Here is a 72,089-nt window from a genome sequence, read left to right as displayed (position 1 = left end):
TGATAATAGGTAATTGACCATGTAATTAAAATGACTCATTTCACTATCAGTCAAAAAAACCCAGCAGAATTATTAAATAGAAGTTACTGTTCAATCAGCAGACACAAGACTGTTGTGGGGGGTTGACTAGGACAGTCTTTCAAGTGGCAGAACCATCTTTGGACTGTGGAAGCATTCTGGTCTTTTCTGGCCAGTCAGCAACTTTACCTATGGAGTTGTCAGAGCAGAAGGGCAGCCACTCAAGTCACAAAAAGGAGAGAAGGACTCTTGCTCAAGATTTACAACACTAGAGAGATTGCTCAAAGAAGGTTCAGCAATTGCCATCCTACACTCTCTGTTACTTCATGTGTGCTTTGATTTTGATCTATTCAAATTGTAATTTCATTAGAGGCAGAAGCTGTTGCTTAATTTTATACAAGGTTTCACTATAGGGTCCTCATCAGATCACTATAAATATATTTATATTTAATAAATAATAATTTGGTGACACTGTAAATACAGAAAATTATTCACAGGTACCTGTGTTGAGATATGTCTAAACACTTCTTTCTTATAGAGTTATTGCCTCTTATTTTTAAGTCTACTATTTAGAGAATGTCTAAACAGCTCAAGATGACCTTCCTGCTTTGACACTAAATCACAGGGAAGAGCTTCTAGTGTCAAAATAATAAAAAGTAATGCCAAATCTGTGAATGCGTCATTGTAGAATAAACCCAGCAGCTCCTGCTTAGAGAAACATGAGATTTACATTTACTTCAACAAGTAGTAAACAGTCCTGACAAGTGAAATGTTTCTCATGTTACATCCCTGAGAGGATTTAGAGGAAGATAAATGCTGCTATTTCTGAGAGGTTCAAATGCAGGTCATGATGCCACTAGGAGGGCAAGCCCATCCAGCAGAAGCAAGCGCACTGCCCTCCCTGAGGTGCTCCCCAGTCTGGGCCAGGTCTCAACAGGCTCCCCTCGCACAAACTGCTTCTGTTCACCCTCCTCTCCCACACAGAGCCCCAGGGACAGATCCACCTTGAGCTCCTTGTGGCACCCAAGACTGTATAAAAGCTGCAGGAAGGCACCACTGCTTGAAACCAATGTGCAACCTTTGTTTGCTTGAAGTTTGCCATCAGAACATCTTTTTGCTCCACAGGAGAAATAGCTTGTGACTCCTCAGAGGCTGTTTCGCACAGCGCTGCAAGCAGAATTTCATATGTGACAAATACAAATATAAAAAACTCTTTCTGCCCTCATGTGTTTCTCTTGTTTTTGTTGTTTCCAGAAAAAAAAAAATAATTGTTAGTAATGTCTTCTGCTGTTAATCTTTTCTAGTCAAAATCAGATTTCAGGAGGATGTGTTGTCCTCAGCAAAAAAAAAAACCAAAAACAAAACCAAAAAAACCCACACACATCTGAACAACTTAACCTGCAAAGGCTACCACCAAAAAACTTTGAAGGCTACCACTGGACTGGTTTGGTACTTTGGCCAGTGGGAAGGTTAACGTTTAAAAACTATTCATAGCTTGGTTTGGTACTTTTTTTTGGTCACTGAAACAGGGACTTTAGCCCTGCTACCAGTGTTTAGCATGAGATCACAGTTCACATCTTGTATTTTGGCAATTTTAATTGAAAGCTGGAGAAGTAATGCTCTCAGTTTTTTTCAAAACTGATTTACCATTTGATGGCATGAACCTAATTACACTGAAGAATTGTTTTTGACAACATTTTGCTTTATTCTGAATTTAATTTCATAACTGTAGCTAGAACTTTCTAAATATGCTTGACTAAACACATCTGAATTTCTCTTGAATACAGAGGCCAAAGTCTAACATAACCATCGATGCCTAAGAAGGGAATGATGCAAGAAGCCAAAAGCAAAACAAAAAAGATCCAGTTGCAACTGTTCAGTCTTCTAGCACTTTCTCTCCTCTTTTGAACTTCTGACTTTTTTAATTGAACTAATATTTCTGTTTAAATGAACTAATGTTTCTGGTCATACTTTTTGCCAAAATCTTTGACAGTCAAACGTCAAACCAGCTTTGTGTAGACTGTCTCAGTCTCTCTTTGCATGAAAGCTGCTTCACTCCTTTAATTATCTTTGTGGCCCCTCACTGGACTCACTCCAGTAAGTCCACATCTGTCTTTTACTGGTTAGACCAAAGCTCCACACCTCAGGTGTGGCCTCATCAGTTCAGAGAATTTTCACACCCTTGAAACCTGTTGGCTGCCCTCCTCCTAACATCACCCAGGACACAGTTGGCCACCTTTGCTGCAAAGACACATTACTGGCTCATAGTCACGTTTTCGCCCCCCAGGACACCCCGGTCCTTCTCTGCTAAGCTGCTTTCCAGACCCAGCGTGGGCTGGTGTCTGGGGTTATTCCTCCTCTGATGCAAGACTCTGCCTTTCCTTCTGTTGAACTTCGTGAGGTTCCTCTCTGACCATTTCTCCAGTTTGCCAAGGTCCATCTGAATGGCAGCACACTCAAATAGTGTATCAGCTACTCCTCCCTCTTTTGGACCATTAGCAATTTGCTGATAGCGCACTTTGTCTCAGTGTGCATATCAGTAATGAAGATGCTAAACAGTATTAACCCCTGGAACTCTCCACTAGTGCCTGGCCTCCAGCTAGACATCATGCTGCTGATCACAACCTCCTGGCTGGCTGTTTGGCCAGTTTTCAATTGACCTCACTGTCCGCTTTCCTAGTTTGTGCTTTATCGGCTTTTCAATGAGGATATTACGTGAGAAACTGTCAGGAGTCCTGCATCTTATTTCATTTTGATGTACCCTTGCCAAGGAGCCTTTCATGGAGGTTTTGTATACTTTTTCTTATTGCATAATTTTTCAAAGAGAATATTTTTGAAAAGTTTGCTTACTTTTTTCCTTATTTTAAGGTAAACTTACGACATTTTAAATTTTGACATTCAGAGAAATACGGTGTGCTTAGATCAACATGGTCTTTAATTTCAACATTTCAGCTAGTTTGTCAGTTATAAGAATTTTGAATTAATGTTTAAAAAATGTTTTGGCAGGCCCAAATAATTTTTTTGGAGCTCTTTATTCATAGGAATTGCTGAGAGTTTGACTATTCCAATTTGCACTGTGTTTTCCTAAAAATGAAAAAAAATACAAGGCTGGGAAAAGCATATATTGTTCAGCTCTAGTACCTGTATACAACAGCCATTGTCTTCCCAGAAAACCAGATATAATCTATCATGTGTATGATAACATAGAGGATTACCATTCCGTGTTCATTCTTCTCATCTTACTTGGAAGATCTGCTGGGTACTTTATTTATGCAGTCCAATTAACTGCCCTAATGCTTTAAATGCTTTAAAGTAGCAATGCTCATAATATTTATTAAAGCATTGTTGAAAATCATAATCTGCAATATTCCTGAAGCCATTTATATGACACTATTACATATGAGGAATTTTAATGCAAAAGAATGTAAATCAGAAAGAAATGCCTGCATTGTACTGTTGATGAATATAACAGATGAAAACCTGGACCCACTGAAGTTTAAGACAGAAGTTCTCATTGACTTAGGCAGAGGCAGGATTTTATCCAATACACCCAATTCTGTCTTTCACAGGCATTCCTAGAGGGAATTATGTCCTTACTTCAAATTAATATTGTGGTAGTGTCAAGAATCCTCAGTGAGGACTGCATTTGGATAGGTATTACACTTTCATGTAGCTTATTAGTCTTAAGTGTGTCACTCCTCAGACTACAGTAGGATCACAGCATCCTTATATAGTTAAATATATATATATTTATACAGTTACATATATAGTTTGAGAGCAGCGCTGCAGAGAAGGACTTGGAGGTGCTGCTTGATGAGATGCTCGACATGAGCCAGCAATGTGCACTCACAGGCCAGAGGGTCAACCGTATCCTGGGCTGCATTAAAAGAATCGTGGCCAGCAGGGAGAGGGGGGTGATTCTGCCCCTCTATTCCTCTCTTGTGAGACCTCATCTGGAATATTGTGTCCAGTTCTGGAATCCTCAAATTAAGAAGGATATGGAACTGTTGGAACAGGTCCAGAGGAGGGCTACAAGGAGGATTGGAGGGCTGGAACACCTTCCCTATGAGGTGAGGCTAAGAGAGTTGGGCTTGTTCAGCCTGGAGAAGAGAAGGCTCAGAGGAGATCTTATAGCGACCTTCCAAGACCTGAAAGGGCCTGCAAGAAAGCCGGAGAGGGTCTATTCGTAGAGGCTTGTGGTGTTAGGACGAGGAGGAATGGGTATAAACTGGAGAGGGGCAGATTTAGATTAGACATTAGGAAGAATTTCTTCACCATGAGAGTGGTGAACTGGCACAGGTTGCCCAGGGAAGTTGTGGCTGCCCCATCCCTGGAGGTGTCCAAGGCCAGGTTGGATGGGGCCTTGGGCAGCCTGATCCAGTGGGATGTATCCCTGCCTATGCCATGGGGAGTTGGAACTGGATGATCTTTAAGGTCCCTTCCAACCTATACCATGATACTATGATACTAAATGAGTTTATTGAAAAGTCATGGCAGTTAGGGGAAGTGTCTGGTGACTGAAAGAAGGACTATATTGTGCCCATTTTTGAAAAAGGGTAGAAAGGATAACCCTGGGAACCACCAGCCTGAAAGCCTCACCTCTGTGACTGGGAAGACCATGGAAGAAATCCTCCTAAAAGCTATGCTAAAGCACATGGAGGACAGGGATGTTATTCGAGACAGTCAGCATAGTTTTACCATGTGAAAGTCCTGCCTGCCCAACTTAATGGCTTTCTATGATGGGTTAACCACATCAGTGGACATGGGAAAAGCAATGGATGTGATCTATCTGGACTTCTGTAAAGCCTTTGACATGGTCCCCCACAACATCCTTCTCTCTAAATTGGAGATTTGATGGGATGACTGTTCCACCTGTTGATGGATAAGGAATTTGTTTTACGGTTGCATTCGGAGGGCTGTCAATGGCTTGATGTCCAGATGGAGATCTGTGACAAATGGTGTCCCTCAGGATTCTGTAATGGGTCCTGTGCTGTTTAGTATTTTCATTGATGACACAGACAGTGAGATCAAGTACACCTTCAGCAAGTCTGCAGATGACACCAAGCTGAGTGGTGCAATTGTCATGCCAGAAGGATGGGATATCATCCAGAGGGATCTGGATAAGCTGGAGAACTGGGCCTGTGAGAACCTCATGAGGTTCAGCAAGGCTGAGTGCAAGGCCCTACACCTGGATTGGGGCAATCAGCAATTTCAATACAGGATGGGCGAATGACGTGATTGATAGCAGCCCTGTGGAGAAGGACCTGTGGATGCTGATTGAAGAGAAGCTCCACATGAACTGGTAATGTGCGCTCACAGCCCAGAAGGCCAACCATATTGTGGGCTGTCTCAAAAGAAGCGTGGCCAGCAGGTAAAGGGAGATGATTCTGCCCCTGTACTTCATTCTTGTGAGACCCCATGTGGAATACTGCGTTCAGTTCTGGAATCCCTAACGTAAGAAGGATATGGAACTGTTGGAATGGGACCAGAGGAAGGCCATGAAGATGGCCTGGAGGCCTTCTCCTATGAAGGCAGCCTGAGAGAGAGCTGGGGTTGTTTAGCCTGGAGAAGAGAAGGCTCCAAGGAGATCTTATAGTGACCTTCCAGTACCTGCAGGGGGCCTACCAGATAGCTGGGGAGGGACTGTTTATAAGGGCATGTAGTGAAAGGATGAAGAGGCATGGCTTTAAAATGGAAAGGGAAATATTTAAATTGGACATTAGAAAGAAATTCTTCATGATGAACAATGTGAGGCACTGGCACAGGTTGCTCAAGGAAATAGCGGATGTCCCAACCCTAGGAGTATACAAGGCCAGGTTGGATGGGGTCTTGAGCAGCCTAGTCCAGTGGGAGGTATCCCTGCCCATGGCAGGGGTATTGGAACAAAACGATTTTTAAAGTTCCTTCCAACTCAACCCATTCTATGATTATACAATATATTAGCACAGAATCAGTGCCTTTCTCCTGTTTTGATGCTGCAATTGAGTTTAAGGCTTGAGCGGTAAAGTAAAATCCTTTTTAAAATGACATGCAGGGTTTGTTTCTTTCAGTGAAGCTACATTAGGTTCAAAAACTCCTTTCAGGAGATGTTCTAGCCTTTTCTGAGACTGCCAGTTTTCACACAGGATTTTGCTCCAAATAAGCACACATACACACTCCCATACAAGTCAGAGATGTGCCAGGGAACACAGGAAAGCAAATTTTCTTGCCTTAAATTTCTTAACAGCTATGGCCCTTGGTACTTCAAAATTTGAGGATTTAATGTAAACAACAGTTTCTGCATAGCTGTAAAAATTACTTTGAGCAAATTTGTACATAGAAACTCCTTTCTCTCACCAAGTAACCTAAAAAACACCCACCTGGGTGATGTTTTTCATTGCCTGAACGTATCAGATAAAAGCTTTCTGAATTGGAGAATGGCTTTTGCTTCTGTATACATGGAGCACAGAGTTCTGAAGTGCATGAGAGAAGCCACAACCTATGCCCATGACCAATGCCACCAAAGCTGCTGCATTGTGTGTCTATAAACCTACTACCAAAAAACATGCAATCAAACTTCTCAAAGTAATATCATCAGGATCTCTTGATCTGAGGACATGCAGTCAGACTAAAACCTAACCTTGCTCTTATTACATGTTTATATTGCTATATGCAGCAAAGATTTCAGAGATTCCACAATGGAATAAAAAAGAAACACCCCCTACCCCAAACTTTTATTGTGATTAGGATCATTTTTCTCAGTAAAACAGCTCCTCTGTAAGTTTCCAAGTGAAACTCAGGTCTCAAAATCTGTGCCAAAGTAGGTGTCCTGGCCCTTCAGGTTCTTGATTTTGTTCACTGAATGGTCCCATTATAAAGTACACCAGTCTTTACTTGTCGTTCCTTAAATTAGGGCATGTCAACACCTGACATGTCAGGATGGTGAAATGCAAATTTAAAGTGAATAGATATTGTTGAATAATCCTATGCTCAGACATGCCTTTGCACTAAGAATGAAGTTCATGTCTCCCCAAGAATTCACTTCCTTCTTAACAAATATGACGGCATGATCCCTGTTCATTGTTCTGGAATTTGGATTATTAGTTGCTGAATGTTAGCTAAGATCTTCCTCCTTATAAATCCCTGTGTTAAACTTGAGAAAATGCCAACATTAAATAATTTTTAACTTTCCCAACTGGAACTTAAATGTGTCCTGTTCTATATGTCAGTAGAGATACTTTCATTCAGCTCTTTATTCTTTGCAGATAATACTTCTATTCATCCATATCATACCCATTGTAAAAACGATGCATACCAGTAACATACAAAACAACATTTCTGTTCTGAAATCTCCTTATTCATATCCACATTAAAGACATTTTTAAAAGCAGAACAAATATGGCTTTAGAGTGCAGAAGTCTTAACCATAATACATGAAGCAGATATTCACATCTTTTGTGTTCAAATCACAGAGCAGACCCTTCACACCTGTGTTAATAATATTAAAGTCAGAGGGCAAATAGTCAGCATGACTTATGATTTTGCCACTTGTGATTTTGTTGTACCACTTCGGTCAGTGTTTGATATGAAATTGAAAAACGATATTTGATCAAGGGATCTGTCTGAGGTAACTCACTGATGGTCTTCATTAATCAGTTGGAGACCACACAAACTTTATAGATATTAAAACTTACTGGAAATTTTAACACATTATTGAAAATATCCTGAAGTTATGCAAATTTAGGGATAGCTCTGTCTTAAAAGGAGTTGTCTGGCACATTTTTAAAAATTTTCTTAGGTGTCAAATCAGTCCAAGTGGGTTTGCAGAAGCAGAAGATGAGTCCTCCAGGCACCAACACTTCTTACTCTAGCATGCTACCAGTACAAAGCCACCAGGAGAGCAGAGTTCCTGCAAATCCATCCATTAAACTCAGACCTCATAAGTAGTCTGCCAAAGTTAAACCATCTTCAGGCAGTCTGCAAGTAAATTTTGTTGTCAGTTTTTAGGTTGCAACTCACCTTACCTGGCTTTGGTGTAAACAAACAGGATAAAAAAGATAGGACGTAAGATCCTTCTGATTGCTACAGGAAGGTTTGATAGACTATAATGAACTTTTACTCACTTTCCATCATGAGTGCTTGTCAAAATTGACAGAAATTACTTAGAAAGTGAAGTCTTTCCATATCACTCTAAATTACCTCACCATGCCAAAGGTTTTTATCAAATTAATTAAAAATGCATCACAGTCAAGATTTGCTCTTGACAGTGAAGCAGTGAAAATCACTTCAAGTCTTTCACAGCTTGCTTTGAATTCACAGTTGTGATCCATCTGAACTACAAAATGTCACAGCAGTCACTTGAGGAAAATCTGCAGAAAGGTTTTGCCCAACATGACCAGCAGACGTATGCCCTTTGAGTTGACATATAGTGAAATTCATAACTGCTCAATAAAAATGAAGAGTTAGAAATGTGACCAGACTGATCACAAGTAAAATCAAGAAGGTTACTTTATTTTTAAGTAGCAACCTTTTCTCATTTACAGATATTTATATTTTAAATTCAGTATCTTTTTGACATAACTGAGGACTGTTGTCCAATAGATACATATGGGTTACATTTGAGAGATTTGATTGTTAGCCTTTTATTTATCTTCTCTTTTCCCAGCTGTACCAATTTTCAAATATAGTGTGGATTGGTCATCATTTGTATCTTCTTTGAGATAGCCCAAAATGTTTGATTAGGTATGAAGGGAAATGAAGCTTCTTAGCAAATTGGCTCCTTATATAACTTAGGGAGTACCATCAAACAATGTGAACGTACGTAACATGACATATCAATTCCAAGCTTTAGAAATGATCTTACTTTAGGGAAAGGTCATATGAAGACCATGGTAACAGTTTCTTAATCAAAGGTGTGCAAAACTTACTTTAGATAAAGGACATTTATACAAATCTGTCTCTAAATTAAGTAATCAGCTTAATTACATGCTTGCCTTTAAGCATACACATAATTCTATTGAGCTGAAGGGGATCTGAGAAATCTGTAAAAGATGCGAGAAGCATTAACTTGTCTAAAGAGAAGTAGGGAGACTGGTGTTACAGCCTGTCAAGCTATGTGCCTGCAGAAGGGGAGACTGAATTCCAGTGCATTGTCTGAAATTTCACTGCAGGCTTATCTCCGCCTGCTACACAAATGAGTGTGTCCTAGGCTACAGAGCTGATCTTTCTCTGTGGTCTTTGTCAGCGATTATTTACTCTTCCCATTTAAAACATATCAGTGTCAACAGAAGAGATTGAAAAAAAATCATTCACAGACTAGACCAAGAAACATTTGGGGTCCTTTGTGAATTTAAATCCTTTTGAAGAGGACAATCTCTGTTACCCTCCCTGTACAGGGATATTCACTGAAGGCTGAAGGGCAGAGAAGAGTGCAGACCTGCAGCCATTGCTATTCTTGCGAGGTTCAGGCAACTGCAGATTTTAAGGTTGACTGCTGATGGCTTATCGGCTTATCGTGTCTCCTAGACCAGACAATGGAACTGAACACCCTCAGCAGACTCAGAATGAATCTCAGTTCCTCTTCTCAGCCTTTACTAGCAGGTAATTTAGCTGGTTTGTAGCTCAGTGACACTCGATGTATATTCAGTTCTTCCCATTCCTCAGAAAGGAGTCTGACTGATGACTGAATGCCATTGGAAAGCAAGGTGAGTAAAATGAAATTCTGCATTGCTAACCATAGTGGATTTAAACCATTGCCACTGGGCCATTAAGAGACATGTGCTAGATGTCCCTGATCTGAGCTTTCATACCCACAGCAAAGGGAACATTAGACCTGTCTACGGTGCTCAACCAGCTCCTGTAAAAACAAGCCCTAGCAAGATCAGTGTTATCAGCATCACACGGGTCTTCAATCTGTGAGCTGAGTCTACTTGAATTATGGTGCAATATACACCTCTGGAAGAGTCAGTATGCACCATACATATCACATCCATAAAGCATACTTGGCTGAATCCAGTCATGGTGTATCATGCACAGAAAGTGTGCAGAATTTGACAGAGCCTTGTCCCACTTGCCCCAAGAGTTAATTTAGCCTGTTATCTTTCTTGGCGTGTTAACATTTATTTGTACCTAATAAGGCATGAAATCATTACTCATGCTATATGTCCTAACATTTAATCCCATGGTGTCATATTTTAATTGGACAGAAAGAGTATCTGAATGGTTTTATTTCCCCAAGGATATGGTTATCCAGTAATAATCACAATCCTTGAAACTCTCTTATTACTTTAATTAAAATAAAATTTTTCATGGCTGAAATACTACATATTTTCTAAATTGTATCAAAATTAATTTGATGGTTTAAAAGAACAAATTGCAAATTTAGTTCATACAAGACTGCCCATAAGTAATAGCATATGGAGCACCTTTCACATTCCAAGTCCCCTAGCTATAAAATGATAACACTTCAAACACTCAAGAAATGTGGCTGAGGGCATCACATCTTTATAGACCCCCGTGAGAGGTCCATGAGGCTCAGATGAATAGGTATGGTTTGAGGCTTCAGTCTGTGTTATGTATATTATACAGCATGTGATCAGCTGGAAATAAAGCACAATTTGCTGTCAGCTATTGGGCCCCAGCTGATTAAATCACTCCATGAAAATTATGATAAAAAGAAATTGTAGAAGAGAAGCTATCACTCAGGTTTCTCCCTGGTCCTTTGGGCTACATCTATGCCAGTCAATGAAAGAGGGCAGGACTTGTTTTCTGAATAGGAAGGTAAAAGGCAAAGCACAGCTATACGCAGAGAGTTATCTTCTCTCTTCCCCTTCTGCCCAAACAGAGAAGATATAGCACCTCCTGACCCCAGCACAGGCATCTCCTAGGAGCACCACGGGTGTACACCAAGGAAGCACCCTTGATGCAACCATGAGCAAGAGCATGCCAGTGCCTGGGCCATTCCTGCTTTCTTGAATGGATGTCACACACACCATGTGTGAGAGACTACAGCGAGTTTTATTTTCACTAGAAATGAAGTTAGTTCTGGTTTGAAACCTATTGCAAAAGAAGCAGGAAAACAAAACATTTCAGAGTGCAGCCTAGCTGTCGTAATTGAGATTATGGAAAGTATTTAAGTAGATGGAGAATAATGACCTTTGCTAGAATGTGTAAGGACATCAAAACTAATTCATAATGTTCTTCTTGAGGTAAAGAAGAAACACCAGGAGACCTTTTAAGACCCCAGTGTTCTTGTTTTCCTGTTTTAGTGAAGAGGCTATGAGAGCAAATAGAGCCCCAAAAGAGCTTGCCCAGTAGAAAGCATCCCCTTCCCGGCAGCCACATTGCCCCTCAGTGCTAATTGTAGTATACCAACCCCTGACAGCCTTTTAATAGGCAAAGCAGGAGGGAAGGAGGTAGTTTGTTATAGGTCTTTATAAAGAACTAAAAGGCAAATTTAAAATGTTCATTACACATGAGTAGCTACACTCTACTTAAATATTGGCTCCAGGTTTACTTCATTATCCTCTTACCATTAATTAAGCTACCTAGGGACAATCAGCAAATGATATGATGGAGGAAATTAGTTTAGACTACAAAGAACTGAATTAAATTATTATGCAAAACAGAAGAAAGGAACAGCATATAAAAGATATTTAGCTATGTCTAGATAAATACATTTCAAGGGCCATAATATTTCCTCTACATGAAATATGTAAGTGCAAGGTTTGGAGAAGTCCATATGGACTTTCTTTTCCACTAATATCTGGTCAATGGACTGGTCATTTTCCTGGACTTTCAACTGTTCACAAACCAAAGGATAAAGGCAATGCTTTGCGTAAGTGTAAGTGTAACAAAGTGTAAGTTCTCTGTCTACCTCTGTCTTCCAACCTATAGATTGAAGAATACAAATACATACATGCATGGAATAAGTTGATTTCTCCTACCTTGAACTGGAAACAAGCAAAGCATCAGAGTCAGGTCATCCTGGAAATGAGGCCAGAAGCTTGACTAGACATGTCTGTGCTTCCTTTTTTCCAGCTCCTGCTCTCACTATAGCCTGTGTAGGGAGGCTGTAACTTTCTTTATTTGTCTTAGGTAAACTTTCCTGACCCTGAGCCCTAGGCAGAGTAAGGCAGGATATGTTAACAACTAGGTTCAGAGGTGGAATTGTTGGAACATTTGTGTTGATTTCATAGTATATACTACAAAAGAGTAGTAAGGTTTGACCATCTGAGAGAAGAAAAAGCAGACACGGGGGAGGAGATTTTATTGCATGCAGCAGCAGTAACTCCTAGTTAAATGATCTCAGTTCATTTATCTATACTAGATTAGAGAACAAGTGGCACACAAGGGATGTAAAATCTAACACTTGACTGCTCCTTCTCATCCACCCTGCAAACACTGATGTAAAAATCTGTAGAGGTTAATAGATTCCTACATATATGTGAGAAAAATCAGCCTTCAGAAGGCAGGTAAATTTCCAGAGGCAAAAGCCTTATACCACAAGGGAGATACAGTAAAGGGAAGACCCATGCCCCCTTAAAATGTGATGGGTGACAAACCACAAAAGGAACTGAACACCTTCATGATGTGCTATAAAGAAAACCGTGCCCTGGACCTTAAATGCTGTCAAATGTTTTTGTCAATTCATCAGCTACAGAAGGTGGCTGCATACCTCTGGTGTTTGTAAACGTGATGGACATCTTTGATACCACAGGAGAAAAAGACAGACTCTCTTCTCTATGTGAATCCGAGGCAGTTAATACGTTAATACAATGGGTTTTTTCCGTAGAACATAGCTCCCCCTCAAAAAGCTGAATTTGTTCAGTTTCACACTGCAATGGGAAAATTGAAGACAATTGGCTTTACTCATCTGTTTTAGTAGAAGGAGAAATAAATAATCCAGCCAAACTGCTAACAGTTTGTTTAAGATTTTATATTTGTATTAGTATTGTATTACCTTAAATTTTTAGGACATAACTGAAGTAAGTGGCTGTGAAAACAAACATATCCATGGCAGGACATGAAGATCCACCTTGTTCAGTAGCTCTTTGATTTAATATATTAGGTCTTTAAAATAGAAAAGAGCTTAAAAGGAAGTCAGGTAATTTCCTGTATTTATATCTCTTTTTATATTCTCTGACATCCTGATGGTATTGCCATTAATCCAACTCTGTTGTAGGGTGTATATTTGGTGTATTTATAAAATCCACATCTCCTGAAGTCATGTGAATATAACTCCTTTTTAGTTTTACTAAGTTCTCTGTTCTCAGTGGTATAGTGAAAACTTTGTGAATTCTAAAAGGTCAAAACCCAAAAGACAAATGCAAAATCCTAGAATGTGTATGAGTCTTTGAAATATATTTTTAGTACTTCCTTATGACACCCACAGGGTCTGGCTCTATATTTTTGACCAGCAAGGCTGAATACCTAAGTTTCCCTCACCGCTTTAGCAAAGAGAAAATACATTTATGCCTGGAATATATTCCCTTCGGAAAAGACTTGTGTCCTATGAACAACATCAATACACTTAATTGCAAACAAGCTTTTCACAGGCTATTTCAAGAATATAAACAGGTTCTCATATATTGTAGACTTGAATGATGCTGATTTTGTTATCAAGACTGAAGAATACTAGCAATCCAGTATTCTGCTAGGCACTTCATCTAGTTTTCTTTACCTGTTTTATTAGAGCTGTGCAAGTATACAGATTTTTTTGTTGCTGTTTAAATTAAAGGCATGCTGCAATTAATGGATTTTGGTGATTCAAAGAATAAGAAATACAAGCTGAGTTGGTTTTAAAATGAGAGGAAAGTAAGACATTTTCCAATACCAGGAAAAGAAACTTGTGATGTACATATGATGATCTGTGAGATCTACAGTTTGGAACTTAAAAAGTGATATTTAATGTGGTGTATGGATTGTTAAATAAATACTAGTAATGGTGTGATTATTTTTCTCAGTCAAACTTGCTAAAAACTTAAAGACACCTTAAAAAATGATCTCTCACAGAACTACTGGAAGGTTGTAAGTAGAATCTTTGCATCATACAAGTTCTAATACTATTTCAGATAATGATGTGAAAGTAAATATTTTTTTCTAAGAAAGCGTAGTTAATAATCTGTTCCAAAGTGGATCAGTTTAAATTCTCCTGAGAAACGTAATGTGCTATGAAAACTCACTAGTTAGGAGCTGTTCTGCAATTGACAATATAAACAAGAGTTTTCCTGGCACTAAAACTGAAGGAAAACAAAAGTTGAAATATGCTACCTTGCTAATTTTGATGCAAACTTTCCTGGGATAAAATATTAATATTACTTTGTCCAAGTAATACATCATAAATTATAATCTGTCAAAGTCTGCTAGGTGTCTTACTGAAAGACAGCTATTCATAGAATGTAAAGTCAGTCTTCCTGCAGGAAGAGCGTAATTCCTTCTCGAAGGGGCTTTTATTTTTTTCTTCCAGTGCACTTTATTTGAAATTCTTTTATATTAATTTCTTTGTCTTTATTTTTAATGTGAACAGAATATGGAAGGCAAAATGATAATCCAGATCTATTGTAGCACTGTATTTAGTTTAGAAATAACGATAAAAAAGTAATGAATAGGCAGCAAAAGCTTATCTTCCTCCTCGGCCTTCTCCATGTAGCAAAGTTATTGGCTTTTTTGATAAAATGTATTAATAAATTTAGTCAATTTAAATTTTACTGTGATTCAATAGCAAGAGTCATCCTACCAGTGGAGCTCATGGGAACTTGGAAACTTCATTAATGTAACAAACTCACATTTCTTTACTAGGTTCCATATTCATAAATATGAAGCACATGGTTGTGGCTACATTTCTTAGCCCTTTCACTGTTGCCAGGCTGTGATTGTGCCTTGGCAGTACTTTTAATGGATTGTCCATGCAGAACAGAGTGCGCGTGGAGTTCCTGCAACCTGCAGTTATTCAAGAAGACTGCCAGATGTTACTGAGACATGGAAGTAAACACAATCTTGAGCCTTGGAGCTTGATTTTCAGCCACTAGCATCAGTGCAAATACACAGTAGCACTACAGAAATGCTTTCAGTGCTACTCAGAAGGTATGATCAGGAGTAAATCTAGTTCAGGCTGCTGGATGTCGGAGATCAGAAAGCATAACAGGCAGAGTAATATCAGAGACGTGACTGAAAATAGTAGAGCTATGTGCCTTCTATCTTTTCTCCATTTAGACTTATATTCCCACTGCACAGTGAAGGTGGCATCAGCAGATGTCCCTCCAGGAGATACATGTAATGTAAGCTGAGGAAAGCCGGAGGGAAAGCTCGCAGCTGCCCCATGTGCTATACATGAGGCGGGGTGCCTGTCCATGGAGAGTCAGCTGCTTAGTTTGCTTCTGCAGGAGAAGAGTTTAGACACACTTGCCATGGTAGGAGATGTACATTCTCATCCTTACTATTTTACTGTGAGGACTGGTGTCCCTTACTCTCCTACCAGTGCCTCCAGAACAAACAGCGTGACGTTAGCAGGACAGTCCGGGAGGGGCTGCGCTATCACTAGCTGTGCTCCAAGGAACTTTGGACCCTCCTGTTCGCTACATTTTAAAGGAATTACTCAAGGGCTCATTTTGGTAACTTCGTCAGGCATATGCTATATTAAAAGGAGGGCTGCCCCTGCTTCAGCTATTTAGACATCTGTCTGTGCAGTGGTTTGCTTGCCTAATTCCCACTTAGGATGCTTAAATCTGATTTTAGGTTTATTTGAGATCTTCAGAAATCTTGTTTATGTCCTACTTAAGCTTGAAGGTGCCCAATGGCTTTTTGTATTTGCATTTTTGCTCCAGGGTTCTTAACAGCAAAAAACTTGGCAGCAAAAGCACTTTATGCCTTGCATATACTTATGAATAGGGACAGATATTCCTGATATGTTCTGCAAAGATTCACTCAGTAAGTATCCTCAAGACTCATTTGTCTCAATCATAAGAAAAGGTCACATTTGTGCCTATGGATTTTATCTTTCCCAGAGCACTCACCTGGACTGTGTAATACCCAGTTTCAAATCTCTTACTAATTTCTCCATTTCTGTGATTATTAAGCCAGAATATATTCCTGAAGCGGAAACTGCTCTTTAGGTTGAGCTGTTGCACTTCTACCTGCATAAAGAAATTCAGACTTTAGTCCTAGGGGCACAGGAATGACAGCAGCTGGAGATGATTGTTGAGGGCTCCAGGCTCCTGCTCCTGAGCTCATCACACAATTTTGGTTCATGTGGTTGGTGCTGTGCTCCTGCAAACAGAGAACAATCTTGCAGTTTGTTTCTGGCAGTTTTCTAACACACACCTAGTAACAGGGGCTGAAGTGGAGGTCTTTGGGAAATTTTACATCTGGAAGGAAGGACAGGCATTCTGGACTCAGTTCTGAGCCCTTTGAAAACCTTTGCACCCCCATGGGGCAAAGAGAGGTTAATGCCACAGAGAGAGAATCCTAATGTACTCTTGGTAACTCACCTCAGTGTTCATAACAGCTGAAAGTGCCTTCGTGTTTGTAGCTGGTGAACAAAAGTGTATCTACGAAAGTCCTAGGACCAAGATATCTCTAAATTTATTTTTCAGATAGATACTAGAGGAAAGCATTTCCCTACAGATGAAAACCTCATTCTGACAAAATTGACTCATTTATAAATAACCACTCTCTTCTGATAAAGTTGATGGACATATTTCTTCGCTGAAGTGAGTCTCATCTGCATGAGAAAAAAAAGGAATTCCATGTCTGTCTTAAAAGCACAAATAATGCTTCCAACAAGTAGGTCCTGTAACCACAGAATAGTTGGAAAGGGGCTTAAAGATCATCCAGTTCGAAGCACTCTGTCATGGTCAGGGAGACCTTCCACTAGACTAGGTTGCTCAAAGGCCCATCAAATCTGGCATTGAACACTTCTAGCGGTGGGACATCCACAGCCTCTCTCTGGACAACATATTCCAGAGCCTCACCACCCACACAGTGCAGAATTTCTTCCTTATATCTAGTGTAACTCTAGTCTCTTTCACTTTAAAGCCATTACCCTTTGTCCTGTCACTACATGCCCTTGTAAGAAGTCCTTCAGCTTTCTTGTAGGCCCCCTTTAGATACTGGAAGGCTGCTCTGAGGTCTCCATGGAGCCTTTTCTTATCCAGGCTGAACAACTCCAGTTCTCTCAGCCTGTCTTCACAGGAGAAGGGCTCCAGCCCTCCGATCCTATTTGTAGCCCTCCTCTGGACATGTCCTTCTTATGCAGAGGGCTCCAGAATTGAATGCAGTACTAGAAGTAGAGTCTCATGAGAGCACAGCAGGGGGCAGAATCACCTCCCTTGACCTGCTGGTTACACTTCTTTTGATGCATCCCAGGATATGGTTGGCTTTCTAGTCTGCAAGTGCACATTGCTGGTCCATTTGTGGGTTCTCATCCACCAAGACCCACAAGTCCTTTTCCACAAGGCCGCTCTCAATCCCTTCTCTGCCCGGCCTGTATTTGTGCTTGGGATTTCCTCAAACCGGGTACAGGAACTTGTGCTTGGCCTTTTTCAACTTCACAAGGTTCGCATGGGCCCAACTCTCAAGCCTACCGAGGTCCCTCTGGAAGTAATCTCTTCCCTCCAGTGTTTTGACTGCACCACACAGTTTGGTGTCATTGGCAAACTTACTGACAGTGCACTTAATCCCACTGTCCATGTCATGGACAAAGATGTTAAAGACTGGTCCTGACACCGACCCCTGAGCAAAACTACTTGTTGCTGGTCTCCACTTAGACATCGAGCCTTTGATCACAACTCTCTGAGTGCAACAATCCAGCCAATTCCTTATCTACCAAACGGTCCCTCTGTCAAATGCAAGTCTCTTCATCTTAGAGACAGGGATGTTGTGTGGGACAGTGTCAAATGCTTTGCACAAGTAAAGGTAGGTGACATTGGTTCCTTTCCCCTTATCCACCAACACTGTAAGTCTGTCACAGAAGGCCACCAAATTTGTCAGGGATGATTTGCTCTTTGTGAAACCATGTTGGCTGTCACCAATCACCTCGCTTTCCATGTGCCTTAGACCAGTTCCCAGGAGGATCTGCTCCACGATCTTATCAGGCACAGAGTTGAGACTGATCAGCCAGTAGTTCCCTAGGTCTTCCTTTTTTAAAAATGAGAGCTATGTTTCCCCTTTTCCAGTCAGTGGGGACTTCACCAGACTGCCACGACTTCTCAAATATGATGGATAGTGGCTTAGCAACTTTATCCCCCACTTCCCCAAGGAGCCACAGACGCAGTTCATCAGGTCCTATGGACTTGTGCACCTTCAGGTTCCTTAGATCGTCTCACAACTGATCTCCTACAGTGAGCAGTTCTTCATTCTCCTGGTCCCTGCCTTTGACTTCTGTGACTTGGGGGCAGTGTGGCTAGAGTGCTTGACAGTGAAGACTGAAGTAAAAAAAGTCATTGAATATCTCAGTCTTCTCTATATCCTGGGTAACAGGTCTCTCTTTTCCCTCGAGAGGGGGATCACATTTTGACTAGTCTTCCTTTCATTATCAATGTACTTATAGAAGCTTTCCTTGTTGCCTTGATGTCCCTGGCCAGGTTTAATTCTATCAAGGCTTTGGCTTTCCTGTTCTGATCCCTGGTTGCTCATATAATCTTTCTGTATTCTGCGCAGTCTAACTGTCCTTACTGCCACCTTTTGTAGGCTTTCTTTTTGTGTTTGATTTGGTCCAGGATATCCTTCTTCACCCACGCAAGCCTCTTCTTAGTTTTTATGACCTGTAGTTGTCTTACATTCAGAAAGACTCAGATAAAAACTAGAAGAGCAGAGAAGAAAGAGAGAGAAAAAATAACATTTAGAACCTCAATGTCACAACGTTTTTCTCCTGAGGAATCAAGACCATTCCAGATATTGCCTCTTTATTTCTTATTTTGATATTTCTATAGATCTGTTGTTGACATTAATCTCACTCACGATAACATACAGGGGCTTTCTCCACTAAATTTTACATCTCATATACATAGAGATATTTTTCTGCCTGTTGTCAATTTTTTATATGGCTGTTAGAGGAAAGTCATTCAAGGTGGAGAAACTTCTTTGGCTGAGTTTTGTAGGGGACTCCAGCAGAGAGGATAATTAAGTAGGAGCTTCATTGCACTGCTTCGCCTTGCCTCAGAGATCTCTTCCTTCAGTGCTCACTTCCTCAGGATGTTTTTACACCATTATTTATGTACAGACATGGGAAGTAAAAGTTGCAGGGACCCAAGGTTTTGCTTCCCATTTTGAATATAGAAAGCCTCTGCACTACAAAGTTGTTTTCTCTCAAATGACATGTTGTCACACGTCATTTGATTTCTTAAGTTCAACTTCCCCTTCATGAAGAATAGATCCCTGCAATGCCTGCAGATGTTCTGCACTCTAAGCAGAGGAAAATGACTGTATTTTAAATCTTCTTATAGAGACTATTACTAAGCAAAGTAGATCTTGTAAAATATGGTGCATAACATGTTGTATCTCTGCTGTGTAGCTTGACAATGGTATCATTATGTGTTTTCAAAGCTGGCTGGAAATTTTCATCTGCTTTGGAGTCTACTGTCAATGCTTGGGTTTTCATCCAAAATTGGAACACCACCAAATTGAAACAAGTGTTAGAACCCTACACACAATGGAGGACTTATTAGCAGAGCTCCATTTGTGACAAGCCATATCTACATCTAGCATACAATGAAGTTATTTTTAAGTAAAAAATGACAGCGGTCTCTGATTTTACAGGGAGGTTGGTATTCTTGCTGTCCACAGCAGTTGGGGATTCACCATCTCTTTTTCAGTTCATAATGCTGTTTGTTGCAGATTTAATTATTCTTCATAGAAGCAATGGAGACAAACAAATGTCTGTACCTTCTTTCTACCCAGGTTTCCTTAAGTCCTTGATTTTTCATCTTCTTCCTTTTTATTTGTTGAGAAGAAATATTGGCAAAGCATTTAATCCTGTTTGTTTAAATGGAACTAAAAAAATACTTTTTTTTCTGCCCATGTACTCTTGTGTATGACTGGCAGTTATAGATAGTGGGATATGGTTCCTTGACAAACAAATCTCTTGCAGCACTTGTGATAGTCTGTGTTTGCTGCCAGTCCTCACACTGCTGCAAGGAAATGCGAGGCTAACAGCAGTGGCTTGGCTGAACCCTGTTGAGGGGAGGTGCTGCAGCTCGCAATATGGGTGTCGCAGCAACAGTGCTGCTGTGCTGAAGTTGGAACCTGCATGCACATGGCAGGGAGGAGTAACTGAACGGGATCAGAGATCCTGTCCAGGGTTGCCAGGCTGCAACGGGGGAGAATGGATGCTGTGTCCCATGCAATCTACTGTGCCATGGACCTGACACTTCATTCTTCACCCAATTCAATACCCTAATGTGCCTCAGACTGCTTTCCTATGCCACAGTTCTGTCACTGAAAAGCTTAGACAAGCACCTGCGTACAGAGGAAATCAGATGTTCAATTAAGTTGCCATAAGAGGAATTTGTGCGAAAATGTGTCTCTAGCTCTCTATTTTTCCAGCAAAAGACCTCTGACTTTACAGTACACCTAGTCATGGACTCTGTTCTTTCCTATGATTATGCCAGTCTGGGTCCTCCCTGTCAGAGGATCGCTGTAGCGAATAGGCGAATAGAATAGGTCTGTCTTACATCTGAATTCTATGTGCTCATCTCCCATACTTAATTTACTCACCTCTAACTGCCTTTTTATAAGACCAAACAGGTGGCCAAATCTATTTTATATTTCTCACTACACCATTTGTGTCAGCAATTAAAAAAGAGACTTTATAGGTTAATAGATAGAAAAAAAACCACAATCATGTCATTTACAGTTACTTCCATTAAATAACATCCTTTCTTACTGGTAATGACATTCTGTGGTCTCCATCTGGAAGTTCACCATATTTCAAAGATGAAACAAAAATACTGAGCAAAGTAAAGGGTTTTCTCTTGGAAATGTCTCTTGATGACTGTGTGGAGTAACTCTGGTGAAGGACAGTTTTTCCTGTGAAAGTACATTTTCACTCTCCTGAAGAGGAGCAATGTGCTGTCAGAACAACCCTGCCACCATCATAGTGAAAGAAAAACACTGAAACTTTTTTAGCTCCAGCCACTGTTAGGTTTTACTCTACTACATGTGACATATACTGCATAGAACTTGTATTTCCTGGGTTATCTTGACTGGAGCAGGAAAGGACATGCATATATCATCCCAGTCTTTTGCGTTCTTTCCCTGTACTCCTGCTGGATAGTCACCAGATCCAAGGTACTTATTTCCATGGGGGCTTAGAAGGAGAATAGTGTTGCAAGAGCAGCCAAACCCCAGTTTTACATTCAAACATAGTAACCAGTATGGGAAACTTCTTTATCAGAACTAGAGAGGAGAAAGATCTATCATAATTTCTAAAGGATGACATGGCTTAACACAGTGAAATAATAAAAAAAAAAAAAATGAAAACAGGACAAGGGGAGGGAAGAGGAGGGAAGAGTAGAGGAGAGGAGCGGAGAGGAGAGGAGGGGAGGGAAAGCTTTAGGGGAATTAAGTATATAAAATATCTGAGCATGGCTTACCTCAGTAAATAAACTGGAAATGCTATTATTTATAAATATGCAATCTTAAAATGCACTGCTTGTTCCTGAGCCACATCCAGAACACCAAAAATTAGTTTAACCTTCTCCTCTGCTCCCCACAGCCCCTGCAGAATTATCACATAACATTAAGAATTAAGGGGGAAAAAAATCTACTTGAAAAATAAAAATAAAAGGAGAGAAGAAAGGGGACAATGATTACCAGTTTTTAAAGAAAAGTTTGTTTTCTATTTCTCTCATGGATACTATAAAAATTTACCACCACTAAACATTCTCACAACAGTATTGAAATCTTGCAGCATCCTGTGTCCTTCTGAAGATCCATGGCTTGTTAGTCAGCTAACAGTGCTTTTTTTCAATGACTCTGTATAGCCTCCAGCCCTGCCTGAAGCCACAGCAGACAATTTCTTTCACATTGCTTCTTGCCAGCTTCCATTGTTCTGTCTGTGTTGTAGATGAAGCTCCCAATTCTGATATATCCCATTCTAAATATTACGGGTTATGGGAGGCTGCTACTTGATGCTCAGTTAGACAACCAATGAGCTGCAAAATGGTTGTATATAGATAAAAACTGGTTCTACAGAAAAGATCTCTTTTATCTTTCTTATTAAATTTTATATAGAAAACTAATGAGATCCAAGATTTCTTCTTCCCTTAGAATGGAAAAGCTTTTCACATTCAGGATCCCCCACTTCCAGCCGAGACTATATTGCTCTTTAAAAACATTCCTATGATTTTGTACTATACACTGGGTATGCTTCAAGCAAGTTTTCACATCCATCTGGAATGTTCATTCAACATTGGACATGTAATATCTTTTCTATGTATTCTTCTGCTGTGTAAGGCAAGATTACCTACTACCAAGGTAGTTTTAGGATCAGGAATAGTGATTGATCTTGAGGAGACTATGATTCACTGTCAGATGCTGTGACACAGAGGTCTTCTGCTCCTCAAAGAAGCCACCAAACAAGGAGATCCTCTGGGACATTTTGCTGCTGCATTATAGATAACTGAAAGGACTCTTAAGAAGATTCTATTTGGCCTCATGGGTTAGCACAAACTGTTTTCATGCTGGTCTCACAGTCAGGTTCAAAGATCGTGGCCAAAGCTTTGTAGTGTTAAAGATTTATCCTTTATTTTCTCACAAAAGTAAAGGAGGTGCACATACAGATTGTCATCCCTGTTCATGAACTACATAAGCCCTTCCACCACAGTAACCTCTCTGGCATTACTTGCTACATGGTAAGGAGTGACTTAGTTAAAGATCTATTGTGTTTCCATTGGTGCTGCACAGGCTTTCACAGAGATAAAAAGTCCGGGGCACAATTCTAATCTTTTGAAGAGCTTGAGAAGATCTTGGTGAACAAGTGACAGCGATTGGATAAAGCCTTACGTTATAATATGCTTCTCTTACATATAAGCCCCAAACAGTTATCGCTGTTTCCAAGGGCAAGCTTGAAACAAGTCATTAATGCAGTGGATGATAGAAGTGAATTGCTTTGAAAAATAGAAGACAGAGATGATTATGGCAGGTCACAGAAAGATCAAGAAGCAAAATTCTCAGTAAGAATCTCCTTACTGGAAAGAAACAAAAGTCAGGGGGAGAAAAATCTTTGCCTCTTAATATTTAAGTTCTTTCAGTTCTCTCTTCAGCTTGTGATGGAAAAGTGTGGCATAAGTTTGAAGGAACTTATAAGTGGCATATAAATGTGGCATATAAGTTTGAAGGAACTGTATGATAAAACAGTAGAAGGTATGGAGATTTCTATTCATTAACTTCCTTTTATTTCATGCTACTTGCTGAGGTGATTGACTATCTTGAAGTAATTGTGATAATCTGGCTGTGTTGAGTAAAGTAATATTCATTATGCAGTAACACTCAAACGTTCAGAGAAAAATACAAAGCTTGGGTCATTTCCTCCAGAGGAAATTTTTAAGATACAATATCTTGCTTTGTGCAGATTTCTTAGTGCAGGAGATAGGGTCCTTAAAACTGCTCTTTTTCCCCTCTAAAACAGGTAAGCAAATAATAGATTTAATTCTTGATTTGTGGGAGTCCTTTAGCCGAGTGACTGAAATGCTGTGGTTTGTAGCACATGACATTTGTTGAAGAAGAAAAGGATATGATTCCAATGTACAGGCTTGGGCTGAAGATATTCCTTAAGTAATAATATCCTTGCAATCTGGAAGCGTTGTAGTTTGAGGTAAATTCGAGTCAGTTTTGTGACTAACTTAGTTGATGTAACTAACTTCTTTTTTCTGAAAACTGCATGTTTTTGAGACATTGTTCTTCTCTAAAATGGATAACACAGGGCACTGGGATGCAAAAGTCAAATGCTTATACTTAACCGACGCGATCTTCAAGCTGGTGGAAGGAGCCCACACCTGCAAGGAGGGGCAAATAGGGCAGGTGACCCTAAATCTAGCAACAGAGCATTCCATCCAATATAAGTCACACTTGGAATAAACTTGAGAGATCATGAGGGTCTTGCTCTTTTCTGTGATGGCCAATGTCCAGTGAGGACCGCTTCTGTCTGGTTGGTCCTGATCCTAGATCCATGTGTTCCTAAATCCAGCTCCTGAGTGCAGCTCCCTCCTAGCCATGGACCCATTCCCTTGTGTCTGCTCTACAGTATTTGTGGTGACACAGGCATTGACTCATTGAGGGATGGGGTCATGTTCTCATGTTTTTATATATTTTTTTCTTACATTATTGCTGTTGTTGTTATCGTTGTTATTTCATTAAATGTTATTTCATTTCCTCCATCCCTTTTTACTCCTATTCCCCTCTTCCAGTTCTGGAATCCTCAAAGAAGGATATGTAACTGTTGGAACAGCTCCTCAGGGCTCCCCGCAATCCATTCGCTTCCCAGCCTGCAATTGTGCTGGGAATTGTCCAGACCAAGGTAGCAGGGCCTTGCACTTGGCCTTGCTGAACCTGATGAGGTTAGGACAAGCCCACCTCTCCAGTCTGTCAGGGCCCCTCCTAATGGCATTCCTTCCCTCCAGAGTGTTGACCACACCACACAGCTTGGTGTTGTCAGCCAAATTGCTGCGGGTGCGCTCAACCCCACTGTCTGTGTTTGTGACAAAGATGTTAAACACCACCGGTCTCCATTTGGACACCAAGCCATTGACCACACCTCTTTGAGTGGGACTATCCAGGAAATTCCTTACCCAGTGGGTGGTCCATCTGTCAAATGTAAAATGCTTTGCACAAGTCCGGGTAGATGATGCTGATTACTCTTCCCTTCTCCACCAGCACTGTAGCCCTATGGCAGAATGTTTGTCAGGCATGATTTGCCCTTAGGGAAGCCACACGGCTGTCACCAGTCACCTCCTGATTTTGCATTATTTTTATCCCTGTGTGAGTGTATTCAGTGACCTGTTTATTTGGTTTAAATGCACGTGCAACTGACTTTGGTACTGGAACCGGCAGTTCAAATACTGCTCAGCACTACCAGTCCCAAAGGATGTAATTCCAGCCTGTAGTGGGAACCCAGCAGCCGCCATTCCAACCTTTACCACTGGGATGGGATGGGATGGGGCTTCTTCCCTACAAAATTCACATCTGTGGAACACTTCATTCTTGGCCTTTAATACCCACTGCTGACTGCTTTATGTAAGCAAAGTAGTGCTATCACGTTTAGAAACTGACAGTTAACAAAGTAGGACTGATTGCAGACTTGGGCCCATCAGCTTGTGATGGCTGCTAAGGAGCCTAAGGAAGCTGCAATTCCTTCAGTTATGAGAGCATAGGATGTGGAGACCTCCCAATGTTTTACTAGGCTAAAAAGTTTCTATATTCTTCAAATCCATCTCTTGCCTTAAATGAAAACTAATGCTACAATAGCAGCAGAAGCTTTGGGATATGGATCTGTCTCATGGTCCCTGCTTGCTGAGGGGAACGGCAGCTTTAAGAACATGTGGTTCTGAAAGGGGAACCGGCTTCCTCTCACTAGAGCTGCATGAGCTGTGCAGCCATAAATATCATAGAATCATAAAATCTTAGAATCATAGAATCACTCGGTTGGAAGGGACCCACTGGATCTTCGAGACCAACCGTATTTGTTCCTCTCTCCCCTTTTTCTCCAGACATATTTTTCTTTGTAATTCCAATACGCTGGAGCTGAGCAGGGCAGAGTGCACTGAGAGAGCGAGGGACCAATACTGCCCTCTGCATCTTCAGTGACTGTGACTGAGGAAGACAAGTCTGAGAGCTCCCTAAAAATGTAAAAGCTAAAAGTCCAAACAAATTCAAAACTCTACTTTGAAGAGGTAAATTAACAGCTATATTTGTATTGTAAAAACAATTCTTAAAGTAATAACCCCTTCTTCTTCTGCACCACTCAGTGATGCCTCCTCTGGCCCTGGTTCCTCCATGTCCTCCAGCCAGAACTCCTCTGGCTCTTACAAGTCCATCTCCATCTCCTCCATCTCTTCTATCTCCTCTATCTCCATTTCCTCCTTCTCTTCTATTTCCTCCACCTCCATTTCCTCCATCTCTTCTATCTCCTCTATCTCCATCTCTTCTGTCTCCTCTGTCTCCATCTCCATCTCCATCTCCATCTCCATCTCCATCTCCATCTCCATCTCCATCATCTCCATCTCTTCCACCTCCACCTCCACCTCTTCCAGCCCTGACAGCTCCAGCTCCATCATCTCCAGCTCCAGCTCCTCCACCTCCATCCTCTCCACCTCCATCTCCTCCCTCCGTGACAGCTCCACCTCTCGCATCTCAGGCTCACGGCGCTCCGGCTCTGCCCTGTAGCCGCTTCCCCCGTCGCCAGGCAACGGCGCTCAGCCCCGCCCCCTCGGTCGTGGCCCCGCCCCCTCTCCGCTCCCGCCCACTCAGCACCTCAGTGCTCGGGGTGGGGGATCTCTACCCGCCCTCTGTCTCTGTCAAAACCTTAACATTCATGGTCATTAACGTAACTTCATTTAATAACGAATTCCATTTGGGGAAATAAGGCATCTCTGAACACCTCGGTTTTAAACGTTTGAAACAGTCACATGAGCCCCAGGCCCCGCTGATCCCTCCCTGCGCATGGTAGGGCCATTGGGTTTGCACTGGGGTGTGTGACGGGCACTTGTTTCACCTGTCAGTAATTGGTTCTGTTCAATAAAGTCCTGTAAAGTTTGCTTTGATACAATATGAATATATTTAATAGAATCATAGAATAGTTTGGGTTGGAAGAGACCTTAAAGGTCATCCAGTTCCAACTCCCCATGGCATAGGCAGGGATACATCTCACTGGATCAGGCTGCCCAAGGCCCCATCCAACCTGGCCTTGAACACCTCCAAGGATGGGGCAGCAACAACTTCCCTGGGCAACATGCGCCAGTGCGTTGCCACTCTCATGGTGAAGAAATTCTTCCTAATATCTAATCTAAATCTGCCCCTCTCCAGTTTATACCCATTCCTCCTTGTCCTATCAGCACAAGCCTTTATGAATAGCCCCTCTCCAGCTTTCCTGTAGCCCCTTTCAGGTACTGGAAGGTCGCTATAAGATCTCCTCTGAGCCTTCTCTTATCTAGACTGAACAAGCCCGACTCTCTCAGCCTGTCCTCATAGGGAAGGTGTTCCAGCCCTCTGATCATCTTTGTAGCCCTCCTCTGGACCCATTCCGACAGTTCCATATCCTTATGTTGAGTATTCCAGAACTGGACACAGTATTCCAGATGAGGTCTCACAAGAGAGGAATAGAGGGGCAGAACCACTTCCCTCGACCTGCTGGCCACGCTTCTTTTGATGCAGCCCAGGATACGGTTGGCCTTCTGGACTGCAAGAGCACATTGCCAGCTCATGTTGAGCTTCTCGCCAACAAGCACCCCTAAGGCCTTCTCTGCAGGGCAGCTCTCAATGACATCATTCCCCATCGTGTAGTGAAATTCAAAGTGGAATATTTTTTATTTAAGCTGAAGTACAGTTAAGTTTCATCTAAGTGGTGTTGGTTTTTTGAAAGTTATACAGAATGTCCCTTTAATAGCGTGTTTTCTTTAAAATCGTGTTTTCCAGATATTGTTTGTTCCTTGAAGATGATAATATCTTGTGTTCAGTATCCTCTGTGCTCAACAGATGTCTCTTCTTCTGTTGTCACCTCTGTTTGGAATCCATACGACCCATCATAATATGAAAAGCGAGGTCTGGCAGAGAGCTGGAGCCAGCTCCAAATTAACAAGAGTTTTGACTTTTGCAAAGTTTTATAACAACATTAGAATTAGGCCTTGGAAAGTAACGGAATATGCATAAGATTTCTGGGAAAATTTATGCATATGCATGTAAGTGGGAAATACATTCTGTAACAGCCTTTGTCTCGCTGCACATGATTGATGGAGATCATTCCCGCATGTTGCCCAGGCCTGATAAAGGATGCTTGCTTTCTAAAACTCCAAAACGAGTCTTAGGGAGTTTTTATTTGCCAACATTTTCAGTATCTTTTTGGCAACCCAGATTGGACTTGCTTTTAATATTTTGGATCTGTGGGGGTCACAGATTATCCAGTCGGCAACCGAGAACTTCTTGGGGGGGAACCCCCACCCCCTGGGACCGCATCTTGGAAACAAGGATTCCACTGGTAAGAATTAAAGAATTAAAGTATTTGTTTTGGATTTTAGTTTGGTTGCCTGATCGTACGTTGGTGGTGAAAGCTCTGCAGGGTAGGGCTTGAAACGTAACTAATTTGGGTTTGTGCTTAAAGTCCCCAAGTTGGTATCTTGGTATATTTGGTGATCCAGATTTTGGTATTTGGTATTTCTGTTTGAGCCCCAATTTGGTACATAATCACAATTTTGGTTTGGGTTATTTCTCGTTTGTCATTGTCTGTGTAGTTGTCTCTGTGATTGTCTGCGTGAGGAACTCTCTGTTCATAACTGTCTGTGTGAATGGTGACTGGGATTGTGTGAAAGATTAGAGTCCTAACTGGTTTAAATTTTGAAAACTGGCTTTAGAACGTCTTGTTGACCTGTTTTGTTTAAACTGACTTTGACATGGTTTGCTGATTTGTTCTGTTTAAGATCTTGAGGCTGCGATCTGTTTCGGTTTACTTGCAATCTGCCAGCAATCATCTATTTTAATATGGGTGCAGGATTATTGCAAGGAGGCATTTGTGTTGTTTAGAAATCCCCTCTTGTGGTGCATTGGAAACAACTAGGTGTGCCTCCAGAGGGAACAGCAACAAAAGAAATTTTCATTAAGTACTGTAATCAGTCGTGGCCGTAGTATAAATCAGATGAAGGATGGGTCACTGAATTATAATGCTTTGTTGCAATTAATGCTTTTTCTAAGACGAGAACAAAAACGGGACAAGACTATATATTTGGATATGTTTTAAACGTAGAATTACCCAGAGCAGTAAAAAGAATGTGGTATAAATTCAGCGCCTAGTAATCTCCTTCTTTTAGCCTTTGAAACAGATAAGGGAAAAGCTTTGGAAAATGTTTTGCTTGTCATATTAGGCAAATATGTTTGCAAGTTCATGAACAATAAAAAGACAGTTAACCTGATGACAAAATTGGCTTATTGATTGCTCCTGGACGCTGTCTTGTAGGGTGTCACAGTGAGGGATGGGATGAGGGGAGGGATTTTGGAAGCTCAGCTGCACAGTTTTAGCTGCCAAAATTTAGCTCGCTGGGGCTAAACCATGACAGGAAGATGCACAAAGACTTAGTTGATACTAGCAGTAATATCAAGTGAATTCAAATTATATATGCTTATAGCAGATCAAAGACACTGCTTAATAGTGTCATGCTGTTATGCTTGGGAAAACAGAGGATTCTGTTTCATAGAGCTCAAAGATTTTTCTTCTCAGTCCTCTGAATTTCAATTACTTTCTCAGTAACAATCCTTGACTTCCAAAGTTAAATCTATAAGCAAAAACTTGAACTCCAGGTAAACTGAACCCCAAAGCCTTTTCTGTCAGATTCCTGTGATTCTTTTATGCAACTAATAATGCATTTTAGGCAGAAGCCCTAACCTGTACGTGGAACCAAGACACATTATTTAATTTATAATGCATTCCTGAGTGGAGGCTTGCCATCAAAGTTGATTTTGTTATAAAACTGATTGATAGAAATTTAAAAATGTAAATATAATTCATTATCTGCTTATTAAGGGGTTGAAAAAAACCCATTGGCTATAAGGCATTGCTGCAGTAAAGTAGAAGTCAGCAAAGCAGGATGCAAATGGCAAGTAAATTAAGTGCTATTTCTTGATTATGTAGTTTGCGACATACTGATACATGACATGAAAACACTACATTAAAAAGGAAGATGTTTTTCCTTTTGTTAAAGTATTATGTGACAATCATATTGTAACAGCAAATTTCCTATAAGAAAACATTTCTATAATAACAATAAAATAATAATAATAGTTAATAATTAAATAACAATAATAATAATTAAAGCAATGAGCTTACTTAGAAATAAACCCCATATTTTACTCCCCAGTTCATCTTCTAGGCACCCTGTTTAGCTGCTGCTCATGTTTTAATGATCTCAAATCAATGAGAATTGTTTTCAGTACTGCCATTGATTTTACATATTTCAGACTAAAGTAATTATATATTAGAAAGTATAGTTAGAGCATGCTGAAGAATAGCTACATTTCTTACGACGTGGTGGTAATGTGAGAGAAATTTCATGGCTGTTAAAATTGACTGGGTTATTTGGGAAGAAATTAATTTGATTGACAGGATGTTTTTGCTAAGTCTGAAGCTGGAGATCTTCCAGTCAGCCAAGTATTAAGGGAGAAGCCAAGAAAAAGACTGGGAGAGTTCATCTTGTGTATTAGCTTTGTTCCTGTGCATAGACAGAATAGTTTTAAGTCCCTCAGCTGCATAATCGCCAGTGACGTTGCAACAGATAAGGGCAGCTCTTGTTTTGAAGTGATTCGAGGCATTTTGATTTGAAAAACTTTCATCAAATTCAAGACCCATTTTCTTTGTATCTAAACTTTCTCCAAATGCCAAAAGAAGCCTGAATACATTCTTGCTGGCACGGCCTTTGCCAGGGGCAGTTCACATAAAGTTGTATATTAACCTTGGATTTTATTTTTGGCATTTGTGCTGTTACCTCAAACAAGAGCACTCCATACTAAGAATGAATTAGTTCTCCCTCACACAGCTCTATGCCTTGTACAACTGCAAAAATTGAAATGTAGATTGGACATCTCAACTCCTGCTTTTGTGAAAAGGTTTCTAGAATATTTCTTTTGGGACCAACACAAAACAAGAACTCAAATCTGAAATGTCAGATGTTGCTGCTCAGAACTGTTGTTCAATTACTCATTGTGGATGTCATGACTTCTGGGTGGTGTTTGGGGAATCACAAATGCACAGTGCACTTAATTTCTTGTATATTTAATTCAGTTACCCAAACTGCTGGTGCCAGAACTCTCTATGTATAAACTGGAAACTAATTTAATGGCATGAGCTGAATGTGGAAATCACACATGGGCAGAAATGTCCTTATAGGCCTGTCCTGGCAAGTAGAGCGCATCTTGGACCATCACTGTGGCTCACATTTCTTGAGAAGGCACACTGTCGTCCCTGCTTCCTTGTGGGCATCATGAATGCAGGCACACTTAAACTGCTCATCCATCCAGACAGCACCTGGACAAAAAGTTATTTATAAAATGTGTGTGTATTTGTAAAAATGCCCATAAACCTTTATTCCCCTCCGCGTCTCTGCTGAAGGACCTCTGTGGTGGTTAAGTACAGAAAAAACAGCAGAGTTTTTCTGAAAAATTACATTCATTTGCTTTTGGCAAGAAATTTCCTTGTTCTGCTGCTAAGCATTAGTACAAACAGTCATGCTGATTTCAATAAAACTACTCACTGGATTATGAACTTCTCAGTTCAGCCACATTTTACAAGAAAGTCCTTACAGACCAAGAGGTTCCCAAGATTAATTGTGGTGAAGTTTTCTTCCTTCCTTCCTAATGGAGTCCTACTTCACGCCCCAGTACACAGAATTTTTACTTGAGTTTTTGTTGCTATGAGTTAAAGTCAAGTACTCCTGTCTTTGAGGCGCTCTCTGCTTAATTGATGAGCTTGATTTGTTCAGGACAGATTGGGAGCAGATGGCATATCTAGTTGTGAAAGGGCTATGCAGTGTCTGCTGAAAGGTTAGTCCTGTTTTGCTTACAGTCTTATTATGTTGTTTAGTGGTTGGTTTTTTTCATAGTTCTGAGACCAGCTCCAAAATTGGCTGCACCATGCCAACTACTGTGCAGACATCAAAAGCTATAAGAGGTTTAGCATCTTCCAAGATTTAGCCTTGCTGGTGACTAGCCTTTTGAAGCCAGCACTTCGCCTGTGTTGTCTGTAAAGCAGCACTCTTTCTTTACACTGAATAAACAGTAGCTGAAAGATAATCATTCCTCCCACTTTCCAGTCTTCTCTCTCCCTCCCCCTCCCACTCCCCATTTTAGCCTTCACAAGCAAGTATAAGCTCATCTGCAGGGTGCATTCCTTCTTCTGTGGAATAGTTCCTATTCCAAAACATCAGTGTTTCCTGTTCAGACTGATTGCTTTTGTTTTACTTTCCAAGGTCTGCTTTTTAGAGAGATGCACATGTTTTGTACTTTTATGCTATTCTTAGGCTAGGGAATGTAGCGAATAGGAAATTAATTCAACCCTGGCATTCATTCAGGTCCTTCACAGCCCCCAAACATACACAAACCACTCACCTCCTCACCATTTACTTTCTTCATGTTTTACCCTGCTGTTTGCATTACTTCCTCAAAAAGTGTTTTCATATAAATAAGCTGTGAGTTTTTACAGCTTTCTCTGGTACAGCTTAGAGCTTAAATCTCATGTGCCTCTACTGATTCCTCTTGTTCTGACAAGATACAAGTGGTAATCTTTCAAGCAAATGCAAGGCACTGGGCTTACTTTCTGAATACCAAAGATAACATGTCTTTTTCATAATGAAATCACAATCAAGGTCTGAAATTCCCTTTTCTCAGCAGCTCTGGGGCTCACGCTTCTGGAGGTGATTATATTTCCAACCAGTGAAGGATTTTTTAACTATTATTAACTATTTAATAATTTCTATTATTAACTATTTAATTAACTATTATTAACTATTTAATAATTTCTATATTAACTATTTAACTATTTCTACAGATCTTGATAGATTTAGCTTTGCAATGAGGCATGTTACTGTTCTAATATTAAGCTTTTTGCGTAGACTGTGTGCTCTGCAGACAACTCACTAATTTTAAAAGCACTACTATTTCCTGTTACAGAAAGAATCTAAAACTGTATCAAGCAAGCCTGTCCTTTTAAAGGTTTCAAGTTCAGTGTGGGCCTAAGAAACACTGAAACAGGCATAAGATGAGTAAATTTCAATTCTATGTGAATTTTTTTCAGGAGAGGTGTCTATGTGTGCCCCAGGCATCAAATTGTATAATGAAAGCTAAACTCCCAGAGGTGTTGATTATTATTTACACATCTGCAGTGCACCAGTAGTGGAAAAGGTACACAAAAAAAAAAAAGAAACAAAACTGAAAGAAAACACAAGTTTTCACAGAGTCTGTGAAGTACACTATTTCTGTAAAACTTTTTTAAGTGGGTTACACGTAGCCTAGCCTGACTTCTGGCATGTATACATTTACCTGGAATCTTAGACTTTTATTAGTCTGTGTAATATTTTATCATTGGACCTATTCTGAATTTTTATGGATGCCAAAAAGAGAATTCATCTCCTGTCTTTCTTTGTATGCACATTACTCTGAATGCAGATGCTTTTATAATAATTATTATCATATGAGGCCTTAGTTTTCAAGTAGAGTTCACTGCAAGTGCTTCACAGAAACCTTTGTGAAACGGTAAATATCAAGAGCCATTATCAAGAGCCTTGAACACTTCCAGGGAGGGGGCAGCTACTGCTTCCCTTGGCAACCTGTTCCAGTGTCTCACCACCCTGATGGTGAAGAAATTCTTCCTAATATCTGATCTAAATCTGCCCCTCTCCAGTTTATACTCATTCCCAATTGTCCTATCACAACAAGCCTTTATGAATAGACACTCTCCAGCTTTCTTGTAGCCCCCTTCAGGTACTGGAAGGTCACTATAAGATCTGCTCTGAGCCTTCCCTTATCCAGGCTGAGAAACCCAACCTCTCTTAGCCTGTCCTCCTATGGAAAGAGCTCTAACCCTCCAATCATCTTTGTAGCACTCCTCTGGATCCATTCCGACAGCTCCATATCCTTCTTACGTTAAGTATTCCAGAACTGGACACAGTACTCCAGATGAGGTCTCACGAGAGAGGAACAGAGGGGCAGAATCATTTCCCTCACCCTGCTGGCCACGCTTCTTTTGATGCAGCCCAGGACACTGTTTGGTCTTCTCGGTGACATGGAGATGCCCAAGCTGCAGGAGATGGAGCTGACAGGGCCGGAGGAGATGGAGCTGCCATAGTCACATGAGATGGAGCTGTCAAGTCCAGAGAAGCCCCAGAAGAGGAGATGTCTGAGCTGCATCTGGAGAAGCCGGGGCTGGTGGAGCCATCAGAGCTGGAGACTGCAGCAGGACCACCACAGCTGGGGCATTCACACCCATTGCACCCGGGCCCTCGGCAGCAGCCGTTTAATGCCAGAAAGGAAGGGGCAGGTGAGGCCCCTGGAGAGCAGGGTGAGTGGGAGCTTCGATGGGCTTAGAGCCCACTCAGAAAGATAACCATAAAGACAGCAAAAGCATTGACGGCGACAGGGATGAAATCCCGAAGATCAACTAGAAAGGGTCAAGCACACGCATTGATTTTGTCATTTGACAACAATCACACCTGCCTCCCCGGCACATAACGAGGGCGATTTCCTTGGATTTGGCTGGTGACTGGAGAGACTGTCAGAGCCATCCACCTTACCATCCACCCATCAAATCCATATCTTTCCAATTTAGAGAGAAGGATGTTGTGGGAGACCATGTCAAAGGCTTTACAGAAATGTAGATAGATCACATCCGTAGGTTTATAGGTGTCCACTGCTGCGGTTACGCCACCACAGAAAGCCACTAAATTGGGCAGCAGCCGTTGGAGAGCACGACAGCAGTGCGTGGGCAGCCAATGGGAGCGCAGGGCTCAGCCAATGGGGTCGAAGGAACCGAGGGAGCGGCCGCCATTGGGCAAACAGGACCCGCCAGCCTTTCCCGCGGCCACTGGGAGAGGCGGCTGCGCCCCACCCCGGCGCTGAGTGGGCAGGAGCGGTGAGGGGGCAGTGCCACGGCCGAGGGGGCAGGGCTGAAGCGGCGAGAGGGCAGAGCTGGACCCCGTGAGCCTGAGCTGTGAGAGGTGGAGCTGACACGGAGGGAGGAGATGGAGGTGGAGAGGATGGAGGTGGAGATGATGGAGCTGGAGCTGTCAGGGCTGGAAGAGATGGAGGTGGAGGTGGAAGAGATGGAGATGATGGAGACAGAGGAGATAGAAGAGATGGAGGAGATGGAGATGGATCTGTAAGGGCCAGAGGAGTTCTGGCTGGAGGAGATGGAGGAACCAGGGCCAGAGGAGGCATCGCTGGGTGACATGAAGGTGCCCAGGACGCAGGAGATGAAGCTGTCAAGTCCAGAGAAGCCCCAGAAGAGGAGATGTGTGAGCTGCGTCTGGAGAAGCTGGGGCTGGTGGAGCCATCAGAGCTGGAGACTGCAGCAGGACCACCACAGCTGGGGCATTCACACCCATCGCACCCAGGCCCTCGGCAGCAGCCGTTAGTGCCGGAAAGGAAGGGGCAGGCGAGGCCCCAGGAGAGCAGGGTGAGCGGCGGCTTCGATGGGCTTAGAGCCCACTCAGAAAGATAACCAGAAACGCAGCAAAAGCATTGACGGCAACAGGGATGAAATCTCGAAGACCAACAAGAAAGCATCAAGCACACGCGTTGATTTTGTCATACGACAACAATCACACCTGCCTCCCAGGCATGTCACGAGGGCCATTTCCTTGGGTTTGTCTGGTGATCAGAGAGCAGCTTCTTGGCAGCTCCTGACAGGATGTGCCCACGGCCAATGCCCCACAGAAGCCCTGTAACCTCCACCTGTTTTGTAAAGAGACTTGACTGCCACATCTGCCTTGGTGGTGCAGAAGAAGAAGGGGTTATTACTTTAAGAATTGCTTTCACAGTGTAAATATAGTTGTTAATTTACCACTTCAAAGTAGAGTTTTGAATTTGTTTGATCTTTCAGCTTTTACATTTTTAGGGGCCTCTCAGACTTGTCCTCCTCAGTCGCGGTCACTGAAGATGCAGAGGGCAGTGTTGGTCCCTCGCTCTCTCAGTGCCCTCTGCCCTGCTCAGCTCCAGCGTATTGGAATTACAAAAAATAAAAATGGCTGGAGAAAAAGGGGACAGAGGAACAAATATTTATGGCTGCACAGCTCATGCAGCTCTAGTGACAGGAAGCCGCTTCCCCTTTCAGACTGCATGTTCTTAAAGCTCCGATTCCCCTCGGCAAGCAGGGACAATGAGATAGATCCATATCCCAAAGCTTCTGCTGCTAATGTAGCATTAGTTTTCATTTAAGGCAGGGAATGGATGTGAAGAAAACATTTTAGCCCAGTTAAACATTGGGAGGTCTCCACATCCTATGCTCTCATAACTGAAGGAATTGCAGCTTCCGTAGGCTCCTTAGCAGCCATCACAAGCTGATGGGCCCAAGTCTGCAATCAGTCCTACCTTGTTAACTGTCAGTTTCTAAACGTGATAGCACTACTTTGCTTACATAAAGCAGTCAGCAGTGGGTATTAAAGGCCAAGAATGAAGTGTTCCATAGATGTGAATTTTGTAGGGAAGAAGCACCATCCCATCTGTTCCCATCCCATGGAGATGCCCAGGCTGCAGGAGATGGAGCTGTCAAGTCCAGAGAAGCGCCGGAAGAGGAGATGTCTGAGCTGCATCTGGAGAAGCCGAGGCTGGTGGAGCCATCAGAGCTGGAGATTGCAGCAGGACCACCACAGCTGGGGCATTCACACCTATCGCACCTGGGCCAACGGCAGCAGCTGTTTAATGCCGGAAAGGAAGGGGCAGGTGAGGCCCCTGGAGAGCAGGGTGAGTGGGAGCTTCGATGAGCTTGGAGCCCACTCAGAAAGATAACCATAAAGACAGCAAAAGGATTGACTGCGACAGGGATGAAATCCCGAAGATCAACTAGAAAGGGTCAAGCACACGCATTGATTTTGTCATTCGACAACAATCACACCTGCCTCCCCGGCACATAACGAGGGTGATTTCCTTGGAATTGGCTGGTGACTGGAGAGACTGTCAGAGCCATCCACCTTACCATCCACCCATCAAATCCATATCTTTCCAATTTAGAGAGAAGGATGTTGTGGGAGACCATGTCAAAGGTTTTAGAGAAATGTAGATAGATCACGTCCGTAGGTTTATAGGTGTCCACTGCTGCGGTTACGCCACCACAGACAGCCACTAAATTGGGCAGCAGCCGTTGGAGAGCACGACAGCAGTGCGTGGGCAGCCAATGGGAGCGCAGGGCTCAGCCAATGGGGTTGAAGGAACCGAGGGAGCGGCCGCCATTGGGCAAACAGGACCCGCCAGCCTTTCCCGCGGCCACTGGGAGAGGCGGCTGCGCCCCACCCCGGCGCTGAGTGGGCAGGAGCGGTGAGGGGGCAGTGCCACGGCCGAGGGGGCAGGGCTGAAGCGGCGAGAGGGCAGAGCTGGACCCCGTGAGCCTGAGCTGTGAGAGGTGGAGCTGACACGGAGGGAGGAGATGGAGGTGGAGAGGATGGAGGTGGAGATGATGGAGCTGGAGCTGTCAGGGCTGGAAGAGATGGAGGTGGAGGTGGAAGAGATGGAGATGATGGAGACAGAGGAGATAGAAGAGATGGAGGAGATGGAGATGGATCTGTAAGGGCCAGAGGAGTTCTGGCTGGAGGAGATGGAGGAACCAGGGCCAGAGGAGGCATCGCTGGGTGACATGAAGGTGCCCAGGATGCAGTAGATGGAGCTGACAGAGCCAGAGGAGATGGAGCTGCCGTAGTCACATGAGGTGGAGCTGTCAAGTCCAGAGAAGCCCCAGAAGAGGAGATGTGTGAGCTGCATCTGGAGAAGCCGGGGCTGGTGGAGCCATCAGAGCTGGAGACTGCAGCAGGACCACCACAGCTGGGGCATTCACACCCATTGCACCCGGGCCCTCGGCAGCAGCCGTTTAATGCCAGAAAGGAAGGGGCAGGTGAGGCCCCTGGAGAGCAGGGTGAGTGGGAGCTTCGATGGGCTTAGAGCCCACTCAGAAAGATAACCATAAAGACAGCAAAAGCATTGACGGCGACAGGGATGAAATCCCGAAGATCAACTAGAAAGGGTCAAGCACACGCATTGATTTTGTCATTTGACAACAATCACACCTGCCTCCCCGGCACATAACGAGGGCGATTTCCTTGGATTTGGCTGGTGACCGGAGAGACTGTCAGAGCCATCCACCTTACCATCCACCCATCAAATCCATATCTTTCCAATTTAGAGAGAAGGATGTTGTGGGAGACCATGTCAAAGGCTTTACAGAAATGTAGATAGATCACATCCGTAGGTTTATAGGTGTCCACTGCTGCGGTTACGCCACCACAGACAGCCACTAAATTGGGCAGCAGCCGTTGGAGAGCACGACAGCAGTGCGTGGGCAGCCAATGGGAGCGCAGGGCTCAGCCAATGGGGTTGAAGGAACCGAGGGAGCGGCCGCCATTGGGCAAACAGGACCCGCCAGCCTTTCCCGCGGCCACTGGGAGAGGCGGCTGCGCCCCACCCCGGCGCTGAGTGGGCAGGAGCGGTGAGGGGGCAGTGCCACGGCCGAGGGGGTGGGGCTGAAGCGGCGAGAGGGCAGAGCTGGACCCCGTGAGCCTGAGCTGTGAGAGGTGGAGCTGACACGGATGGAGGAGATGGAGGTGGAGAGGATGGAGGTGGAGATGATGGAGCTGGAGCTGTCAGAGCTGGAAGAGATGGAGGTGGAGGTGGAAGAGATGGAGATGATGGAGACAGAGGAGATAGAAGAGATGGAGGAGATGGAGATGGACCTGTAAGGGCCAGAGGAGTTCTGGCTGAAGGAGATGGAGGAACCAGGGCCAGAGGAGGCATCGCTGGGTGACATGAAGGTGCCCAGGATGCAGTAGATGGAGCTCACAGGGCCAGAGGAGATGGAGCTGCCATAGTCACATGAGGTGGAGCTGTCAAGTCCAGAGAAGCCCCAGAAGAGGAGATGTCTGAGCTGCATCTGGAGAAGCCGGGGCTGGTGGAGCCATCAGAGCTGGAGACTGCAGCAGGACCACCACAGCTGGGGCATTCACACCCATTGCACCCGGGCCCTCGGCAGCAGCCGTTTAATGCCAGAAAGGAAGGGGCAGGTGAGGCCCCTGGAGAGCAGGGTGAGTGGGAGCGTCGATGGGCTTAGAGCCCACTCAGAAAGATAACCATAAAGACAGCAAAAGGATTGACTGCGACAGGGATGAAATCCCGAAGATCAACTAGAAAGGGTCAAGCACACGCATTGATTTTGTCATTTGACAACAATCACACCTGCCTCCCCGGCACATAACGAGGGCGATTTCCTTGGATTTGGCTGGTGACCGGAGAGACTGTCAGAGCCATCCACCTTACCATCCACCCATCAAATCCATATCTTTCCAATTTAGAGAGAAGGATGTGGTGGGAGACCATGTCAAAGGCTTTAGAGAAGTGTAGATAGATCACATCCGTGGGTATATAGGTGTCCACTGCTGCGGTTACGCCACCACAGAAAGCCACTAAATTGGGCAGCAGCCGTTGGAGAGCACGACAGCAGTGCGTGGGCAGCCAATGGGAGCGCAGGGCTCAGCCAATGGGGTCAAAGGAACCGAGGAAGCTGCCGCCATTGGGCGAACAGGACCTGCCAGCCTTTCCCGCGGCCACTGGGAGAGGCGGCTGCGCCCCACCCCGGCGCTGAGTGGGCAGGAGCGGTGAGGGGGCAGTGCCACAGCCGAGGGGGCAGGGCTGAAGCGGCGAGAGGGCAGAGCTGGACCCCGTGAGCCTGAGCTGTGAGAGGTGGAGCTGACACGGAGGGAGGAGATGGAGGTGGAGAGGATGGAGGTGGAGATGATGGAGCTGGAGCTGTCAGGGCTGGAAGAGATGGAGGTGGAGGTGGAAGAGATGGAGATGATGGAGACAGAGGAGATAGAAGAGATGGAGGAGATGGAGATGGACCTGTAAGGGCCAGAGGAGTTCTGGCTGAAGGAGATGGAGGAACCAGGGCCAGAGGAGGCATCGCTGGGTGACATGAAGGTGCCCAGGATGCAGTAGATGGAGCTCACAGGGCCAGAGGAGATGGAGCTGCCATAGTCACATGAGGTGGAGCTGTCAAGTCCAGAGAAGCCCCAGAAGAGGAGATGTGTAAGCTGCATCTGGAGAAGCTGGGGCTGGTGGAGCCATCAGAGCTGGAGACTGCAGCAGGACCACCACAGCTGGGGCATTCACACCCATTGCACCCAGGCCCTCGGCAGCAGCCGTTAGTGCCGGAAAGGAAGGGGCAGGCGAGGCCCCAGGAGAGCAGGGTGAGCGGCGGCTTCGATGGGCTTGGAGCCCACTCAGAAAGATAACCAGAAACACAGCAAAAGCATTGACGGCAACAGGGATGAAATCTCGAAGACCAACAAGAAGGCATCAAGCACACGCGTTGATTTTGTCATACGACAACAATCACACCTGCCTCCCAGGCATGTCACGAGGGCCATTTCCTTGGGTTTGTCTGGTGATCAGAGAGCAGCTTCTTGTCAGCTCCTGACAGGATGTGCCCACGGCCAATGCCCCACAGAAGCCCTGTAACCTCCACCTGTTTTGTAAAGAGACTTGACTGCCACATCTGCCTTGGTGGTGCAGAAGAAGAAGGGGTTATTACTTTAAGAATTGCTTTCACAGTATAAATATAGTTGTTAATTTACCACTTCACATAGAGTTTTGAATTTGTTTGGTCTTTCAGCTTTTACATTTTTAGGGGCCTCTCAGACTTGTCCTCCTCAGTCGCAGTCACTGAAGATGCAGAGGGCAGTATTGGTCCCTCGCTCTCTCAGTGCACTCTGCCCTGCTCAGCTCCAGCATACTGGAATTACAAAAAAAAATATGGCTGGAGAAAAAGGGGAGAGAGGAACAAATACGGTTGGACTCAAACACCCAGTGGGTCCCTTCCAACCTAGTGATTATATGATTTTAAGATTTTATGATTCTATGATATTTATGGCTGCACAGCTCATGCTGTGACGACGGCAGTGCGCGGGCAGCCAATGGGAGCGCGGGGCTCGGCTAATGGGGTCGAAGGAACCGAGGGAGCGGCCGCCATTGGCCGAGCGCGACCCGCCAGCCTTTCCCGCGGCCATTGGGAGAGGCGGCTCCGCCCCACCCTGGCGCTGAGTGAGGGGGAGCGGAGAGGGGGCGGTGCCACGGCCGAGGGGGCGGGGCTGAGCGCCGTTGCCTGGCGATGGGGGAAGCGGCGACAGGGCAGAGACGGAGCCCCGTGAGCCTGAGCTGCGAGAGGTGGAGCTGACACGGAGGGAGGAGATGGAGGTGGAGAGGATGGAGGTGGAGGAGTTGGAGCTGGAGAGGATGGAGCTGGAGCTGTCAGGGCTGGAAGAGATGGAGGTGGAGGTGGAAGAGATGGAGGTGGAGGTGGAAGAGATGGAGATGATGGAGATGGAGATGGAGACAGAGGAGACAGAAGAGATGGAGATGGAGGAGATAGAAGAGATGGAGGAAATGGAGATGGAGGAAATAGAAGAGATGGAGGAAATGGAGATAGAAGAGATGGAGGAGATGGAGGTGGACTTGTAAGGGCCAGAGGAGTTCTGGCTGGAGGACATGGAGGAACCAGGGCCAGAGGAGCCATCGCTGAGTGGTGCAGAAGAAGAAGGAGTTATTACTTTAGGAATTGTTTACACAGTGTAAATATAGTTGTTAATTTACCTCTTCAAAGTAGAGTTTTGAATTTGTTTGGTCTTTCAGCTTTTACATTTTTAGGGGCCTCTCAGACTTGTCCTCCTCAGTTGCGGTCACTGAAGACGCAGAACGCAGTGTTGGTCCCTCGCTCTCTCAGTGCCCTCTGCCCTGCTCAGCTCCAGCGTATTGGAATTACAAAAAATAAAAATGGCTGGAGAAAAAGGGGACAGAGGAACAAATATTTATGGCTGCACAGTTCATGCAGCTCTAGTGACAGGAAGCCGCTTCCCCTTTCAGACTGCATGTTCTTAAAGCTCCGATTCCCCTCGGCAAGCAGGGACAATGAGATAGATCCATATCCCAAAGCTTCTGCTGCTAATGTAGCATTAGGTTTCATTTAAGGCAGGGAATGGATGTGAAGAAAACATTTTAGCCCAGTTAAACATTGGGAGGTCTCCACATCCTATGCTCTCATAACTGAAAGAATTGCAGCTTGCGTAGGCTCCTTAGCAGCCATCACAAGCTGATGGGCCCAAGTCTGCAATCAGTCCTACCTTGTTAACTGTCTGTTTCTAAACGTGATAGCACTACTTTGCTTACATAAAGCAGTCAGTGGTGGGTATTAAAGGCCAAGAATGAAGTGTTCCACAGATGTGAATTTTGTAGGGAAGAAGCCCCATCTCATCTCATCCCATCCCATCCCATCCCATCCCATCCCATCCCATCCCATCCCATCCCAGTGTTAAAGAGTAAGAATGGAGGCTGCTGGGTTCCCACCACAGGCTGGAATTATATCCTCTGGGACTGGTAGTGCTGAGCAGTATTTGAACTGCGGTTCCAGTACCAAAGTCAGTTGCACATGCATTTAAACCAAATAAACAGGTCACTGAATACACTCACACAGGGATAAAAATAATGGAAAATCAGGAGGTGACTGGTGACAGCCGCGTGGCCTCCCTAAGGGCAAATCATGCCTGACAAACCTTCTGCCATAGGGCTACAGCGCTGGTGGAGAAGGGAAGAGTAACCAACATGATCTACCTGGTCTGGCGCAAAGCATTTTACAATGTCCTGCAACACGCTCTTGTCTCTAAACTGGAGAGACATGAATTTGACAGATGGACCACCCACTGGGTAAGGAATTTCCTGGATAGTCCCACTCAAAGAGGTGTGGTCAATGGCTTGGTGTCCAAATGGAGACCGGTGGTGTTTAACATCTTTGTCACAAACACAGACATTGGGGTTGAGCGCACCCGCAGCAAGTTTGCTGACAACACCAAGCTGTGTGGTGTGGTCAACACTCTGGAGGGAAGGAATGCCATTAGGAGGGGCTCTGACAGACTGGAGAGGTGGGCTTGTCCTAACCTCATCAGGTTCAGCAAGGCCAAGTGCAAGGCCCTGCTACCTTGGTCTGGACAATGCCCAGCACAATTACAGGCTGGGCAGCAAATGGATTGCGGGGAGCCCTGAGGAGCTGTTCCAACAGCTCCGTATCCTTCTTATGTTGAGGATTCCAGAACTGGACACAGTACTCCAGATGAGGTCTCACAAGAGAGGAACAGAGGGGCAGAATCACCTCCCTCACCCTGCTGGCCACGCTTCTTTTGATGCAGCTCAGGACGCTGTTTGGCCTTCTGGGGCTACAAGCGCATGTTGCCGGCTCATGTGGAGCTTCTCACCAACTATCACCCCCAAGGCCTTCTTTGGAAGGCTGCTCTCAATCATATCATCCCCCATCGTGTACTGAAAACTGGGATTGCCCCAATCCAGGTGCGGGACCCTACACTTGGCCTTGTTGAACTCTATGAGGTTCTCACAGGCCCACTTCTCCAGCCTGTCCAGGTCCCTCTGGATGACATCCCATTCTTCCAGTGTGGCAACTACATTACTCAGCTTGGTGTCATCTGCAGACTTGCTGAGGGTGTGCTCAATCTCGCTGTCAGTATCATTGATAGAGATATTAAACAGCACCAGTCCCAGTATGGACCCCTGAGGGACAACCACTTGTATGGATCTCCATCTAGACTTTGAGCCACTGACCACTACTCTTTCAATACAACCATCCACCTTACCATCCACCCATCAAATCCATATCTCTCCAATTTAGAGAGAAGGATGCTGTGGGAGACCATGTCAAAGGCTTTAAAGAAGTGTAGATAGATCACATCCGTGGGTTTATAGGTGTCCACTGCTGCGGTTACGCCACCACAGAAAGCCACTAAAATGGGCAGCAGCCGTTGGAGAGCGCGACGGCAGTGTGCGGGCAGCCAATGGGAGCGCGGGGCTCGGCTAATGGGGTCGAAGGAACCGAGGGAGCGGCCGCCATTGGCCGAGCGCGACCCGCCAGCCTTTCCCGCGGCCATTGGGAGAGGCGGCTCCGCCCCACCCTGGCGCTGAGTGAGGGGGAGCGGAGAGGGGGCGGTGCCACGGCCGAGGGGGCGGGGCTGAGCGCCGTTGCCTGGCGATGGGGGAAGCGGCGACAGGGCAGAGACGGAGCCCCGTGAGCCTGAGCTGCGAGAGGTGGAGCTGACACGGAGGGAGGAGATGGAGGTGGAGAGGATGGAGGTGGAGGAGTTGGAGCTGGAGAGGATGGAGCTGGAGCTGTCAGGGCTGGAAGAGATGGAGGTGGAGGTGGAAGAGGTGGAGGTGGAGGTGGAAGAGATGGAGATGATGGAGATGGAGATGGAGACAGAGGAGACAGAAGTGATGGAGATGGAGGAGATAGAAGAGATGGAGGAAATGGAGATGGAGGAAATAGAAGAGATGGAGGAAATGGAGATAGAAGAGATGGAGGAGATGGAGGTGGACTTGTAAGGGCCAGAGGAGTTCTGGCTGGAGGACATGGAGGAACCAGGGCCAGAGGAGCCATCGCTGAGTGGTGCAGAAGAAGAAGGAGTTATTACTTTAGGAATTGTTTACACAGTGTAAATATAGTTGTTAATTTACCTCTTCAAAGTAGAGTTTTGAATTTGTTTGGTCTTTCAGCTTTTACATTTTTAGGGGCCTCTCAGACTTGTCCTCCTCAGTTGCGGTCACTGAAGACGCAGAACGCAGTGTTGGTCCCTCGCTCTCTCAGTGCCCTCTGCCCTGCTCAGCTCCAGCGTATTGGAATTACAAAAAATAAAAATGGCTGGAGAAAAAGGGGACAGAGGAACAAATATTTATGGCTGCACAGTTCATGCAGCTCTAGTGACAGGAAGCCGTTTCCCCTTTCAGACTGCATGTTCTTAAAGCTCCGATTCCCCTCAGCAAGCAGGGACAATGAGATAGATCCATATCCCAAAGCTTCTGCTGCTATTGTAGCATTAGTTTTCATTTAAGGCAGGGAATGGATATGAAGAAAACATTTTAGCCCAGTTAAACATTGGGAGGTCTCCACATCCTATGCTCTCATAACTGAAAGAATTGCAGCTTCCGTAGGCTCCTTAGCAGCCATCACAAGCTGATGGGCCCAAGTCTGCAATCAGTCCTACCTTGTTAACTGTCTGTTTCTAAACATGATAGCACTACTTTGCTTACATAAAGCAGTCAGTGGTGGGTATTAAAGGCCAAGAATGAAGTGTTCCACAGATGTGAATTTTGTAGGGAAGAAGCCCCATCCCATCCCATCCCAGTGTTAAAGAGTAAGAATGGAGGCTGCTGGGTTCCCACCACAGGCTGGAGTTACATCCTCTGGGACTGGTAGTGCTGAGCAGTATTTGAACTGCCGGTTCCAGTACCAAAGTCAGTTGCACGTGCATTTAAACCAAATAAACAGGTCACTGAATACACTCACACAGGGATAAAAATAATGCAAAATCAGGAGGTGACTGGTGACAGCCGTGTGGCTTCCCTAAGGGCAAATCATGCCTGACAAACCTTCTGCCACAGGGCTACAGTGCTGGTGGAGAAGGGAAGAGTAACCAACATGATCTACCTGGTCTGGCGCAAAGCATTTTACAATGTCCTGCAACACGCTCTTGTCTCTAAACTGGAGAGACATGAATTTGACAGATGGACCACCCACTGGGTAAGGAATTTCCTGGATAGTCCCACTCAAAGAGGTGTGGTCAATGGCTTGGTGTCCAAATGGAGACCGGTGGTGTTAAACATCTTTGTCACAAACACAGACAGTGGGGTTGAGCGCACCCGCAGCAAGTTTGCTGACAACACCAAGCTGTGTGGTGTGGTCAACACTCTGGAGGGAAGGAATGCCATTAGGAGGGGCTCTGACAGACTGGAGAGGTGGGCTTGTCCTAACCTCATCAGGTTCAGCAAGGCCAAGTGCAAGGCCCTGCTACCTTGGTCTGGACAATGCCCAGCACAATTACAGGCTGGGCAGCAAATGGATTGCGGGGAGCCCTGAGGAGCTGTTCCAACAGCTCCGTATCCTTCTTATGTTGAGGATTCCAGAACTGGACACAGTACTCCAGATGAGGTCTCACAAGAGAGGAACAGAGGGGCAGAATCACCTCCCTCACCCTGCTGGCCACGCTTCTTTTGATGCAGCTCAGGACGCTGTTTGGCCTTCTGGGGCTACAAGCGCATGTTGCCGGCTCATGTGGAGCTTCTCACCAACCATCACCCCCAAGGCCTTCTTTGGAAGGCTGCTCTCAATCATATCATCCCCCATCGTGTACTGAAAACTGGGATTGCCCCAATCCAGGTGCGGGACCCTACACTTGGCCTTGTTGAACTCTATGAGGTTCTCGCAGGCCCACTTCTCCAGCCTGTCCAGGTCCCTCTGGATGACATCCCAGTCTTCCGGTGTGGCAACTACATTACTCAGCTTGGTGTCATCTGCAGACTTGCTGAGGGTGTGCTCAATCTCGCTGTCAGTATCATTGATAGAGATATTAAACAGCACTACTCCCAGTATGGACCCCTGAGGGACAACCACTTGTATGGATCTCCATCTAGACTTTGAGCCACTGACCACTACTCTTTCAATACAACCATCCACCTTACCATCCACCCATCAAATCCATATCTCTCCAATTTAGAGAGAAGGATGCTGTGGGAGACCATGTCAAAGGCTTTAAAGAAGTGTAGCTAGATCACATCCGTGCGTTTATAGGTGTCCACTGCTGCGGTTACGCCACCACAGAAAGCCACTAAAATGGGCAGCAGCCGTTGGAGAGCGCGACGGCAGTGCGCGGGCAGCCAATGGGAGCGCGGGGCTCGGCCAATGGGGTCGAAGGAACCGAGGGAGCGGCCGCCATTGGCCGAGCGCGACCCGCCGGCCTTTCCCGCGGCCATTGGGAGAGGCGGCTCCGCCCCACCCTGGCGCTGAGTGAGGGGGAGCGGTGAGGGGGCGGTGCCACGGGCGAGGGGGCGGGGCTGAGCGCCGTTGCCTGGCGACGGGGGAAGCGGCGACAGGGCAGAGCCGGAGCCCCGTGAGCCTGAGCTGCGAGAGGTGGAGCTGACACGGAGGGAGGAGATGGAGGTGGAGAGGATGGAGGTGGAGGAGCTGGAGCTGGAGATGATGGAGCTGGAGCTGGAGCTGTCAGGGCTGGAAGAGATGGAGGTGGAGGTGGAAGAGGTGGAGGTGGAGGTGGAAGAGATGGAGATGATGGAGATGGAGATGGAGACAGAGGAGACAGAAGAGATGGAGATGGAGGAGATAGAAGAGATGGAGGAAATGGAGATGGAGGAAATAGAAGAGATGGAGGAAATGGAGATAGAAGAGATGGAGGAGATGGAGGTGGACTTGTAAGGGCCAGAGGAGTTCTGGCTGGAGGACATGGAGGAACCAGGGCCAGAGGAGCCATCGCTGAGTGGTGCAGAAGAAGAAGGAGTTATTACTTTAGGAATTGTTTACACAGTGTAAATATAGTTGTTAATTTACCTCTTCAAAGTAGAGTTTTGAATTTGTTTGGTCTTTCAGCTTTTACATTTTTAGGGGCCTCTCAGACTTGTCCTCCTCAGTTGCGGTCACTGAAGACGCAGAACGCAGTGTTGGTCCCTCGCTCTCTCAGTGCCCTCTGCCCTGCTCAGCTCCAGCGTATTGGAATTACAAAAAATAAAAATGGCTGGAGAAAAAGGGGACAGAGGAACAAATATTTATGGCTGCACAGTTCATGCAGCTCTAGTGACAGGAAGCCGTTTCCCCTTTCAGACTGCATGTTCTTAAAGCTCCGATTCCCCTCAGCAAGCAGGGACAATGAGATAGATCCATATCCCAAAGCTTCTGCTGCTATTGTAGCATTAGTTTTCATTTAAGGCAGGGAATGGATATGAAGAAAACATTTTAGCCCAGTTAAACATTGGGAGGTCTCCACATCCTATGCTCTCATAACTGAAAGAATTGCAGCTTCCGTAGGCTCCTTAGCAGCCATCACAAGCTGATGGGCCCAAGTCTGCAATCAGTCCTACCTTGTTAACTGTCTGTTTCTAAACATGATAGCACTACTTTGCTTACATAAAGCAGTCAGTGGTGGGTATTAAAGGCCAAGAATGAAGTGTTCCACAGATGTGAATTTTGTAGGGAAGAAGCCCCATCCCATCCCATCCCAGTGTTAAAGAGTAAGAATGGAGGCTGCTGGGTTCCCACCACAGGCTGGAGTTACATCCTCTGGGACTGGTAGTGCTGAGCAGTATTTGAACTGCCGGTTCCAGTACCAAAGTCAGTTGCACGTGCATTTAAACCAAATAAACAGGTCACTGAATACACTCACACAGGGATAAAAATAATGCAAAATCAGGAGGTGACTGGTGACAGCCGTGTGGCTTCCCTAAGGGCAAATCATGCCTGACAAACCTTCTGCCACAGGGCTACAGTGCTGGTGGAGAAGGGAAGAGTAACCAACATGATCTACCTGGTCTGGCGCAAAGCATTTTACAATGTCCTGCAACACGCTCTTGTCTCTAAACTGGAGAGACATGAATTTGACAGATGGACCACCCACTGGGTAAGGAATTTCCTGGATAGTCCCACTCAAAGAGGTGTGGTCAATGGCTTGGTGTCCAAATGGAGACCGGTGGTGTTAAACATCTTTGTCACAAACACAGACAGTGGGGTTGAGCGCACCCGCAGCAAGTTTGCTGACAACACCAAGCTGTGTGGTGTGGTCAACACTCTGGAGGGAAGGAATGCCATTAGGAGGGGCTCTGACAGACTGGAGAGGTGGGCTTGTCCTAACCTCATCAGGTTCAGCAAGGCCAAGTGCAAGGCCCTGCTACCTTGGTCTGGACAATGCCCAGCACAATTACAGGCTGGGCAGCAAATGGATTGCGGGGAGCCCTGAGGAGCTGTTCCAACAGCTCCGTATCCTTCTTATGTTGAGGATTCCAGAACTGGACACAGTACTCCAGATGAGGTCTCACAAGAGAGGAACAGAGGGGCAGAATCACCTCCCTCACCCTGCTGGCCACGCTTCTTTTGATGCAGCTCAGGACGCTGTTTGGCCTTCTGGGGCTACAAGCGCATGTTGCCGGCTCATGTGGAGCTTCTCACCAACCATCACCCCCAAGGCCTTCTTTGGAAGGCTGCTCTCAATCATATCATCCCCCATCGTGTACTGAAAACTGGGATTGCCCCAATCCAGGTGCGGGACCCTACACTTGGCCTTGTTGAACTCTATGAGGTTCTCGCAGGCCCACTTCTCCAGCCTGTCCAGGTCCCTCTGGATGACATCCCAGTCTTCCGGTGTGGCAACTACATTACTCAGCTTGGTGTCATCTGCAGACTTGCTGAGGGTGTGCTCAATCTCGCTGTCAGTATCATTGATAGAGATATTAAACAGCACTACTCCCAGTATGGACCCCTGAGGGACAACCACTTGTATGGATCTCCATCTAGACTTTGAGCCACTGACCACTACTCTTTCAATACAACCATCCACCTTACCATCCACCCATCAAATCCATATCTCTCCAATTTAGAGAGAAGGATGCTGTGGGAGACCATGTCAAAGGCTTTAAAGAAGTGTAGCTAGATCACATCCGTGCGTTTATAGGTGTCCACTGCTGCGGTTACGCCACCACAGAAAGCCACTAAAATGGGCAGCAGCCGTTGGAGAGCGCGACGGCAGTGCGCGGGCAGCCAATGGGAGCGCGGGGCTCGGCCAATGGGGTCGAAGGAACCGAGGGAGCGGCCGCCATTGGCCGAGCGCGACCCGCCGGCCTTTCCCGCGGCCATTGGGAGAGGCGGCTCCGCCCCACCCTGGCGCTGAGTGAGGGGGAGCGGTGAGGGGGCGGTGCCACGGGCGAGGGGGCGGGGCTGAGCGCCGTTGCCTGGCGACGGGGGAAGCGGCGACAGGGCAGAGCCGGAGCCCCGTGAGCCTGAGCTGCGAGAGGTGGAGCTGACACGGAGGGAGGAGATGGAGGTGGAGAGGATGGAGGTGGAGGAGCTGGAGCTGGAGATGATGGAGCTGGAGCTGGAGCTGTCAGGGCTGGAAGAGATGGAGGTGGAGGTGGAAGAGGTGGAGGTGGAGGTGGAAGAGATGGAGATGATGGAGATGGAGATGGAGACAGAGGAGACAGAAGAGATGGAGATGGAGGAGATAGAAGAGATGGAGGAAATGGAGATGGAGGAAATAGAAGAGATGGAGGAAATGGAGATAGAAGAGATGGAGGAGATGGAGGTGGACTTGTAAGGGCCAGAGGAGTTCTGGCTGGAGGACATGGAGGAACCAGGGCCAGAGGAGCCATCGCTGAGTGGTGCAGAAGAAGAAGGAGTTATTACTTTAGGAATTGTTTACACAGTGTAAATATAGTTGTTAATTTACCTCTTCAAAGTAGAGTTTTGAATTTGTTTGATCTTTCAGCTTTTACATTTTTAGGGGCCTCTCAGACTTGTCCTCCTCAGTTGCGGTCACTGAAGATGCAGAACGCAGTGTTGGTCCCTCGCTCTCTCAGTGCCCTCTGCCCTGCTCAGCTCCAGCGTATTGGAATTACAAAAAATAAAAATGGCTGGAGAAAAAGGGGACAGAGGAACAAATATTTATGGCTGCACAGCTCATGCAGCTCTAGTGACAGGAAGCCGTTTCCCCTTTCAGACTGCATGTTCTTAAAGCTCCGATTCCCCTCAGCAAGCAGGGACAATGAGATAGATCCATATCCCAAAGCTTCTGCTGCTAATGTAGCATTAGTTTTCATTTAAGGCAGGGAATGGATGTGAAGAAAACATTTTAGCCCAGTTAAACATTGGGAGGTCTCCACATCCTATGCTCTCATAACTGAAGGAATTGCAGCTTCCTTAGGCTCCTTAGCAGCCATCACAAGCTGATGGGCCCAAGTCTGCAATCAGTCCTACTTTGTTAACTGTCTGTTTCTAAACGTGATAGCACTACTTTGCTTACATAAAGCAGTCAGTGGTGGGTATTAAAGGCCAAGAATGAAGTGTTCCATAGATGTGAATTTTGTAGGGAAGAAGCCCCATCCCATCCCATCCCATCCCATCCCATCCCATCCCATCCCATCCCATCCCAGTGTTAAAGAGTAAGAATGAGGGCTGCTGGGTTCCCACCACAGGCTGGAGTTACATCCTCTGGGACTGGTAGTGCTGAGCAGTATTTGAACTGCCGGTTCCAGTACCAAAGTCAGTTGCACGTGCATTTAAACCAAATAAACAGGTCACTGAATACACTCACACAGGGATAAAAATAATGCAAAATCAGGAGGTGACTGGTGACAGCCGCGTGGCCTCCCTAAGGGCAAATCATGCCTGACAAACCTTCTGCCACAGGGCTACAGTGCTGGTGGAGAAGGGAAGAGTAATCAGCATCATCTACCCAGACTTGTGCAAAGCATTTTACAATGTCCTGCAACACGCTCTTGTCTCTAAACTGGAGAGACATGAATTTGACAGATGGACCACCCACTGGGTAAGGAATTTCCTGGATAGTCCCACTCAAAGAGGTGTGGTCAATGGCTTGGTGTCCAAATGGAGACCGGTGGTGTTTAACATCTTTGTCACAAACACAGACAGTGGGGTTGAGCGCACCCGCAGCAAGTTTGCTGACAACACCAAGCTGTGTGGTGTGGTCAACACTCTGGAGGGAAGGAATGCCATTAGGAAGGATCCTGACAGACTGGAGATGTGGCCTTGTGCTAACTTCATCAAGTTCAGCAAGGCCAAGTGCAAGGCCCTGTTACCTTGGTCTGGACAATGCCCAGCACAATTACAGGCTGGGCAGCGAATTGACTGAGTGGAGCCCTTAGGCGAAGGACTTGGGTGTGCTGGTGGATGAGAAGCTCAATGCAAGTTAGCAATGTGTGTTGGCAGCCCTGGTGGCCAACTGTATCCTGGACTGCTTCGAAAGAATTGTAACCAGCACGACTAGGGTGGTGATTCTCCCCTTCTACTCTGCTCTCCTGAGACATCACCGTGTGTGCCGTGTTCACTTCTGGATTCCTCAACAAAGGAAAGACATGCATCCACTCAAGCAAGTTCAAAGGAAGGCCATGAAGATGAGCAGAGGGCTGGAGCACCTCCCATGCAAGGACAGACTGGGTGAGCTGGGTTTGTTCAGCCTGGAAAGGAAATCGTAGAATCGTAGAATAGTTTGGGTTGGAAGGGATATTAAAGATCACCAGTGCCAATCCCCCTGCCATAGGCAGGGACACATCCCACTAGATCAGGCTGTTCAAGACCACATCCAGCCTCGCCTAGAACACCTCCAGGGATGGGGCATCCACAGCTTCCCTGGGCAACCTGTGCCAGTGCCTCACACTCTCATAATCATCGTCTCATCCTCTTCAATATGACTTAAAGCTTATGTTGGTTTCTTAAAGAACCCCCCCCCCAGCTGACACCACAGTATGAATTTAAATCACATCAAAACTTGTTGGAAATTGTAGTTAATGTAACTGCAAATAAGGAACATGTACATTGAATGAAACCAAAACCAAAGGAAAGTGAGATTTGATTTATAATACAGTCAACATAATATGGTTAGCTTATTTATGTTATTTGCTTTGTGAAAACGGAAAAAATATAAACAAAATCTTTTTCATTTTACTTGAAACATTCCATTCTGGTTTTGATGCAACACTCAGTCTGATTTTTTAGGTATTATTTACTTTATTTCTCCCTCCTCCAGTCAAGTAAACATTTGCAAAGTTTGAGCAAGTAGAAATTTCTAAGTGAATATGCTCCTTGGAAAATGAAGTCAGTGTGTATTCTTCTGGAAACACTGAAATAACATATTTTAGCAGTTGTCTTTTTCCCCCCTCTGATTAATGCCAGTCTCCCTGAAGTGCTAACTCTTGGTAAATTTTCTCTTCATCAAAAGGTAGTCAGTCTCGCTGTAAACAGAAAATACTGTAAAAGTACAGAAAAATGACAGCTCAGTAATTTAGGGCAAATCTGAATAAAACATTCTTTGAGAAACTAAGGAAGCTAAAGTGTTCTTTCTGTTGCAAAACACCTTCAATTTTTCTCTCCTCCAAACTAACTCATAACCTGCGGTTACATGTGAGGCACTTCTGTGTATGCTTTAGCACCATCTAGCAACCGGCCGAGATAACTGCATGGTATCCTCTGCTTTCCCTTCTGCAGGGATGTCCTTTAGCAGAAATCTAGACTATTGCTTTTATTTACCCCAAATATAGCCGTAGATGTTGCCAAATAATATGCTTTAATATTAAATAATATCCAGGGCTACTGAGGCTGGTGAAGATGGTATTTCGTAAGTGTGTAATGCTTGTAAACTGCACCACAGGGTACCTGGCAAGCCCTCTCTCCAGAGCTTGGACTCCAGTACATGGACTGTGACTCACCATTTGCTGATGCATATACAGATTTATTAGGTATGTGCTGATATGGTACCACGAAGGCCCTCTTATCTGGTAACAAATATAGAAGAAAGGGTAAGCATTAAAACTTGATACCTTTACGTGAGTTACATTAAGATCATTGTTTCACTGGATGTCTTCTAGTGCAAATCAGACCTATAAAATCTTGCAGTTGCATATAGCTCTGCATCACCTATTTTTATCACTGTTTCTCTGAAGCAGGCATTAGCCGGTGATAATGTGTAGGACATTTCCTTTCAGTTACGTATCTCTAAGATCTAAGCTAGACAGCAACTTGTGGCTAAAGCACAGTTTTGAGAACTGTAACAGAGGATGCTTTTTCAAGTAATAGCACTGACATATAGTAACATTTTTGGCTCTTTAAGGAAATAAATAAAAACTGAATGCTAACAAAATTCAAAATGGCTTTCTGCACTACTGCGCACACACCCACAAAAGAATAAAAGGAAAGATTTATTTTGCTCCATTCATATTAGAACTGCATTTGCCAGGAGAAGGAGAAAAACTATGGAACAGTGACAAAATAAGTCCTGGAAAACAAGATAAAATAACTTCAAATGCTTGCATGCCCAGTGAAAGTCTTGCAATGTGTTCAGAGTGCTGGAGAAAATGAATGCCTTTACCTCCCTAATTGATTTGTGTGTATACAAAGAGAAAATCCCCCAAACCAACACAGTAAAAACTGCTTTATCATACATTCAAGTACAGCTTTCAGGTTTCTGCCTGGAGGATGTCACTGCTAATCTACTGCATGATCTATAAAGCCAAACTCCTTACTGATGATTAAAGCAAGTGGCTCCGACTCTTCTGGCAACAAGAATCTTCACTTGGTTTTGAGGATCTTTCTGAACAATAAAAGCCCCCAAAACTGAAATGTGAAGAAATTGAAATTTTCTGCTAGAATTAGACCTGTTTTGATTAAACTTTCATTTGGAAGATTTCCCTTCGTTCCTAGGTGGATTTTCTTGATAAAATTCTAGTTCAAAAGAATTAGAAAAGAGCTTGATGAAGCCAAGTCCCCCAAGACAAGAACTGTTATGTCTAAATCACTTCTGAGAAGTGATAGTCCAAATTACATTAGACAGTCTCCAGTCTAGTGCATTGCTTCACTATTTTTTAGAAACCTTTTCCTCGTTCCTGAACAAAACCTTATTTTTTTTTTGCAACACAATCCTATTATTTCTTGTACTATCTACCGTGGACATAGAGAAATAGCTTTCTTGAAGGCTATCTTTTGCCTAGGCAAAGTTGTTACTGTGTCCCTTTTTCAAACTTCTTTTCCTTAGGCTAAAAGTCCCAATTCCTTCAATATTTACTCATAGGTTTTTAGACCCCTGATCACTCCTGGCATGCTCTTGTCACCCGGGGCTTAGGGAACTCATGTGGAGAACATGAGCTCTTGCTTTGCCAAAATCAGGTACAATGAAAACAAAAGTAAATAATAGCACTGTGAGAGACAGCATTGCAAAACAGCACCTCTGACCTGTTTTATATGTACTCTCAACAGCAGATAACTTTGAAAGTACACAGTTATTTGGCCTAGTTTAAGTTGAGCAAAGACGCTCAAATCTGTTAACAGTTTTATTTTATATCATTCTATGTTCTGATAGGAAGCCATGAAATATGCATAATATTCTGATGTCTGTAACTTGTCTCCTCGTTAGCAATGCTTTCAAGCTACCAAGAAAATTGTCAGTCTGAATTTGTTTAAAAAACTAAATTAATTCACTCAGGGTTTTTAATGCATCCTGTTTGTAAATAAAAGAAAAAAGGAAGCCATTTCTCCTGAGAAGGCGTATGTCCTCCATATAATGTTAAATAATTAACAGCACTTACCACGCTAGCAATTATTAGGAAACATCTCCTGGAGATGGCCTCTTGCTATCAATGAACACATTGACTAGTTTTGACAAACGTCATTGCTCTCAGAAGCATGCTTATTCCTGGTAGTACATTTAATGATCTACAGAGCATGTCCCCCTCTAATACTTAGCAGTTATAGAAAGTACCTCCTACACCCCGCAATTAAAGCATAGTCTGTAAAATAATTAGTCACAGGGAAAGAATGTCAGACAGGAACAAGGGTTCCTAAGATCACAATCATTTCAGCAATAATTGCTGAGCAAACTAGAGATCTATTCAGAAAGCTTCTCAAAGACATAATTTCAATGCTAACATTATTTTATAAGGAGAGTTTAAATTTAAGTGCAAATTAAAGAAATATTCCAAGTGGGTGAATTTCATAAAAATAAAATATACTGCTTGGTTATTTATAAAAAAGCTTTGCTAAATTAGGATTCTAGTCCTTTTGCAAAACATGTCAGAGGTGTGAGAACAAGTTAACTAATATGAAACCTCATTAGAGGAGATCAGGGTACTGGAGCATCTCTCTTATGAGGAAAGGCTGAGTGAACTCAGTCTGTTTAACCTGGAAAAGAGAAGACTGAGAGGAGACCTTATCAATGCTTATAAATATCTAAAGGGCAAATGTCAAGAGGATGAAGCCAGACCCTTCTCAATGGTGCCCAGTGACAGGACAAGGGACAAAGGTTACAAACTGGAACACAAGTAGTTCCATCTGGACATAAGGGAAAACTTCTTTACTGAAAGGGTGACAGAGTACTGGAACAGGCTGCTCAGGGAGTTTGTGGAGTCTCATTCTCTGGAGAGATTCAAAAACCAGGCAGGCACATTCCTGTGCAACCTGCTGCAGATGAACCTGCTTTAGCAGGGGAGTTGGACTAGGTGATCTCCAGAGATCCCTTCCAGCCCCTACCATTCTGTGATTGTGTAATTCTGTTATTCTTTAATATAATTTAAGTTCACAGGCTGGACAGATGCAAGTATTTGACTTCCCTTTGATTCAGCAGTCAAGTTTTCTTCTTCCTGAGTCTTCACTGGGCACTGTCTAATATTATAATCTACACAATAAGTTTCAATAAGATCCTGTATGAAGTTTCACCAAAATTGTCTCTAAGTAACAAGGGTGTAACATATCCTGTATCCTGACAACATAAATCAACCTCTTATCAAGCCCATCTTTTATTATTGACAGCTTCCATTGACCTTGGAGTCTTTGCTTAATATAACAGGGCTTTTTTTGTGTGTGTCTTTTCAGTGGTTACTGTTAGCATTTGGCTTTTTGTTCACAAATGGTCTTTGTTATTATAATTCTATTTTACTATAAGGGATTTCCCCATTTTCAAAGGTGTTTGGTATAATGGAAGGCAAGCAGCAGATGGTTCATACAAAATCTCATTAGTGTCTCTGAAAGAATGTTTCATTACTGTGTGGGTGGAAACATCCTCTGTTTTCAAAGTAATTGTAATATAGCAACTGTAATGTGCAGCACACAATATTCCAGGTTTTATGTAGTAATTGCCTTAGATAAGACCCAAGAAGAGAGGCAGTCAGGTCTACAGAACCATTTTTGACCTCCTGTATGTCACTATGTTTGTATTTCCTCTTTCCTTGCTGTTTCCATCTTACCTTATAGCAGACATTCTTTGACACAAAGATTATCTTTCACACAGGATTTTATAATAAAATACTGATGATTTTGTGCAGCTGAGGCTTCTATGCTTAGTGTAAGAGAAATAAACAACAGTAACAGGAAAAAAATATACTGTAGGCCTTTATCCTGCTGTGGTATTATGTGCAGAAAAGAGTCTGAGGATGCCCCGCGTGAGGATCTGAGCATCAGGTTGCAGATTCATGAGTGGAGGGATTAAATTCAAGCCATGAAGTCAGAGCAATTCATACTGTAGTCCTTGCATACAGATAAGTAGGCTTTGTTTTTTTCCATAGCTTCAGTTGATAAAAGCCTTGAAGCAGAAGAGGAGTGGGGAAATAATATCTGATGGCAATTAGGAACTTATTTGAAACCTGGCTTGCTTGAGCAGATCATGCCATTCTGAGATGCACACTATAAGTCAGTTTTGAATAGCTCTCAGTCTGAAGACCAAAGAAAGAGAGAACAGTGAAGACTTTTGCTGTGGAGTATGTTGTTAGAGTGTGTCGGTTATAGACAGCACCCCTTTGGTTTTTTGCTTCCTTAGTGGGTAACCTGTATAGGAAAGGAGAACAATTTAAATTGCAAATTGTTCTCTTAAATGAACTATTGAAATATGCACTGGAAGAGACTATTAGGCTGCAACATTTGCTTGTTCTGAGTATTGAGACTAGCTCAAACACGTTAATATTCGTGAAAAGAGGACTTGATAGTATCACAAATGACCAATCAAATATATTAAATTTTCCCCCACTACATCTTCACTTCTAATTATGAACTTGGATGTAAAATCACAGTAATACTAAGATGGTGTTTGTAGCTGCTCACACTAAGCAACCATATATGCACAATCAAACTGCTTGTGTTACAAATGCAATCTAGTGCAGCAACACTCTGCATTTACTATACTTAAGCACTGCTTTTGCTACGATCATTACTGACAGATAATATAAAAGGTGTCTGTTTCTTTGAGTAAAAAATCTTTTCTTTCCATCAGAACTGGCTATTTTCTGTGACTCCTGAGTAGTTCTAGTAAATATCAATTTGATTCTAAGTTGCAATAGATTTATAATGTGTTTTTTTCAGTAATGTTTTCAATATGACAGGAAACCAGCATGTTCTTTCTGATTTGTTCTAATTTGCTTTCTTCTGGAAAAAAAAAAAGAAAACATTTGGGCTGCAGAGTCAAAACTGTACAAAATGTAATCATTTGCAGAAATGAGTTCTACAAAATTTGTCTGTAATCAAGAACCTAACACCATTATCTGTGGCAGGTGAAGGGAATTAAGTAGTTACCATCAGCCTAGTGCAAGGTCTGCTAGAACAAGTAGAACACGTTCTTAAGAGAGACTAGGCAGGGAGACAACCACATTACTAGCCATGTGTGATATTATTACCTCCATACCTATAATTTACTAAATAAACTTTTGTAGGAAGAGAAAATTAATAAAAAAAAATAAGATGTCCACTTTTAATTGCATATTATTTCTCAACTGTGCTTTACGAACTGTCAATGTTTTTTTTTTCAGTAGGTAAGTTTGCAACTTTTCTTATGAGAATGAGGACATGCCTCATGTATGTTTTAAACAATGTGTCTATGTGGCAGGAAAATACATTTTCTAGTCAGAAAAATCTGGATGAAAGTGACCAGTTTGTATTGAATTAGTCTAAAATTTTGTAGGAAAATAATTTTTTCCCCAATATATTGTAATATGAGCAAATTAAAACTTTACAAGGAAGAATGTTGATTTCATCTAAATTTCTATGCAAATCTTCCCATCAACTAACTCTCTGTGTCTGGCACTTGGGATTTTTATGCTGCCCACTACACATCTAGAAATATCAAATCTCTGACATCTCATGGTCTAAGATGGTGTTTCATGTAGTTGGTTCCTGTCCTTCCTCATCAATGAGCCATACCATTACCTCTTTTACTCTGGGACAGACAAAGCTGGCTGGTCAGCTCTTGGTGACTGACTTTTCTTCTCATGTAAAGGCTTTTACATGTTAGGGAAGAACTCACCAACATTATGCCAGAGTTTTAATCCTGCAATGGGAAACTTCAAGCACGAAGATCTGCAGAGAAAGAGGAGACTTGAAGGTGTCTAAGGTCTATGCAGTGGCTGGGTTAGTGCTAGGGCATTACGTTCATTCCAAGAAATTTAATTTTTGATCAAAATGTTTAAAGAAATTATTGTTTCCAGTCTAACCTCTTTGTTTTTCTCAGCTCATCAGTCTTTAGCATGGAAATCTGGGATGAATTTTTTTGCGCCTGTGTTTTCTTTTTTCTGTTGAATTAACTGAAGTTTATTAGAATGCAATGACTTATGGAACAAAAGAGCACAAGGTTATAAGGGCATACGAGAAACCTAGTTTTAGTACCCGGTACATTGGAACAGTCTGTTACCGCTTTCCAAGCCAAGCAAAATCTACTAACTTGTGCAATTTTGGCAGTAATATGTGTTTTGGAGAAAATCTGCTATTGTTTTGGCGTCTTATGTCATAACAGAGCTTAACTCTTTTACATATGATGAGAACTGGACAATTACAGGTATTAGTTTCATGAGTATTTTGCCTAAACATTTGCAGCAATTTCTACAAACTATATTTAGACAAAACTCATAAAAATAAAGCTCAAAGTTTCAAAGCAATCAAGGTTCATTGAAAGCCAATTCTTTGAGAACTGCATTAGAGTGAAATAAAAAGAACCCTCCACCAAAACGAACCAAACAAAGCCCCTTACCAGTCATTCATCCAATATTAATTTTCAGCACAAGTATGAAATAAATGTGAAGAGAAGGACCGCCTAGGAATTAACATGCAAATAAGAATATGAAGCTTTCTGCATTATCTGAGTGTTTCCACAGTCATTATAATGAGAAGTAACCCTCTAAATCAAAATAGCCCTGGCCAGATCTGTCGGCAGCCTCATATTTGCTGTATTCGTGTATCAACTTACAATAAAACAATTTGTTTAAGGATGGATTCTGAACATGTTAGAGCTTTCTGATTGACAAGACAGATAACAAAAAATGTCTGATAAGAGAACACGTCAAGGCTTATCACTGGCTCTTTGCAAAACATTAAGCACAGGCAAGAGCTGCAGCAAGAACCCATTATATCACCCACAAAATAAATTTTCTTTTTCCTGCTATAATACTGTCCAGGACTTAGACTACGAACATTTAAATTCTTTAGGAAATCAAACGACCCCCTCCTAAAAATACTTAATAGGCAGAATTTTAAATTGCTACTTCCTGATTTTCAGGGCTTCATATTTCTGAGGAAAATAATTGTGAGGATGAAAGGTGACCAAATTTATGTAGAATTGAAAAAAAAAATGGAAAATGAAATGTAATAAAAATGAGAAGGTTGATGTCTTCCACTAGTGCATCTCAAAGCAGCTCACCACCTCTGAGGAACTATAATGTAATGAATAACTGAAACTCTGCAGTTCACTCATTCCATAAGTAAAGAAAAAGAGACCAAAGGGAAGTATGACACTCAGGCCAGGTGATTAGGGAACTGGCTATAATGCATGCTCCCTCTTGCTTGTTTTCTCTCCTTAGCGCACTAAATATTTTATCAGCTGCTTCAATGTCAGACACTGTGGATTATATTGTCCCTCACAGTCTGCTGTTCTGCAGAGGGCAGATGGCTCTGGTTCCCAGAAAGGACTTACAGCAGGTCTGTTACTTACCATCCCATCCACTTAGCTCGCTCCTTTCCTTCGGTTCATGTTGAGTGCAGTAGAGCCAATTTCTCATCCTTTGCTCTAAGGTTCTGAAAAAAAAAAAAAAAAACAAAACACATGAACTTTTTCATTTTTTTCTGAAGGAGAATACATCATTAATATCATGGTGGTAGAGTACACGATAGACATATTTAGAGGTTCTCCACACATAACAGCATTTCAGTTGCCCAATATTTCAACTCTTTTGGACAAAGGTGGTAAAATAGAATAGTGATATACTGAAATGTCATTCATCATTCAGTGTCACAGATGATGTTACAGAAAGTGCCAAGTATAGAAAACTGTGTACTAAAACCAACATACATCTTCAAGAAATCAATATGCTAAGTAATAATAAGTACCCTGAGAAAAAATATATTTGCAGAAGCTCAGCTACACATGATGAAAATGGATGCTAGTATAGAACAAACGCTCAACAAGAAATAATACAGCAATTTTTAATCTGTTCAAGATTTATCTACAGAAAATTTTAGCAGTTTTGCTTTTTTGCAAATCTTATATTATAAATTGCACTAAATTCATACAAGATGTGTTTTACATCCCAAAGGAGCTTCATTTTGGGAGGTCAAAGGTCTAGCTTTCTGTTAAAAGTAGACTATGACATTTCCATGGAGATATAAAAGAGAATTCCCCAAATTAAGTAATACATCAGAATCCAAAGAATGCTTAAAGCAGTCACTCAGTCTATATGCTGAAGTAGGCTACATTAAATAAGAACATGTCCAGCATTATTTTATTATTCAGTATTCAGATTTAAATGGAAAAAAAAATAAGAGGAAAAGCCCTTCACACTTCAACAGCTCTTTAAAAAGACTTCATTGATATTTGTATCTAAAATGAAATATAAATTATGGTAGAATATTGTAATTAACTTGCATTAGGTTGCTTATTTTGACTAACTTAGAAGAACTCAAGGCAGGATTCTCTGTAGAAAGGCCTATGTGCAGAAGATTGAGAACTTCATAACATTCTTGCAGTTCTCAAAGTCAGAGCAAACTGAAAAGAAAAACAGTCCTTCACACATGCAAAATTCCATAAGATAACCCACTAGAGTGGGTGAGGCTGAGATCAAGGAAAGTCCTGTAATTAAAATTACTACTATACTGAAGGACTGTGCCAGACAAATTCTGCAAGACTTCCATATGTATTGTTCTGCAATATGCATAAAATGAACTAGAATATGGACCATGGTACTCTGCCTTGACATTTAGTACTGCTCCATCCATGGGGATGAGTGCATCGCACATATCGCAAATGTCATACATGCAGAGATCTCAGCCCCTTGCACGAGCATATCTGTAAAGCACCTGAATCCATGCAGATTCATGTCTATTACACCCAAAACAATAGGCTTTATTTGATTATCCCTGTGTGAAAGTAAAATATCCAGGCGGAGGTCTTCCAAGGTATTATCTGTATGTTTAATTTCTAGCCTGACTTCTGCGAAGGCACCACAGATTTACTGCTAAAATGCTGAGGAAACATCGACCTCTTACAGCAAACCAGAAGGACCAGCACAAACTCCTGGAAATGACAGATAGGATTTTTTTTTTTCAGTATCCCAGATATTCCTAGTAATGAAGATATTACCAAATAGTGAAATTACGTTTGAGTAAAGAACAATTTGAAGAATTATACCATAGGGACACTTTGCAGAATCTAGGATCCATTTAGCGAGCTGTGCAGCACGTAACAGTGCCTGGTGGACTATTGAGCCTGTTTGTTGTGAAATATCTTATCTAAAAAAGCACACAGCAGCCTCATTATACAGGAGATTTGAGAAAAATTATAGCTAAATATATTAAGAGATACAGACTGTTATTATAATGTCTTTCAAATTTCTTTCCCGAATAACTGAATATCTTTAGTTCTGTATCGGAGACCATGAACTATAGATCTCAAGAGTTGTTGCTGTTACATATATGTTCTTTAAAAGAAGTTACTTTATTTTTTTTTCCATCTTCAGTTACACCTTATTCCGTCTTATTATTCCATTATTTCCATCGTATTTACACCTAACATGCTAAGAAAGAAGCTCTTTCACACATAGCTCATAACTTCAAATTCACTGAATTGTGTAGACAATACTTTAATTGTAAAAAATTTGCACCCCGGAGTTTGATGAATAGAAAGTCTGCCCCTAAATTATTTTAATTATGAATTCAGTCAAGAATGCCTCTCATTCTTTTCTAATGTAGTTCACAACATAGAAAGTTAGAACACAAAATCCAGTTTCCTTTAGCCCCCAAGACATTTTTAAAAGCAAGATGTTCCTTTTTCCTTCAGTCAAATCATTCTGTTGTTCCTGCCTGAGAACAATGCCTCACTCATTTAAAGAAAGCTTTTTTTTTCATTCCTTTTTTTCTGTTGCTATGTTAGAGATACAAGCTGCTTTCTTGCTTAATTTTATGACAATTTATGTTGTTCAGCACCAGCAGGACTTTCAGGGTCCACTGGATCCGAACATAAGTTCTCCATGCAAACTTAGAAAGAAACTTGGACATGCAATTAGCACTGGTATCTAAATGAGGTCTGCTGAGAATTACCAGATCTTAAGAGAAATCAGCAATCAACAAACTGCAGAAATTCAGCCTAAGCATCATGTCGATGATGATTCTCTGAACAAAAATAACAATATTTGTAACACTTGCTGTAAGCAAGCATGAAATTGGAGGCAGTCTCAAAAGGATAAATCCACAGTGCTGTATATAGAAGCACTTCATGCTAGGAAATGGACTTTAATTAGAACATCACTGGTGTCAATTTTCTAATAAAATGTTTAAAGACAAATGCAGATAGAAGAACCTTGGGAGTTCTGCTAATGAAGAAAAGGCTGTTAATTGCTGGGGATTTACATTTTTACATCAACAGGAAATCTGAGGAACAAAACTGATAAAGAGACACAAAGGCTTTCTATGTGCCTAAGCACTTTTCAGATTGCCACATAGATGGCGTATTCAACCAGTGTTGAGCATCCACAAGCTCACAGAGCCCTCACTACCACCTCCTCCATTGGTGCAGCCTGTGGGGATGAACTCCCACATATGTTCCCAGCCATGTTGTACTAGTACTTGCACACACAGATTACCACAGAATACCTGCTTCTGCATTTAGAGGTAACCCACAGGGAGCAGAGTGGCACAGTGAACACCAATGAAGAACTTAGTGCAGAGATTTATTGTATGCAATTTGGCTATGAACCAACTACTTTTATCCCATAAATATGACAGCCTAAGGGAGCCTCCTTTGAGCTCTCCCTGTTGGGCAGTGTGACTGCATGGTGATGCTCCTCTTGCACTGGGATGCCTCTCAAGGGTGTTCCTCAAAGCAATGAGATCTTTCACCAATGGAAGACCATTGGTAAGCCTCATTTGAATCCTCTCTGGATGGCAGCTGGACTGCATGATGAAGCAATTCTCCTCTTTAACAGGTATTAGCTGTTTAGCCTAATTAAGTAACATTTTAAATAAAATAAACCATTTGGAGTTATAATGTGGTGTGGTTTAGTATGCAGTTTGATTAGTTTTCTTAGCAAGAGCAGTAAGACTTGCACTGAAGCACTAGGCCACAAGCTGGGATTTTCCACTTAAAAACTCTCCTAGCACATACAACTTTTTCAGTCACAAGGCCTCCAGAAAAACAAACCAAAACAAAACCAACAAAACCCAACAAAATACAGAGGCTTCAAGGATACAGATCAACACCAGCTGCATCAACACAAGATAACAACTTGTCTGAAAGATAGCGAAGGAATAAGAAATCTGATGTGCAATGAGAAGACCTTAGACCCCGAAATTACTACTGATCAAACCATCATGTGAGGTGGTGGTAAGGATAAGGCTTGCAAGAGTATAATCACTCAGGGTTTTCTTGGTTGACATCATCTTCTCCCTGCAGAGTTTGCTCTCTGCAGAGTCAGTCTCTTTCTCTGGAGCTGGCCATGTTGCTATTTCCCTCTATTAAATTACTTATTTTATAAAATCTAATGCCTGAGAGACCTCAGATTTGAACTCTGGAGCAAACTAACACTGGACACTCAGATGGGAATGTAAGTGAATTGGGGTTAAGCATTATGAAACTTTGAAATCTTAGCTAAGTGACGTAGGGAATCGAGACTGCACATACAATCCTTTGGCTATGAGCACGTAGAATTATTTTGCTATAAACACACATAACCCTATTTTCTCTTATGTATTTCATCCATGCTGTGATAGCGTGAATTTATCATCAAATCTATTAAGTCTCACTTTTATTTAAACACAACTTTTTTCTGAAAATCTCATTCACTACAGAGGTTCACCTTTCACATCTATATCCTGTAACATACTCCTTACTTTTTAAGGAAAGAAAAAGGAATGACACCAGGGATCTAAGCACTAGGTTTGTACCTGCTGCAAAAAAAAAACCCAATCAATGTTTTTCATGCAATCATTTAACATAAATATTTCACATGACATTTACAGTCTGTCCATTTACAGAGAGGAAAACTGAAGCATTTTTAGAGGTGAAGTTACCACGTAGGCCACATTTTTCTTTTGCTTGCACTGAACACAGCTTTTGTAAGGCAGGTGCAGTTGGTCTGGTTTTTAATCTGCTGCAGTGATCTTTCAGTTTTGTTAACTAAGTAAAACTTCTTCTGAATAGCTCTTCTGAATAGCAAAGCATTCACTTATATGTTTAATCATCTAGAAGCATCTTCAGTTCATCCAAGGAAGGCTTATAATACCAAGCTGAGTGTGACTTCAATGGCAGAGAGTTCCCAGAAAACCTGGTATCTCACTCCAATGTAAATGACAGACATTTTTAACAAGTTCTGTTAATTCAGAATGAAATAATTAAAAGTTACATATTAAAGTGCAGGAAACATTTATAAGATGAAATTAATTTTATTAAGTTATTTCAAATACTAAAGTTTATTACAAAATAGAGTTTTTACTCCTTTAATTGAATTTCTGGCACTAAAAGCTTGGTAATGATCTGTAAAGAAATAATTGGAGTTATGTATATTTTATAAGCGATGACAATAAATTCTGTCACACATCTATAGGATGGCTTGTGACATTATTTCAGACCCATCATACGGAGATGCACTTAGAAATTCTGTTCCAGAAGAGGCCAGGACTAAGATGGGGTTCATTAATTCATAATCCTATCAGTGCTTGGTATAAGGACACAGGGAAAAGGGAAATCTTTAGTCCTCGTCTGCAGTTCCTGAGCTATTCCTGCCTGCTGTCTGATCCTGCAGTATTTTTCCCACTGCCTGTTCTGTGGAACAGAATGGCTGCCTTTACCCCAGGAATATAAACTATAATTTAGGTGGTCAGGCCAGGGAAGCAAAATGTTTGCAGTTAGTTAGAAGAGTCAGTAAATGCAGAGGAGTCCTTTTAATCCATAAAATCCTTAAAAAATGTTGGAACCACTTTCAAATCACGTGTAAACACAGCCCATGTTCTTGTTATCGTGCATTATCTTTGAACTGTCAATACCTGGGCAAAACTGTAAGGATGTACTGTCATGTCTCCTTTTATTAAGTAAACAAAAAAGAGCTTTCTTGCTCTAAGAATTCTTTGCTGAATGTATTATTAAGTACTACATAAATACCGAGATTAACCTCTCTGTACTTTGTTTATCCAGTGTTAAAGCCTATTGCATTGACAGGCATGGTGTTCTTACTGCAATGAACTGGAAAGATAAAAGCCAATCTAGCTTTATTTATTATGCAAGAGCAGCCAATAGTCAAGTTAATAATATTTTTACAATTAACATTTGTAGGTGTGAATTGAAAGGAGCTAAAGCAGGATGATTTTATTTTTTTCTATGGAGGTTACCATTTGACAAGAAAACATTTACAGATGTAATGGTTATTGAGAAAAAAAGAAATCTAAGCACCAAATTCTGAGGTTCTGAAAGAGCTCAGTCTTTAAAAGACAGCTTTGCTGGATTAAGGACAGAAGGATTTGGTTCTGAGCCTCTAAATGATGAAACTCAAAAATAGTTTTGAAAATGCAAAGTCAAGAAAATAGTAAATAAAAGTCTTTGAAGGATTAACTGTAAAAGAGATTTCACTAATCATTGCTTATGAAGGGATGACCTTCAACATAAATAGAGCAATTTTGTCAAACCAAAGTTGATTTGATAGAAACAGAACTAACAGGGAATGAAATCACAATTTTTCAGCAATCAAAACACTTTGTGCAAGGTTATAAAAACACTCAGTACATCTATCAACGGTAGGGCAATCACATATTTTAGGTCTGTGATGGTGAAGAGAGTGATACAATAGATTCATAGAGTCTAAGGCCAAAAGGACCTTTAGATCATTTATCTGACCGACATGATAGGACATCACATTTCCTCTATGCACCACTACACTGAGCCGAACATTTCTTACAGGCTAGACTGTGGCTTTACCATAAACTCCAGAAAAGTTATATTCTTGCATGGTCTGTGGAATAAGGTTATAGGCTTAGAGAGTGATCAGCTCACCTGCGTTCTCACACAGGTTATATAGGCTACTGCAAGGCAGTATGTACCAACAAGGCAAGATGAGAAGGCTATCTCCATCCTTCTCTGCATGAGAACCCCAGCTAGCGTTACTGCCAGACGAGCTTGAGATATGCAGTGGCTAGTTTTGGAGAATGGAGGAATCCCCTTCCAGCTGTAGTCAAGGACCCAATCCTCTCCACAATAAAGAGAAGCTGTTCGCCTGGCCCCATCACCAACCTTCAGTTTCCCCTGTGTCTTTCCCTGTTCTTTGGCAGGAATGAAACCTTTAATTCCTGTCCTGGGGGAGAGCAGTCTAGCAAAATTCAGTTGACCTGTGCTGCAGAGAAACTTTGAGAAATATGTAGGTTCTTACTGGCCTGTATTTACCTGAAGAACTGAAAAAAAATTGTGAAAGGAGATGGTCTCATAAAACTATGAATCAGAACAGTTGCAAATGTTCCTTCTGAACATAGATCAATATCCTATTGCTAATCACTGGACACTACAACTCCTTTCTCTATATAAACTGTAGGAAATGCTTGGAGTCTACAGTCTTCATTTTAAGCAACAGACAAGATGCTTGCACAGTGGCTTTACTCTAGCAGCTTTTTTTCAGGGTGATCCCTTTGATTTATTGTTTTTTTATTGTTATTGCAAATACCTGAATGGTCTAGTGCACTATTTAAAGGGAAGATGCTTGTTATTAGCAGTGAAACATTAAAGCTGATGAAGCATAGAGAACACAAAACCAGATGAGAGCACCAACAAAAAAAGAGTGTGTTGAAAAGGAAACATAAATCACTTATCTAGATACACCCAGGTTTTCACTAGACATATAGACCACATTCTGATATATCCTGATTTACAAACTGTCAAGCAGTTAATTAATTAATTAATAATTAATTGAGAATATTTTCTTCCTTTTCCCACTTCAGAAGAAAGAAGAATGAGAGATGGTCATATAAGCGTAAGTCTACTGAAGCTTTGGCTTTACTGAGGTTTGGATTAAAAATCAAGATCTGGGGATTCTCCTACTCAATGTATTCTGTAGAGGAAAAAGTTAGAAAAAATCTGTTTGGAATGGGTAATGAATGCATGATCACTGGGTAACATACATAAAAGGGCATGTTCATCCAAGTGTTCAAGCAATCTGAAAATAAAGTGGATTACAAAACATTAAGACTCAGAATAGAAATGAGGCACTTAGATCTGGTGATAAGAGAAGAGAAACTAAGCATACTTGGGACTCAACAGGGATGATTGAATCTATGTAAAGTTTCTACCTTTGGAAGTAACAAGAAGTTTGACCCTGGGGAGGGAATAAGGAAACTAATTCAGTAACGACTCAAAACCTGCAGCTTTCTTACTCATTACGTTGTGCAAAGTATTAGCTCTTTTCCCCCCACAAGTCACGGTGAGAACCAGAGGTAACAGAATTGGGAAAAGACAAAGGAAGTTTAATAGTTTTGACTGGAGATGAGAGAAATGGAACAAGTGAGTAGGGATCTCTTGGGTAAATAGAGGTCTTTCAGATCAAGAGCTGAAATATTGTCTTTTTATACAGAGTTCTGAGCAACTCATAATCAAATCTGATAGCGTCCTGAATACTGCTGCAGTATTTCTACCTTTAAAAGAGCACTTTACAAAATTCCTGTATTCATTCAGAATTTTTTATATTAACTTATTCTTCCATTTATCAGTGTTATTCCTTGTTCTCTTTCAACCACCCAGAGGCACAGCTGTCATTTTCTTTTTATTTATTTTTTTTTCTTTCCAGGCAGCTCCATGGTTATATCACAGCATTGGCTTATTCAATCCAAACATTACCTATTGATCTGAAAAGAATAAAATTGCAATTCATTCTGCTGCTTGTACTCCTGAGAGACTTACTTTACAGAACAAGCAAGTACATGCCATAGCCAAACTAGGGAGTAAGTGGACATCTTGTAAATGGGAACTTGCAAGGTTTTTCATTTAATTTTCCTTTGACATTTGAAAGGAAATGGGGTAGATCTCGTCAAATTAATGGAAGGGCAGAGAAACTTTTAAAAGGAAAATTGTTAGGCCTGTGAATAATAAGTGTTACTTTTCATACTCAGTGAGCAGGGAATTTTTATGTCTCTAAAAGGCAAAAAAAAAAAAAGAGTAATTAGAGTCTTTAGAGGTGAAATACAGGTATATGAATAGTTTGAGAGAACTGTATATCCACAAGGTCAGTTCAACATTCCTATTAATTTAAACCTGAGAGTGTTTCCATTATGCACAACTAATACTGCCTTTCCAGAGACTCCTGAGTTGTAAATAAAGTGACAGACTTTTATGTTAGTAATTGGGTGGTATTGAGTTATTGAGAAGTGGGCTGGAGGGGCATGATAATGTTAATGAAAGCTCTCGCACAATGCACCTACTTGAAAGGAGTACAAAGGTACAACTTGTCTAGGATGGCTTATTTCGGTAGTCAGTAAGAAGATTAATAAGATGGTGTCAAACAGAGATAATTGATACCAATTTTATATATTTAAGTTTCTATCAAGGAAGTGCACTGAAATCCATCATTCCATTTGCAGTGACAAGTTGGTTTAATAGAAGAAGAATTTTTAGGTTTAATTCTTTAATAATTTGTGATAAGCTGTTATTCTGAATTATCAAGATTATGCACTGGTAGATTTGAAGATCACATTTGGAGCCCAGTAATGCTTTCCATATGAAAAATGTACTTGCAAAGATGGGAAAATATTTTCTAAGAACCCAGCTGCCAGAAAACAGGGGAACTGCATAAAAAGCTTTTCAGATATAAGACTACCACAGTTCTCTTTTCTTTCTGACTGGACCCATACAGGAAATTTATTCAGGCCGTGATCCCAACACCACTTTGTACTTTTGTGCACCACTGCAGCATATCACACCTCTCATTGGCACCTGCCATACCCTCAGAAATCCTCACTGTTCCCAGTGTGCCCTGAAGACCCAGAGAGTACTGAGAATATTTATCAAGCTAACGTTGTACGGTGACTTACCATACAAACAATCAGAGTAACTACTTGGGTAAATGTCAGTTAACAGTGTATGAGTAATGCAACTGTTCTTCATGTGCACAGGTAATTAATCTGTTTCAAGGAACATCATCTTCTCGGGAAAGACACAGGCCCATCAGGAAACTGCAAGAAGGCTTGTGTGCAGACAACAGTTGTAATAACAGGAAAGGGCACTACCTTGACCATATGCAAAATCACGGAGGCTCACACAATGCTTGCTATGGTCTATCTTGACTACTGTGTATGTACAGAAGATTACTGATGCTGAACTGTTACTGCTTGCTAAAGACCATCCTGAGCCTGTCTGACCAATATAAACACAGCCAAATCTTCAGTAGCTGTCCTGTTAGGCAGTAAAGCTACAACACATTTTCCTCTTCATTCAGAGATGTTCCAATAGACTATTTTATTCCTGTTCAAGTTGAGTGGAAGCACTGCATTATCATTTTATTCATAGTTTTCTTACAATCCCTTTAGCCACGACCATACTTGTACACATATGAGAATTTAAGGAATAAACTCTAATAAAAATACTAAATAGAATAAAAATACTGAAGACCCTGCTCTCCTGCAGACTGATGTTTAAATAAATTCTTTGGCATTCCTTTCCTTCTTTACCATTTTTTTTTCTATTTCCAATTGTGCTGCACAGAAATATTAGTATATAAATACATCACCAAACTCCATATGGTTTCAATATTTCATTAACTGGACATTTATTAGAAGCTTTTACAAAACCTTTCTCTAAATCAGAGTACACACATTTTCCTGGACTAAACTTCATGCATTTTTTATTTATAAATGAAACTGAGAATGCTACATGGCAATTTCAACTTGATTGTATGATTTGTATCAGTTGTTTATTTTTTTTTATTTTGACATTGCATTTACAGGACACATATGGTGGGAGTGGTTTCTTACTTACTTTATGATGTTCTGGTACACAAAGGCATGTGGGTCTTTTTCAAGCAGGTAAAGAACAATACTAATGTTTCCATGTTCTTTTTATTTTAAGAACATAGATCTTACACTTGTGTTTTGTTGGAGTAGAGACCTTGTACTTTCTTGTTATTGATGATATTTAATCACTGGTAGTTTAAAGAAGAGCTATTTAACAACTCTTATCTCCCACACTTGGTTAGGGTGGATGTGGGGCTTTTAAACTGTCACTCATTGTGGCAGTAAAAGGCAAGGCAGCCTTTCATAACACAACCAAAATTCCTCAAGATGCTTTACAGGGTGCCAAGTGAAACGTAATAAGTCCTTCTCCTGGTCTCTGTGTTTTCCATGAGTGATTATAAAATGGAAGACCAAGACCACAAACTCATTCAGGAAGCCTGTAGCACCCCATATGTTCCTCCCTAGCACCTGGCGGGTTAAGGACACTATGCTATTTGTCTTTTAACATCATTTTCAGAGGAAAGTTTAGGATGCTGTTAAGTGGCTTTAGGTAGCAATTTCCTGTTTATCCCAGAAAAATGTGTGTGTGGGTGGAGGTACAGAGTTTGTAAGAAATTCTCTGAATAAAATGTTCAGTTAGAAAATGAAAATATTTCAGTTCAATTGAGTTGGTTTTTACCACTGGAGTTGTATTTTTGCTGTGTTTTAATCTCTTTTCCTTGTGGGCTCATATCTTTGTCTTGGACTTTTCTTGACTCAAATATATGTTTCATAAGAAAATACTTTTTTTCTTAGCAGGTCCCAAGGCTTGGTGGTTGTGGTAAGAGGTGGGAAAGAGCAGAGAAGTTTCTAATTCCTGCTTTGTACAGGGAATATCTGCATTTTATTTACTTAATAATATATATTACTAATGATACTGTAATTAATGTAAAGTCTAGTTAATGTGTAAAATTAATTACGAATTATATAGTATACATTATAACATAACATACATAAAATGTTTATTTTTATACATATAATAGAAACATTTTAGTATGTAAGATGTGTAATGTTCCATTTTTTATATTAGTATAATTAATATGCACATGAGGTATGTATGCAGCTGCACCTGCAATTTGGCCTTCCTCTGAAGAAACTGGAGGCCATTAGACTTGTGTAAACT

Source organism: Cuculus canorus, chromosome 4 (genome assembly GCF_017976375.1).
Source record: "Cuculus canorus isolate bCucCan1 chromosome 4, bCucCan1.pri, whole genome shotgun sequence".
NCBI lineage: Eukaryota > Metazoa > Chordata > Aves > Cuculiformes > Cuculidae > Cuculus > Cuculus canorus.
The sequence above is the reverse complement of the archived record's forward strand: the minus strand, read 5'-3'. Positions refer to the sequence as shown.